Source organism: Rutidosis leptorrhynchoides, chromosome 1, assembly GCF_046630445.1.
Source record: "Rutidosis leptorrhynchoides isolate AG116_Rl617_1_P2 chromosome 1, CSIRO_AGI_Rlap_v1, whole genome shotgun sequence".
In the NCBI taxonomy this organism is placed as follows: Eukaryota; Viridiplantae; Streptophyta; class Magnoliopsida; order Asterales; family Asteraceae; genus Rutidosis; species Rutidosis leptorrhynchoides.
The window spans coordinates 27,822,976-27,895,064 of NC_092333.1; positions in this window are offsets into that span (position 1 = coordinate 27,822,976).

A 72,089-nucleotide genomic window follows, 5' to 3' on the forward strand; every position below is an offset into this window, starting at 1 on the left:
AAAATAACTTTGCAATTCCTTTCCAAAATAGCCAATTTAGTCACACCTCCAGCAAAATCAATTTCGACTTTTCATTCAGATTAGCCTTATTATAACCTTGATATATACGTTGCCCTGTATGTCATTGTTACCAGAGAACCTTTTATATTCCACCACATTATCAGCAGATGTACCAGCAACTTCGTTACTCTTTGGCGTAAGCCCCACCGAAAAATCATTATATGTACTCATTAAAATTCCATCATCTACTCATCTGCATCTTGTAACGATAATTGCCATACTAATTACCAAGAATCAGCAATCAGTATTTTGAATCTTGCAGTGTTTCTACATCAACAGTTATATGTATACATATAACATTTATCTCTTAGAATTATGATCTTCCATTCTTAAATTCTGAAAAGCACACAGTCTACGAATCAATACTTTGAATGATGAAAAAACTGAATGAAGCAGCAAAAACTGTAAACAACCTTAACAGTCGAAGGTTTGATGATAAAGAATAGTGTGTTGGCAAAGCTCAGAAGAGTTGAAACTGGAAAACGGATTGAGCAAACCATGAAGGAGGCAGTGGAAAAATCACAAAGACTAAACCTGCCTTCAAAGAATCCAAATGATTCAGTATCTGCTGAAGTCATTAACGAATATCTTGCTCCTGACTCTAAACCTTTGCGGACAAATCGTCTTCATCATCCTTTGATATTAGAAATTCTAAGATATCATCGTATCTTTCATTATAAATATCCTCGATATTTCTGAAGATATTTTCATAACTATTATTATCTGAAATCATTTATCTCCTCGCGTTATCTGTATTACATCATAAAAGAAACTGTTTAGTTTCTATATTCTGTAAACCTTCGAGTTTAAATTTGAAAGTTTTTGAAGTAGTGTTGGGAATTGAAGCATGAGTTAGTATAATATAATGACACTTAATCAACGTGATTATATTACAGTAAGTCATGCTGAGTTTCTAATGGAACGTGATAAAGGTTCACAGATCATACCCTCATCATGAACCATGTTACATAACTCTTTCATTCTATTTAACCTCTAAACTATCAAGAAAATACTTGATGATTCGGTCTTTTTCGGATATTCTGGTAATTTGACAAATCAAATCGTGCCATTACCTTTCCTTTATACTTTGTATATTATGATCATTCGAAACTCCATATCTACAAATTCTGGACCATTATTCGCTTAACTTGAAGTCGGGAAGAAGAAACAAAAGCATGGAACTCTGAAATAGAAGGAAAAAAATATATATAAAACCCAATAACAACACATAAATTACAAACGGTGTATATCTATGCGAATAGCAAGATAAAGACACGAGAGAACTAAAAACACTATAAAACCAAGAGTATAGTAGAAATGTATAGATTCTTCTAGCGGCAGATAAAAAAGATGAACGACATATATGAAAGTTAGGAGTATATCAAGAATCAGAACTGGATGGAGCATATTGACGAATGCTTTAAAGTATGAATTAAGGAAGAAAGTATTGAAGTGATGAAAATAATGAAACGGGAAAGGTTAATTTATAGTAGAAATATCAGACATAGTAATCGAGGCAGATTAAGAATTTAATTAAAGAAAATCCTAATTTCCTTAATTACCGAAGAATCAACTCTTGTAAAGATCACGAAGATTTCTTTAATTTCCTTGAATTTCAAAAATCAACCGTGACTACGTCAAAAGTTAAGGCAAACATTTAATTTTCTCATTTCACTCTTTTGTGATACCTTCACTCATACTCTTCACGTAATCGAATTATTACTCAATAAGTGATAAAACTCTATTTTTTTTCAACTCATATTCGTCATGAAAATATTTTTATTGTTAGCCATGATAACCACTATCAAATTTCGGGACGAAATTTCTTTAATGGGGAGGTACTATAACAACCCTCACATTTCCATACTTGAATTGACTAATTTGCCTATAGGGTTGTTATCCATACGTAATATATAATTAAATTCAACGTTGATCAAATATTTATTTTTAGTCGTCACGTTTTGTTAACTAAAGTTTACACTAATTATATAAAATAACTTTAGTTAATATTAATATTAATGTGTATTATATTTAAAACTATATGTAACATAGTTATTAATTAAATGGTAAGTTCTTTTAATCATTATATATATTTTTAGCTTATAAAAAAGATTTTTTTTTATAAATTAAATAATGAGCCCATGAATTTTGACTAAATATTTTCAAAGATAAAACTTATTAAAAATATTTTTAACATGTTTTTTTTTATCAAAATTGGCACCTTTATTATATTTTATTTTTTTCTTTTCACCAACCATTTTTACCTATAAATACATGGCTCCTCATTCATTTTTTCTTGCCAAAAATAAAAACTTAAGTTACTCTCAAAACCTTGACGAAAATTTGAGGTACTATCTATTTTTTTTTAATATTGACGCTTATATTTATATTTATTGTATATTCTTTGTAAAATTCAAAATTAATTATGTTTATATGTTATAATTAGTATTATAAGTATTATGATGTATAAAAATAATTTTGATAATTTATAAAATATTATTTATAATTAAATACGAATTATGTAGTATTTAAACGTAAAAATAATGTAAAATTTGTAATAAATATTTTTAACCAAAAATAAAATATATATAATTTTTTCTGAGTTTATAAAACTTATATAGATCTTCAAAAATTATAAAAATAATTACTTGGGTCGAATTGGTAATTATTATATAATTAAACTCAATTATTATGTAATTCGAAGGTAAATTTAGAATAAATATAAAAATATAAAAAAATATTTTTTAAATATTGTTTTACACGTTATTAGACTGATAGAAACTTATAAAAATTATAAAAATAATTGTTTGAGTTTATTTAGTAATTATGTAGAATTAAACTTGTTTTGTAAATAAATTAAAGGTAAAAACAAAAATAAATATAAAAATATAATAAATATGTTTTCTTAATTTTTTCTACTAATCTATATGATTAACTAAGACTCTAAAATTATGTATATAATTTTTAGATATTTAATTAATTATTTAGAAATTTTTGGATAATGTTCGATTAATAAAACACTATTATTTTTGAAGTAATTTAGGTATTTATTTAAAGGTAATTATATTTAATATATATAAGATATACTAAGGTATAATAACTAAATATTAAATAATACTTAGGTTATATTATCACATATATAATTATTAAGTACATTAATAATTCGTTGTGTGTATACACTTATAACGTGAAGGTTATAATTAAAAGATAGCGTGCACTTTATACGAACCTCACCGCTACTTGTGGCCTAGGGTGGTCCTTATTGCCTTATGGGAACCGCTTGTGGATTTTGAATGCCATGACTTAGATTCTGGTCAAGAATCCTGGGCGCCCGGTAACAACAGATCATTCGAGTGACTTGCATGATAGCAACGAAGTTTGGGCAAGATTGTACAACATCTTTGTGAAGAATTATAATCCGAACTTCTTTAAACTAGGAGCTTACTATAAGTGGAAGATTTCCATAAATAGTAGGTTTTCAAAAATAGAAACTTTTGAGAAATAGGAACTTTTCTCGAAAACCGTCACTGTTAATATAGTAGATATATTAATAAACAAATTTTATGTCTGTTAGACATTAACTAATCAAAGATTATATCTCTAGGTTAAGATCTCCGATCACTTACTCCGTTCATTCTTCTTTACGTGGAATAACTTACTTGCTACTAAGGTGAACTTCATAGCCCCACTTTTTACTGTTTCATAACTATTTTTATAACTTTTGGGGAGAGACACATGCTTGCTTTATAACTGTTTTACGCTTTGACACAAGTACTAAATTGTTAACTATGCTGTCATGCTTTTATTCATGCTAAATCCCTACCGTAATATCGTTAATTGCTACGTTTAAATGCAAACTTAATTATTGTGAGTAGGCCTATTGAGAGTAACGTCTCTAACCATTTGACCGCTGGTCTTTGGTTACATAATAATGATTCCATGACACTGACAGTACAAGGTGTCACATGGTAAATTTTGTTTAGTAGCGATATTACAAACTGAAACAACACCTTTAGGTTGATATTTCTGTATCAATCAACTTTAAACTAAATCTTGTGATCTATCATTATTATCAAAATCATTGTTTATGATAAATCTATGAACTCACCAACCTTTTGGTTGACACTTTTAAGCATGTTTTGTCTCAGGTACTTATATATTATGCTTCCGCTGTAGAACTTTGATGTACTTAGAAGTCAAGCCATGCACTGGGACCAGAGTTAATGTCTGCGTCAATGTCGATTTTGACGGGGTGTTACTGATGGGTTTGATATATCTTTTACTCGTATATCTTTATACAAGGAAAAAGAATGGTACATATGATTAAGTGGGAGACAAGAGAAATTAAGAAACAGTAATTCTCGAATCAAAAGTTATAAAAAGTATTAATTAAATATAATATGAAAATAAAACGTGTTATAAATTTTAGCCATCGCCTTTTACGGACTAGATTTCATTTTCCGTTGTTAATCAGTGGCAAATAAAAGTCTTCAAAAAATTCCCAAATTTTTACAGTAATTATCTTTATTTATTTCGGTCATTATGGTATAAAATTCGGTCATTAATTATTAAATAAAAATTACATTAATTATTCACTCCCAACCCCAAGTAAAATATAAAAAGTTTTAAAGTTTAACAAATGGTTCCTAAATATATATTTAATGAGCCTATAATTTATATAACTCATTTTCGGATCACCGTTTATTTTAAAATCATATAAGTTCCTTTTTAACTCATTTTAGCTATCGATCAAATGACAATTGAGCATTACCTCGTTTACTAAATAACTTTGAAATCACAACATATATATTTTATATACTTTATTTATATATGTAGATAATAATAATTATTATATATTATTATTATTTTACATAATTAATTCTAACAATTACAGTATATAATATTTCATATTATTATATACATTTATATATCTATATATGTATATCTATTTACAAATAGTTGTTCGTGAATCGTCGGGAATGGTCAAATGTTAAATGAATTCATGGAAACAGTTCAAAAATTTTGAGACTCAGCTTTACAGACTTTGCTTAAAATGTCGAAACCATATAAGATTAAGTTTAAATTTGGTCGGAAATTTCCGGGTCGTCACATGTCACGACCCTACTTTTTCCGTTATCTTTTATCGTTAATTATTTAACGATCGTTAACTGTTAATTGTGTAACGTCATTTCTATGGCCTATATTATTATATTAATAATAATATATTAATTATTAAGTGTTATGTGAATATTTGTATTCGTATTTTAAATTATACGTTTCTACGTGTCGCGGATTTCTATCCAGCGAATCTTTTCGGTTTTTAAACCAACGGTCGCGTTTTTGGGATATTTAAATTCTAATTATTTTAAATATGATATTTTAAGATCATATTATTATATAGATTATTTATATTTATTTTTCGTCGCGCGTTTGTTATCTTTCCGGATTTTTAATCGCGTAAGTGCGTTTTCGCGTTTCGGGACTCGTTCGGGCTTTCGGGCCATCAGGAAATAATCTTTTAGCAAGTTTGCCCACCATGGGGCCCACCCCATCCATATTCGGCCGAATGGGGGGAGGGAGGGAGTATTACTCCCTTGATTTCTATTTTTGATGTTTTATTTTTCCATTCCACAAAATCCCTTAACCTAATATTATTTTTGGTGCTCTCTCCTCTCTCCCTCTTCTCTTTGCTTTCTCCAACCATCACCATATCATCATCATCATCAACCAAAAATATTGCTTGGATCAAGGATCAATTAACACCAACGCATTCCTCGTTCCGTTCTCTACGCGATCATACCAATTGTTTCTTGATTAGGGTATAAACCCTAACCCTAGAACTTTTAATTTTTATTTATTTTTCTGTATTTTATGTTTATATTATTAGTATGATGATTATTAGTTGTTGTAATGTTGATTGCATGCGTAGAATTGCTCGTTTGCATAATTTTCGGTTTGATAAAATTGGGACAGCAGATTTTTCGTGTGTTTCTGACTTGGTGACTGTTATAAAAGTTAAAATAAAGTATATAAATGAGTTCCTCTCATCAAGACATTAATTCTAGACTCCGGATTCATGTCGTTTCGATTTCCGGAGCCCCAGATATGATCAAAGTGGTATTTTGTTAAGATTGAAATGTGATTTTGGTATGAACCAAGTTTAGTCCGACTTTGTGACCATATTTGGTGACTTTAGGGTGTGTTGGTGTGTTAGGACTGATGGTGGGACGAACTTTCATGTTCGGGTCATCTCAATCCGAGCCACGAATCACCCGTTACGTCTAAAACACGTTTTTGATTGAATTGAAGTTCCAAGTAGTGTATTGGCTGTATATCACGACTTGTGGGCTGTTCATGGTGTGTTCTTGAGTATACCAAAGTGTCGGGTGGTTTGATTAGGCGGAGATATATGTAAGACTCGCCGAAAACCGACACCCGGGGCTCAGGATACGACCCGATGAACTTTTGATTTAAAACTTATGATTAATTATTAAACTTATGATATAATTAATGGATTTCAATATCATTTAATTTTAATTACTTATGATAAAAAAAAAGTAATTATTATTATTTAAGACTTATGATATATATTTATTATATCATTTAATTAATATTTATGATTTAATTAACATTTTAATTAAACATATGATTAATAATACTTCATTATTAATGGAAAATACTTATGATAAGTATTAAACTTATATTATGAGATTACTATTATAAGACTTATAATAAGGATTAATTAATTATTTAATTATTATAAGGCTTAATTATTATTTAATTATAATTTAATTATTAAATACTTATGATTTAATAATTATAATTAGAAACTCATGATATGATTAATAATTCATTATTAATTAATAATACTTATGATATGATTTAAAATTTATTATTAATTAATAATACTTAAATTATGACTAATATTTAATTAATTAATTAAATACTTATGTTATATAAATTATATCATTTAAATTTATATTAACTTTAATAATTCATTTTAATTTAATAAAACTTATGTTATGACATAATTAGACATATTTAACTTTAACAAACATTACAACTTACATTATTATTGTAACTTATACTTTTAAAATTTACGTTGACCATGTTTGACTAAGGTTGACTTTTGAGTTGACTTTCGGTTGACTTTGACTTTCAGTCGACTTTTGTTGACTTTCTAATTAAGGAAACTTCCTAACTTATAAACTTTCCTAAAATAGCAACTTTCTAAATTTGGAAACTTTCCAAAAATAGAAACTTTCCAAAAATAAAAACTTTCCAAAAATAGAAACTTTTCAAAAATGGAAACCTGCTAAAAATAGAAACTTTCTAAAAATAGAAAGTGTGTGTCTGTAAGCAGTTCCAATCAAACCGATGCATATTGAGTATTGTTCTATGTCTACTTGCAACATGTACAATAGCTATCATACTAAGACTTGACCTAAGTTAGTTATTTATATCGACCTGCTTTATTTATAGGTCGGCGTTATGATCATTCCTGATCACTGTACTACATTTGATGTTCGCTTAATTGTGTTGGTTACTTCATTTCTATTAAGGTGAGTTGTAGTCCCGTTTTTCATACTTTTCAAAGTATATTTTTGGGATGTGATTACATGCATTTTATTTCACGTTTAGACATAAGTGACAATTAAATTTAAATTATTCATTGTGAGTTGGACAAAAATATTCCCTAGTCTGGTAACTGTAATCATTGGTTTCTACCGGTGAACGCGAATCCTATGGATAGATCTATCGGGTTTGACAACCCCATTTCGAGCTAGTCGCGCTAGCAATTTATAATCGGAATGTTTAGTACTTCATATTTTATTGTAGATACACTGTCCAGTGTATATTTTTATTGTGATTGGAAAGGGTAAATAAAGGGTTAAGTGGTTACCAGGTGGCTCATTGATAATGGAATAATGTTTAATGTTTTCTAACATTTTTAAATCTTGTGGTCTAAAGTTTATTCAATTATTTAAACCTATAATTCACTCAACCTTTGTGTTGACAGTTTACTCGCATGTTTTCACAGGTACTTGAGTTTATGTGATGCTTCCGCTGTGTTTAGAAGAGTCTGCATTCATTTGGGCAGATTTTTATTAAACAATTTATGAAACTTTGGCTTGCATTCGGTTTTTGAATAATTATTACTTGTGGGTTGTTGACAATGTTTTGTGTCAACTTTGGATTATTAATATGTTGGGTTACTTTTAAACTACATATTTTGGTATGCTTTCCTTTTTGAGAAAACTTTTGAAATAAAAGAATGCAATGTCGTTTGTTAAATTCATTTAAGTTCGATCAAGCTGTGGGACCAAGTGACGGAGCCATTAAGTGTTTTGACGGGGCCATCACAGTTGGTATCAGAGCTCTGGTTGTAGGGAACTAGGTGGTCTTAATGTGGTCAACCCGTGGTTCTTAGGGTGCATTAGAGTCTAGTCTACAGCCCGACCCTTTTGCTATAGCATTATTATGCATTTCATTTCGTATGAGTTATATCATTAGCATTTATATCTTTTGGTATTCGGTTTGCGGTTACTGTTTGCAGATGTCGACTTCGAACGATAACTTCGTTGCTGCTCCTGCTCCTCCGGCTGCTGCCAGACGCCGTGCTGGTCAACCAGAGATCGATGATCCTGTTCACTACTACTTTTCCACCCTTACTCATATGAACAGTGCTTACAATGAAGTGACGCGTATTAATGCTCTTAGTGATTGTATGCGTACTTTGCCACACAACGAGATGATGGACCAGATTCGAGCTAGTATGGATTCGTTTGTTAGCTTCAAGAACAATGTTAGGTTCGAGAATCGTAAGCGTAACCGTGAATTTGACGCTAGGTTCGAGGCTCTAGAGAGCACAGTTCGTGGTTTGAAGGAAGAGTTGGAAGAAGTGAAAGGAAAGTTGCGGAAGTATGAGCCTTCTGCTGAGACTCATGCTGGCCCAGCTTATCATACCCACTCTAAGCAGATGTGATATGATGATTCATGATTGATTACTTATTTCATAAGACTTAATGTCCTTTCATACATACATTTTTGGATTATGTACGGCATTTTGCCAAGGATTTTATTAAGGTTTTGTTATGGGATGTTTTCCATTATGTATGGATGGTTATTTTTATGACATCTATTATCATTATCACATTTTATTTCTGATGTTGTGACTCTTGGCATGTTATATTATGCGTAATGTAGATCATGTATGTTAGGTGCTATGTATGTTGTATGATGTTATCATAAAATATGTATGCATGTGGTGGTTATTTCTATAACAACAATAACTGTCATGTTATTACTCATAGTGGTTACTGACTATTATTTTAATGGTTAATCTTTTCGTGTTCGATCTATTCCTTTATAACACTGGTATTATTCTTAGTACTAACGGTTGTGTTATTCTGTTTTGAAGATCACGCCTCCTAGAGAGTCCAACGAAGCTCGTATCCAACGTCTTGTTACCGAAGGGATAGCTGCTGCTATGGCAGCGAATGCAAATGCAAATGCTAATGCGAACAACAATCAGGTGGGATGCTCCCACAAAACGTTCATGGCAAGTCGCCCACCGGAATTCAGTGGTACAGAAGGACCCATAGGACTTACCCGCTGGTTCGAGAAAATCGAGTCTATTTTCAGGGTTAGTCAAGTCCGAGAGGAAGACAAGGTTAGTTTTACTAGCTGCACTTTGAAGGATAGTGCATTGACCTGGTGGAACAACTTGGTTAACAGTTTGGGAAATGATGTGGCTTATGGTTTAACTTGGAATAATTTCAAGGAAAGAATGATCACCCGTTACTGACCTAGGGGTGAGCTTAAGAAGTTAGAGGTTGAACTTAAAAACTTGAAAATGAAGGGCACCGAATTAGATGCCTACAACCAGAGATTCTTTGAGTTGACTTTATTATGCCCTAATGTTTATGCCGATGAGAATCTTAAGATTGAAGCTTACATTGATGGGTTGTCCGAGAAAATTGAACATGGAGTTGAATCTAGTGAGCCCCAGACTATTGAGGCCGCGATGTCGATGGCTCATAAGTTTAATGATAAGATCTTGAGAAGAACCAAGGCTGCTGTAACCGAACCCAGTGAAGAGGCTGTTAAGAAAGCTGATAATGGGAAGAGAAAGTGGGATAATAACCGCAATCAAAACCAAAATCAGCAGAAAAAGCCGGATACTTTTGGTTCGAATAACCGCAGTCAGCGTGTGTGTCCACGTTGTTACAAGGCTCATGATGGTTTATGTACCGTGACTTGCAAGAGGTGTTCTAAACAGGGACACATTGCTAAGGATTGTACGGTGCTTCTGCCAGGTTCTGCTACTCCTACCGCAGGTGGTAATAATGGTAATAATGCTGGTAATAGAGGTGGTAATGGTAATGGTAATGGAAAGTCAAATAATGGTGGTAATCCGAGGGTTTGTTACGAGTGTGGGAAGCCGGGGCATTTCCGTGATGCCTGTCCCAACAAGAAGACTGCAGAGACTGCGCGTGGTAGAGCGTTTAACATTAACGCCAGGGATGCTGAGGAAGATCCTAAACTTGTTACTGGTACGTTCTCGGTCAACGATTTATCAGTTTATATACTATTTGATTCAGGGGCTGATTTGAGTTTTGTGTCGAGTAAATTAAGTCCAAAAATCAAAACACCGTTAACTCCTTTAGACAATATATATGTTGTTGAAATAGCTAATGGTAAGTTACTCACTGCTAAGACTGTGCATCGTAAGTGTAACATTAGTTTAGCTGGTAGTGATTTTGAGATAGATTTGGTACCAATTGAACTTAGTAGTTTTGACATTGTCATTGGGATGGATTAGTTATCTGCGAATCGTGCTGAGATTGTGTGTTATGATAAACCTATTCGTATTACTAATGTGGTTGGAGAGCCGCTGATGGTTTTTGGAGATAAGAGGTGCCGACAGTTAAATCTTATTAGCTGTTTGAAAGTTCTTAAACATCTTAGCAAAGGCTGTCATGCTATTCTAGCCCATGTTGTTGATTCCGAAAAAGAAACGAAGAGTGTTGGAGATGTTCATGTTGTTAGAGATTTTCCTAAGGTATTTCCCGAAGATTTACCTGGCCTTCCGCCGCAACGCGTGGTAGAATTACAAATTGATCTTGTTCCCGGTGCTGCTCCTGTAGCACGTGCTCCTTATCGTCTTGTGCCTTCTGAACTTCAAGAATTGTCAAGTCAACTCTGTGAGTTGTTAGACAAAGGTTTTATTCGTCCTAGTTCGTCCCCTTGGGGAGCTCCTGTTCTGTTTGTTAAGAAGAAGGATGGTTCTTTTCGTTTGTGCATTGATTTTCGTGAGTTGAACAAGCTTACTATTAAAAACCGTTATCCCCTTCCGAGAATTGATGATCTGTTCGATCAACTTCAGGGTTCATCTGTTTATTCAAAAATCGATCTTGGTTCCGGCTATCATCAGTTGCGTGTTAAAGAATCTGATGTTTCAAAAACTACTTTTCACACCCGTTACGGTCACTTTGAGTTTCTTGTTATGCTGTTCGGATTGACAAATGCACTTGCTGTGTTCATGGACCTCATGAATCGTGTGTGTAGACCCTATCTGGACAAGTTTGTTATTGTGTTTATCGACGACATCCTTATTTATTCGAAGAGTGATGAAGAGCACGAGGAACATTTGAGGTTAGTGCTTGATCTGTTGAGAAAAGAAGAGTTGTATGCTAAGTTCTTTCAGTGTGCATTCTGGTTACGAGAAGTTCAATTCCTTGGACACATTGTTAGTAAATAAGGGATACAAGTTGATCCTACTAAGATTGAGGCGATTGAAAGGTGGGAAACTCCGAAAACTCCTACCCAGATTCGTCAGTTCCTAGGATTGGCAGGTTACTATCGAAGGTTCATACAAGATTTCTCTCGTATCGCGAAACCTCTGACTGCTTTAACGCATAAAGGGAAGAAGTACGAGTGGAAGGATGACCAAGAGGCTGCTTTTCAGATTTTAAAGAAGAAGTTGACTACCGCTACGATATTGTCACTACCTGAGGGTAATGATGATTTTGTTGTTTATTGTGATGCTTCGCGTCAAGGCTTTGGTTGTGTTTTGATGCAACGAAAGAAAGTTATTGCGTACGCATCACGTCAGTTGAAGATTCACGAGCAGAACTATACAACTCATGATTTAGAGTTGGGGGCCGTTGTTTTTGCACTTAAGATTTGGAGACACTACTTGTATGGGGTCAAGAGTACTGTGTACACAGATCACAAAAGTCTTCAACATATCCTCGATCAGAAACAGTTGAACATGAGACAACGAAGATGGATTGATACGTTGAATGATTACGATTGTGAACTTTTGTATCATCCAGGTAAGGCTAATGTGGTGGCGGATGCGTTGAGTCGTAAAGAAAGGGCTGAACCTTGCAGGTTTAGGGCCTTGAATATGACAATTAGAACAAACCTCGCAAGGCAGATTCTTGAGGCACAACAAGAAGCCTTGAAGGAAGAGAATTTTGTGAAAGAGAACGTAAGAGGTATGGCTAAGAAATTCGAGATTCGAGCAGATGGTACTAGGTACTTTGCAGGACGTCTTTGGGTTCCGAAGTTTGGTGAACTGCGAAAACTTGTTTTGGATGAGGCTCATAAGTCTAGGTACTCTATTCATCCTGGTTCAGGAAAGATGTATCATGATCTTAAGGAGCAGTATTGGTGGTCAAATTTGAAAGGTGATGTGGCTACGTATGTGGCTAAGTGTTTGACCTGTGCTAAGGTTAAAGCTGAACATCAAAAACCGTCTGGACTGTTGGTGCAACCCGAGATTCCCGAGTGGAAGTGGGAAGGAATTACAATGGATTTTATTACTAAGTTACCGAGAGTTGCTGGTGGCTATGACACTATTTGGGTAATTGTAGATCAACTCACTAAGTCGGTTCACTTTTTGCCGATTAGGGAAACGGATTCAATGGAGAAGCTTACACTTTTGTACTTGAAGGAGATTGTTTCTAGGCATGGTATTCCTGTATCCATTATTTCGGACCGAGACAGTCGATTTGTATCGAGGTTTTGGCGATCTTTGCAGGAAGCCTTGGGAACTAGATAAGATATGAGCACCGCTTATCATCCTCAAACGGATGGTCAGAGTGAAAGGACCATTCAGACGTTAGAAGATATGTTACGAGCGTGTGTTATCGATTTTGGTAATGGGTGGGATAAATATTTGCCGCTAGCTGAATTTTCTTATAACAACTGTTATCACGCAAGTATTCAAGCCGCACCGTTTGAAGCTCTGTACGGCAGAAAGTGTAGGTCTCCTGTCTGTTGGAATGAGGTTGGGTATGCTCAACTCACGGGTCCAGAAATTATTCATGGGACTACCGAGAAGATTGTACAGATTAAGGAAAGGTTGAGAACCGCTAGAAGTCGGCAAAAGAGTTATGCCGATAGGGGAAGAAAAGATGTGGAATTTCAAGTTGGTGATCGTGTTATGTTAAAGGTTTCACCTTGGAAGAGTGTGATCCGTTTTGGTAAAAGGGAAAAGCTAAGTCCTCGTTTTGTTGGACCGTTTGAGATTGTTGAGAGAGTTGGACCGGCGGCTTATCGTTTGAAGTTGCCACAAGAACTCAGTGCTGTTCACGATGTTTTTCATGTATCGAATTTAAAGAAGTGTTTGGCCGAGGCCGATAAGACTATTCCTCTGGAAGAACTTCATGTTGATAAGCAACTACACTTTATTGAGGAACCTATTGAAATTATGGATCGAGAAGTTAAGTCTCTTAAGCAGAGCCGAATTCCTATTGTCCGGGTTAGATGGAACGCCAGATGTGGTCCCGAGTTCACTTGGGAGCGTGAAGATCAGATGAAGCAAAAGTACCCGCGTTTGTTCCCAGATGCTGAGTTAACCCCTGCACCTGCATAAATTTCGGGACGAAATTACCGTAACGGGAAGGTACTGTCACGACCCTACTTTTTCCGTTATCCTTTATCGTTAATTATTTAACGACCGTTAACTGTTAATTGTGCTACGTCATTTCTATGGCCTATATTATTATATTAATAATAATATATTAATTATTAAGTGTTATGTGAATATTTGTATTCGTATTTTAAATTATACGTTTCTACGTGTCGCGGATTTCTATCCGGCGAATCTTTTCGGTTTTTAAACCAACGGTCGCGTTTTTTGGATATTTAAATCCTAATTATTTTAAATATGATATTTTAAGATCATATTATTATATAGGGTATTTATATTTATTTTTCGTCGCGCGTTTGTTATCTTTCCGGATTTTTAATCGCGTAAGTGCGTTTTCGCGTTTCGGGACTCGTTCGGGCTTTCGGGCCATCAGGAAATAATCTTTTAGCAAGTTTGCCCACCATGGGGCCCACCCCATCCATATTCGGCCGAATGGGGGGAGGGAGGGAGTATTACTCCCTTGATTTCTATTTTTGATGTTTTATTTTTCCATTCCACAAAATCCCTTAACCTAATATTATTTTTGGTGCTCTCTCCTCTCTCCCTCTTCTCTTTGCCGTCTCCAACCATCACCATATCATCATCATCATCAACCAAAAATATTGCTTGGATCAAGGATCAATTAACACCAACGCATTCCTCGTTCCGTTCTCTACGCGATCATACCAATTGTTTCTTGATTAGGGTATAAACCCTAACCCTAGAACTTTTAATTTTTATTTATTTTTCTGTATTTTATGTTTATATTATTAGTATGATGATTATTAGTTGTTGTAATGTTGATTGCATGCGTAGAATTGCTCGATTGCATAATTTTCGGTTTGATAAAATTGGGACAGCAGATTTTTCGTGTGTTTCTGACTTGGTGACTGTTATAAAAGTTAAAATAAAGTATATAAATGAGTTCCTCTCATCAAGACATTAATTCTAGACTCCGGATTCATGTCGTTTCGATTTCCGGAGCCCTAGATATGATCAAAGTGGTATTTTGTTAAGATTGAAATGTGATTTTGGTATGAACCAAGTTTAGTCCGACTTTGTGACCATATTTGGTGACTTTAGGGTGTGTTGGTGTGTTAGGACTGATGATGGGACGAACTTTCATGTTCGGGTCATCTCAATCCGAGCCACGAATCACCCGTTACGTCTAAAACACGTTTTTGATTGAATTGAAGTTCCAAGTAGTGTATTGGCTGTATATCACGACTTGTGGGCTGTTCATGGTGTGTTCTTTAGTATACCAAAGTGTCGGATGGTTTGATTAGGCGGAGATATATGTAAGGCTCACCGAAAACCGACACCCGGGACTCAGGATACGACCCGATGAACTTTTGATTTAAAACTTATGATTAATTATTAAACTTATGATATAATTAATAGATTTCAATATCATTTAATTACTTATGATAAAAAAAGCAATTATTATTATTTAAGACTTATGATATATATTTATTATATCATTTAATTAATATTTATGATTTAATTAACATTTTAATTAAACATATGATTAATAATACTTCATTATTAATGGAAAATACTTATGATAAGTATTAAACTTATATTATGAGATTAATATTATAAGAATTATAATAAGGATTAATTAATTATTTAATTATTATAAGGCTTAATTATTATTTAATTATAATTTAATTATTAAATACTTATGATTTAATAATTATAATTAGAAACTCATGATATGATTAATAATTCATTATTAATTAATAATACTTATGATATGATTTAAAATTTATTATTAATTAATAATACTTACATTATGACTAATATTTAATTAATTAATTAAATACTTATGTTATATAAATTATATCATTTAAATTTATATTAACTTTAATAATTCATTTTAATTTAATAAAACTTATGTTATGACATAATTAGACATATTTAACTTTAACAAACATTATAACTTACATTATTATTGTAACTTATACTTTTAAAATTTACGTTGACCATGTTTGACCAAGGTTGACATTTGAGTTGACTTTCGGTTGACTTTGACTTTTAGTTGACTTTTGTTGACTTTCTAATTAAGGAAACTTCCTAACTTATAAACTTTCTTAAAATAGCAACTTTCTAAATTTGGAAACTTTCCAAAAATAGAAACTTTCCAAAAATAAAAACTTTCCAAAAATAGAAACTTTCCAAAAATAGAAACTTTACAAAAATAGAAACTTTCCAAAAATGGAAACCTGCTAAAAATAGAAACTTTCTAAAAATAGAAAGTGTGTGTCCGTAAGCTGTTCCGATCAAACCGATGCATATTGAGTATTGTTCTGTGTCTACTTGCAACATGTACAATAGCTATCATACTAAGACTTGACCTAAGTTAGTTATTTATATCGACCTGCTTTATTTATAGGTCGACGTTGTGATCATTCCTGATCACTGTACTACATTTGTTGTTCGCTTAATTGTGTTGGTTACTTCATTTCTATTAAGGTGAGTTATAGTCCCGTTTTTCATACTTTTCAAAGTATATTTTTGGGATGTGATTACATGCATTTTATTTCACGTTTAGACACAAGTGATAATTAAATTTAAATTATTCATTGTGAGTTGGACAAAAATATTCCCTAGTCTGGTAACTGTAATCATTGGTTTCTACCGGTGAACGCGAATCCTACGGATAGATCTATCGGGTTTGACAACCCCATTTTGAGCTAGTCGCGCTAGCAATTTATAATCGGAATGTTTAGTACTTCGTATTTTGTTGTAGATACACTGTACAGTGTATATTTTTATTGTGATTGGCAAGGGTAAATAAAGGGTTAAGTGGTTACCAGGTGACTCATTGATAATGGAATAATGTTTAATGTTTTTTAACATTTTTAAATCTTGTGGTCTAAAGTTTATTCAATTATTTAAATCTATAATTCACTCAACCTTTGTGTTGATAGTTTACTCGCATGTTTTCACAGGTACTTGAGTTTATGTGATGCTTCCGCTGTGTTTAGAAGAGTCTGCATGCATTTGGACAGATTTTTATGAAACAATTTATGAAACTTTGGCTTGCATTCGGTTTTTGAATAATTATTACTTGTGGGTTGTTGACAATGTTTTGTGTCAACTTTGGATTATTAATATGTTGGGTTACTTTTAAACTACATATTTTGGTATGCTTTCCTTTTTGGGAAACTTTTGAAATAAAAGAATGCAATGTCGTTTGTTAAATTCATTTAAGTTCGATCAAGCTGTGGGACCAAGTGACGGAGCCGTTAAGTGTTTTGACGGGGCCATCACATCACAGTACCTACCTGTTAAAGAAATTTCTTCCCGAAATTTGATTGGGATGGTCATGGCTGACAATAAGTATGTTTTCATGACGCATACAAGCTAAAAATTAGAGTTTTATCATCATTGAGTAATATAGATAAAACAATTTGATTGTGTAAAGAGTACAAGTGAAGCTATCACAAAATATTGAATTGAAATGAGATAATAAAGATTTGTCTTAACCTCTGACGTAGTCAAAGCTGATTTCCGGAATTCAAGGATTTAGAGAAAATCTTTGTAATAAGATTTGATTCTTCGGTAATTAAGGAAATTAGGATCTTCTTTGATTAAATGCGTTAACCTGTCTCAATTGCTCTGCATGATATTTCCACTATAAATGAACCTCTTTCATTCCATTATTTTCACAACTCTCATCTTTTATACTTCAATTCATATTTCATTTCTATTTTGGAGTTCCATACTTTTGTCTTCTCTTTCCAACTTTAAGTCAGACGATTAATGGCCCAGAATTCGTAGGTATGAAGTTTCGAATAAACATGACTAATGTTCTAAGAAAGAGATTGTAATGATTGGTTAAATTACCAAAATCACGAAAGATAGAACTATCAAGAATATATGTTCTTGATATGTTTAGAGATTAGATAGAATGTAAGAATCGTGTAAGATGGCACATGATGACGTTATGGTCTGTGATTCATCACGTTCCATTAGAAACTCAGCATGACTTACTGTAATATAATCACGTTGATCAAGTGTCATTATATTATACTAACTCATGCTTCAGTTCCCAACACTACTTCAAAACATTCATATATTAAACCCGAAGGTTTACAGAAGATAGAAACTAAACAGTTTTCTTTATGATGTAATACAGATAATGCGAAGAGATAAATGATTTCAGATAAGAATAGTTATGAAAATATCTTCAGAAATATTGAGGTTATTTATAATGAAAGATACGATAATATCTTAGAATTTCTAATATCAATGGATGATGATGAAGATTTATCCGTAAGGGTTTAGAGTAGGGAGCAAGGTATTCATTAATGACTTCAGCAGACATTGAATCATTTGGATTCTTTGAAGGCAGGTTTAGTCTTTGTGATTTGTCCACAGCCTCCTTCATGGTTTACTCAATCCGTTTTCCTGTTCCAAACCTTCTTTTTTCTGAGCTTTTCTAACACTTTGTTCTTTATCATCAAACTTTCTTCTGTTAAGGTCGTTTACAGTTTTTGTTGCTTCATTCAACTTTTCAAAATTCAGAGTATTGATTTGCAGACTGGGTGCTTTACAGAATTTCAGAATGGAAGGTCATAATTCTAAGAGATAATTGTTATATGTACACATATAACTGTTGATGTAGAAACGCTGTGAGATTTAAAATACTGATTGTTGATTTCTGGTAATGGGTATGACAATTCTTGTTACAAGATTTGGATGAGTATATGATAAGGTTTTAATGAACAAATATAATGGTTCTTCGGAGAGACTGAAGCCAATGAGTAATGAAGTTGCTGGTAAGTTTACTGCTAATGTGGTGGAATATAAATGGTTCTCCGGTAACGATGAAGAAAGGGCAATCGTATACATCAAGGTTATAATAAGACTAGTACGATTGAAAAGTCGAAGTTGACTTGCTAGAGCTGTGACAAAATTGGCTACTTTGAAAAGGAATTGCATTGTTATTTTCGGTAATAATAACACTAAAGGAATTAGCACATCTACATGTTAAACGTTTACTCAGTTTCCGAGAGTTTTTTAGGTGCGTAACTATATGCATAAATCTTTCCTTCCGTAGATGAAGTGTGGTTGGTTCATCCTCTCGATTGAGGTGTTTTCAAGAATCATGAAAGGTTTGAGCGCAGATTGTAATCGTCAAGATACATATGAGGTTTAAGATGAAATTAAGTGGCAAACTTGAAGAAATGTTTAGTTTCATATGTTATAATCAATATTTTAATTCATTTTAATTGTCCAATGTTAGTAGTTCACAGTTAATAGTCCACAGTTAGTAGTTCAATAATTCATATATAGTTTAATATATAATATTCGAATTAATTAATAAGTTTCGTGACCCATTGTATACATGTCTCAGACTCGATCACAACTCAAAGTATATATATTTTTTAGAATCAACCTCAACCATGTATAGCTAACTCGAGCATTACTGCATAAAGAGTGTCTATGGTTATTCCAAATAATATATATAGATGCATATAGAGGTCTCGGGTTCGAGCCCGGTCTCGGGCAATTCTTTTTACAAAATGCTTTTAAGGGGTATATTTTTATTACTCTTATTTCAATTATTATTATTATTATTATTATTATTATTATTATTATTATTATTATTATTATTATTATTATTATTATTATTATTATTATTATTATTATGATTATTATTATGATTATTATTGTTATTACCATGATTGTTGTTGTTATTAATATTGTTATAAGAATTATAATTATTAGTTTTATCATAACTATAAGTATTATAACAATTATTATTATTATAAGTATCATTAATGTTATTATTATTATTAAATTATCATTGTAGTATTATTATCATTTTTATGATTATGATTATTAATATTATAATTATTATGAAAATAATATAATTCATTATTGTTTTCATAAATATTAACCATAGTATCATTTTAGTACCATTATTGTTATTAGTAGTAACATAAGTATTATTATAATTATGATCATTATTATTATCAATATGACTATCATATTAGTATTGTTATTATTAAAAAGTGTTATCATTTTTGTTAAAATTATTATTTTACTCTTATTAAAGCTAACATTATTATTATTATCAGTATTATCTATATTTTTATTAATAAAATAATTATGAATACTAAAATAAAAGTTTTAACGAAGTTATTAAGGTTATGAGTATAAAAATAAAGATCTTATATATATAAATATACTTAGTACACCTAACTTAACTATATTAACATTTAGATATACAAAATGAAAATATAAATAAATAATGAAACTTATAAATTATTATATATATATATATATATATATATATATATATATATATATATATATATATATATATATATATATATATATATATATATATATATATATATATATATATATATATCCGAATACAAGAATAAGTTTTAATACATATATGAATGATATAGGTTCGTGAATCCGAGACCAACCCTACACTTGTTCAATGACGTCATATGTATTTTTACTACAAAATACAGTATGGTAAGTTTCATTTGCCTTTTTACCCTTTATATTTTTGGGCTGAGAATACATGCGCAATTTTTATAAATGTTTTATGAAATAGACACAAGTAATTGAAACTACATTATATGGGTGAATGATCGAAGCCGAATATACCCCTTTTGGTTGGTAACCTAATAATTAGTAAACCGATCTACTAATTGACGCGAATCCTAAAGATAGATCTATTGGGCCTAACGAACCCCATCCAAAGTACCGGATGCTTTAGTACTTCGAATTCGTTTTTATCATGTCCGAAGGATTTCCCGGAATGATAGGGGATATTCTTATATGCATCTTGTTAATGTCGATTACCAGGTGTTCACCATATGAATGCTTTTTGTATCTATGCATGGGACGTATATTTATGAGAACTGGAAATGAAATTCTTGTGGTCTATTAAAATGATGAAAATGAATGATTATGATAAACTAATGAACTCACCAACCTTTTGGTTGACATTATAAAGCATGTTTATTCTCAGGTATTAAAGAAATCTTCCGCTGTGCATTAGCTCATTTTAAAGATATTACTTGGAATCATTCATGGCATATTTCAAAAGATGTTGCATTCAAGTCGTTGAGTTCGGTAAAGATTATGATTAAGTAAATGACAGATTAGATCATTTATAGATAGATATTATGAAATGGTATGCATGCCTGTCAACTTTCGATGTAATAAAAGTTTGTCTTTTAAAGCGAATGCAATGTTTGTAAAATGTATCATATAGAGGTCAAATACCTCGCGATGTAATCATATATTATTGTATTCATTCTTATGGATTAGGACGGGTCTTTACAGATATGATATGTCAAAACATTGTATACGTGTCCCGATGATATTTAAAGTGCGTAAAATAAATAACAGAAATTAAATGACGATAAATAACATTGCGAGAATTAAAATTGCGATAAATAAATTGCGATAAATAAATGTAATAAAGAATTAACAGTTAGCTAGGAACAGTTAGCTAGAATTTTGTTAGCGTGGTTTCTTAACAAAATTTCTCATAGTTAATTTGTTTGTTTCTAACAAATTTTATTTTGTCAAATGTTTTCTTCATTATGCCACTTGTTAAATTCTGATAAGTCAAAATTCAAATATGAAATTGAATGGAAATGGTAATTCTGTAATGAACGGATTCGTATATCTGTGAATGTAAGTAGAATAGTAAATGATTGTTGAATCTGATTCGAAAAATGTACAATGTAACTTATTAATGTGAAATCTAAATATTCCTCGGGTATTACCTACCCGTTAAAATATTTTCACCATTAACAGCTTTTACAAAAGAATTTTTAATTACAATCTTTATGAAAATATACTTACATATACTCCTTCTTCAGATGTAATCATGGATTTATTGAGTTAATATGATATTAAACTCATTTGATTTACCGTTAGAACAAGAATATATAATCTCTAAAACATTAGAGATTACATAATCGCCATGTCGAACGAAGATGAATGATGTAGAACGTCATGTAGAACGTCATGTAGAACAAGATTATACTTGAGGTACAGATTATGATGTTGAGGCGTGTGATGTGAATGTTGTTGTTGGTGGTACTGGTATTGATGTTGGCGGTACTGTTGGTGCCGGTGATGCTGCTGGTGCTTGTACTTTTGCACCATATTTTTCAATTTGATTACTCGAGCGCGAAGCTCGTTGACTTCTTCCATTATTCCGGGATAATTGTCGGTCAGAACGAGCGGATGAATAAGGTTTAGAATTGTGGATAGAATATAATCGTGATGAGCTACCCTTGAAATGAGGCTGAAAATGGTGTTTCGGATAGGTTCGCCGGTAAGTGCTTCAGGTTCTTCGCCAAGAGGGAATGTCGGTGGATGGAAAGGATCGCTTTCTTCTTATCTCCAATGATTTAATAGACTACGAACTCATCCCCAATTCATCCAGAATAAATTATGGCTAATTGGTTGATCCATTCTAGTCACACTGCTTTCGGAGCTCAAGTCGAAATCCATATCGGAATGGCTGTCGGAATCTGAGGAACTGGAACTAGTAGCGAGTTTCATCTTGCACGGTCAGATAAAGTATTTTCAATAGGAAATAGATTATAGGATTTAGTTTGGTATTCTTCAATACATAATTTACATATGTATATATAACACCAAAATCCCATAAGTTACGGAGGAATCTTCGGAAGCTGTCAGATAAAGTTTATAGTAACAGATATGCTAAGATATGAATTTATCTATACACTATCTACGCAATAATTGCACTAAGACGTGTCTAGACATAGGAATGATAGGCAGGAAATTTTCCACTAGGAATGATAAGCAAAACTTATAATATGCAGCTAAGGTCGAAGTCCAGACTTGCTAATGCATTCTAATGACTATCAAGCAGACTCACTAATGCAAGACCTGGTTCGCTAAGACCACCGCTCTGATACCAACTGTGATAACTCGTCCTAATCCATCTAGAAGAAGTCATCAACATTTGGTACTGAAACAACCCAACCCGTATTTAACACGAGTAAATATTATTTTTTTTAAATAAAAACCATTAGCGCCTAATTAAACGGTTACATATATCCCATTTAACAATATCACAAGTTTAATGTTTACAAAAGGCACGAAGGCCATTAATCAAATGTAATACAAGTTCGACCCACTTAAAATGATAGTTTTAATCCAAACTACACCCGAGCATGGTTTGGGGCTAAACTACCCAAAACGCTAGGTCGGCTTCAAAAGCTTCAACACAAATCCAACATGGGGAACTAGTATCCAACAACCCCCTTTCCCTTCTACGCACCTGCATCTAAAAAGATAAACAACGAGAGGGGTAAGCTAACTCTTAGTGAGTGCAATAAGTATACACATGCATATATAACCTACTTACTTGCAATCACAAACACAATACCGCATACAAGCTAGCAATTCGACAACCATGCAAACATCATGCATAAACTACTATCCGCGATTCACAATAAGCTAGCAATAACAATAGCATATGGTTCACAATTTAATATGCTAAGTACAAATTCACACAACCATGATTAACCAATCGAACAAGGGAACGGTACTTGAAAGACCGTCGGAGTTCAAAACATCCATTTGTAGTGACCCGAACTTTTCCATGTTTATATATATTAATTGAGATTGATATTTACATGATTAAATGTTTCCAACATGTTAAGCAATCAAACTTGTTAAGACTTGATTAATTGAAATATGTTTCATATAGACAATTGACCACCCAAGTTGACCGGTGATTCACGAACGTTAAAACTTGTAAAAACTATACGATGACATATATATGGTTATATATATAGTTAACATGTTTTTAATATAAGTATGTATCTCATTAGGTATTTTAACAATGAGTTATATACATAAAAATGAGACTATTAATTTAAGAAACTCGAAAACGATATATATAACGATTATCGTTATAACAACGTCTTACTAGGTACATATGAATCATATTAAGATATTGATACACTTGGTTAATTATGTTAAATGATAAGTAAATATATTATTAAGTGTATTAACAATGAAATACATATGTAAAAATAAGACTACTAACTTAATGATTTCGAAACGAGACATATATGTAACGATTATCGTTGTAACGACATTTAACTGTATATACATCATACTGAGATATATTATATATCATAATATCATGATAATATAACAATTTAACATCTCATTTTTTATAATAAACAATGGGTTAACAACATTCAACAAGATCGTTAACCTAAAGGTTTCAAAACAACATTTACATGTAACGACTAACGATGACTTAACGACTCAGTTAAAATGTATATACATGTAGTGTTTTAATATGTATTCATACACTTTTGAAAGACTTCAAGACACTTATCAAAATACTTCTACTTAACAAAAATGCTTACAATTACATCCTCGTTCAGTTTCATCAACAATTCTACTCGTATGCACCCGTATTCGTACTCGTACAATACACAGCTTTTAGATGTATGTACTATTGGTATATACACTCCAATGATCAGCTCTTAGCAGCCCATGTGAGTCACCTAACACATGTGGGAACCATCATTTGGCAACTAGCATGAAATATCTCATAAAATTACAAAAATATGAGTAATCATTCATGACTTATTTACATGAAAACAAAATTACATATCCTTTATATCTAATCCATACACCAACGACCAAAAACACCTACAAACACTTTCATTCTTCAATTTTCTTCATATAATTGATCTCTCTCAAGTTCTATCTTCAAGTTCTAAGTGTTCTTCATATATTTTACAAGTTCTAGTTACATAAAATCAAGAATACTTTCAAGTTTGCTAGCTCACTTCCAATCTTGTAAGGTGATCATCCAACCTCAAGAAATCTTTGTTTCTTACAGTAGGTTATCATTCTAATACAAGGTAATAATCATATTCAAACTTTGGTTCAATTTCTATAACTATAACAATCTTATTTCAAGTGATGATCTTACTTGAACTTGTTTTCGTGTCATGATTCTGCTTCAAGAACTTCGAGCCATCCAAGGATCCGTTGAAGCTAGATCCATTTTTCTCTTTTCCAGTAGGTTTATCCAAGGAACTTAAGGTAGTAATGATGTTCATAACATCATTCGATTCATACATATAAAGCTATCTTATTTGAAGGTTTAAACTTGTAATCACTAGAACATAGTTTAGTTAATTCTAAACTTGTTCGCAAACAAAAGTTAATCCTTCTAACTTGAATTTTAAAATCAACTAAACACATGTTCTATATCTATATGATATGCTAACTTAATGATTTAAAACCTGGAAACACGAAAAACACCGTAAAACCGGATTTACACCGTCGTAGTAACACCGCGGGCTGTTTTGGGTTAGTTAATTAAAAACTATGATACACTTTGATTTAAAAGTTGTAATTCTAAGAAAATGATTTTTATTATGAACATGAAACTATATCCAAAAATTATGGTTAAACTCAAAGTGGAAGTATGTTTTCTAAAATGGTCATCTAGACGTCGTTCTTTCGACTGAAATGACTACCTTTACAAAAACGACTTGTAACTTATTTTTCCGACTATAAACCTATACTTTTTCTGTTTAGATTCATAAAATAGAGTTCAATATGAAACCATAGCAATTTGATTCACTCAAAACGGATTTAAAATGAAGAAGTTATGGGTAAAACAAGATTGGATAATTTTTCTCATTTTAGCTACGTGAAAATTGGTAACAAATCTATTCCAACCATAACTTAATCAACTTGTATTGTATATTATGTAATCTTGAGATACCATAGACACGTATACAATGTTTCGACCTATCATGTCGACACATCTATATATATTTCGGAACAACCATAGACACTCTATATGTGAATGTTGGAGTTAGCTATACAGGGTTGAGGTTGATTCCAAAATATATATAGTTTGAGTTGTGATCAATACTGAGATACGTATACACTGGGTCGTGGATTGATTCAAGATAATATTTATCGATTTATTTCTGTACATCTAACTGTGGACAACTAGTTGTAGGTTACTAACGAGGACAGCTGACTTAATAAACTTAAAACATCAAAATATATTAAAAGTGTTGTAAATATATTTTGAACATACTTTGATATATATGTATATATTGTTATAGGTTCGTGAATCAACCAGTGGCCAAGTCTTACTTCCCGACGAAGTAAAAATCTGTGAAAGTGAGTTATAGTCCCACTTTTAAAATCTAATATTTTTGGGATGAGAATACATGCAGATTTTATAAATGATTTACAAAATAGACACAAGTACGTGAAACTACATTCTATGGTTGAATTATCGAAATCGAATATGCCCTTTTTTATTAAGTCTGGTAATCTAAGAATTAGGGAACACACACCCTAATTGACGCGAATCCTAAAGATAGATCTATTGGGCCTAACAAACCCCATCCAAAGTACCGGATGCTTTAGTACTTCGAAATTTATATCATATCCGAAGGGTGTCCCGGAATGATGGGGATATTCTTATATATATGCATCTTGTTAATGTCGGTTACCAGGTGTTCACCATATGAATGATTTTTATCTCTATGTATGGGATGTGTATTGAAATATGAAATCTTGTGGTCTATTGTTACGATTTGATATATATAGGTTAAACCTATAACTCACCAACATTTTTGTTGACGTTTAAAGCATGTTTATTCTCAGGTGAATACTAAGAGCTTCCGCTGTTGCATACTAAAATAAGGACAAGATTTGGAGTCCATGTTTGTATGATATTGTGTAAAAACTGCATTCCAGAAACTGATTTCGATGTAACATATTTGTATTGTAAACCATTATGTAATGGTCGTGTGTAAACAGGATATTTTAGATTATCATTATTTGATAATCTACGTAAAGCTTTTTAAACCTTTATTTATGAAATAAAGGTTATGGTTTGTTTTAAAAATGAATGCAGTCTTTGAAAAACGTCTCATATAGAGGTCAAAACCTCGCAACGAAATCAATTAATATGGAACGTTTTTAATCAATAAGAACGGGACATTTCAGTTGGTATCCGAGCGTTGGTCTTAGAGAACCAGAATTTTGCATTAGTGTGTCTTATCGAGTTTGTTAGGATGCATTAGTGAGTCTGGACTTCGACCGTGTTTACTTGAAAAATGATTGCTTAACAAATTTTGTTGGAAACTATATATTTTTAACATGTGAATATTATGTGATATATTAATCTCTTAACGTGTTTGATATTATGTGATAGATGTCTACCTCTAGAACAAGTCCCATTGACTCACCTAATAATAATGAAGAGTCAAATGTAAATTGGAATGATTCGTGGACTGATTCACAAGTTCCCGAAGAGGAACCGGAAGAAGAGTCGGAACCGGAAGAAGAATCGGAACCGGAAGAAGAATCGGAACCGGATGAAGAAGTAGAACCGGTGGGGGAAATAATAAAACGGTTAAGTGAAAGAAAATCCTCAACCAACCGACCAAGGTTAATTATGGTCAATGGTGTTTCCGCCAAGGAAGCAAAATATTGGGAGGATTACCAATTCTCCGATGAATCGGATTCCGACGAGAATTCCGATGATGTTATAGAAATTACCCCAACTGAATTTAAAAAGGCAAAAGAAAATAATAAGGGAAAGGGCATAAAAATAGAGAAATCTAATTCCAACCCCGATGAACTTTATATGTATCGTCAACCCCCGAAGTCCTTAAGTTGTAACAATGACCCGGGAACCTCTAAACCACCAGGTTTTTCTAAACCGTTGTGGAAAACGACAGTTAGTATTAGGGGAACATCATATATCCCTAGAAACTTGGCAAAACGAACCAAAACCGAAGAAGAAGAAACGAGCGAGTCGGAATAAGATAGTTGTATTCGTGTGGTGTAATATATGTAATATAGTGTTCTTATGCTTAATGATATATGTAAAAATTGCTTGTATTAATAAGTATTTTTTTATGAATCTAACTCTTGTCTATTTTACAGTTTAAAAACACAAAATGGATAGACAACCCAATATTTTAAGAGACCTACCCAGAGACATGATTGATGAAATCTTGTCTAGAGTCGGCCAGAATTCCTCGGCACAACTATTTAAGGCGAGATCAGTTTGTAAGACATTCGAAGAACGTTCCAAGAATGTCTTGGTTTATAAGAGACTTTCGTTTGAAAGATGGGGGATATCACATTGGGAAATCCATAAGTTACGATGTGTTTACTTTGACGCATATATTGCGGGGAACCCAAATGCTATTTTACGCAACGGGTTAAGAAATTATTTTGACTCAATATATCTGAATATTGGACTTCGTGATTTAGAAAAAGCGGCTAACATGCAACATAAAGAAGCATGTTATGCTTACAGATTAGTAATGTTCGCTTCTCACCAAAGTGAGAACAAGAACATCGGGCTACAATTATTAAACAAAACATTTCCACAAGTGACGGAGTCGGTAATTGGGGTAAGAAATGAGGTTTTTAGATTATTACGGGACTGTTGGACATTACGTAACCCTATTCCCTTTGACGACGTTACAACACGCTGTCTTATCAACGGCCATAACGGTTATGTTCCACAAGACCAAGGATGGGAAGTAGTCCTAGTAAAACCAGAATGCATGACTTGTTTCTGGACGTATGAATTACGTGTCTTTATTGCCTTTGCTGAACGACTTGTGTACTAGCTAGAATTATCTTCACAACTATCTTGTATCAAAGTTATTGTGTGCTATATTTCATGCTTTATGTAAAATAAGCGGTATTGTAAGTTTGTAAAATATTGTATAAAAGTTTGAACGCGAAATATTATTATAATCAGTTTTTCATATAGAATTGTAGTAGTTGAATTGTATATTAGCTACTAAGTATGAACTTAACGGGTAGGTACTACCCGAATTTAAACTTATAAAACGCTAATATGAAGAAAAAGCTTTTATAAATGAGTTCATATTATGCTATGAAATACTATTAACTACTCTTAATATTTTGTATGATTAACTTGTTCCATTTGACTATTTTTAAGGAAATGGCACCGACTACTCGACACACCGTGAATATGAATGAAGAGGAATTCCGTACTTTTCTAGCTTCAAACATAGCCGCAGTACAGGCTGCGCTACATACCAACAATAACTTGGATCTAGCAGTACAGGAAATCGTGTAGGATGCACCTACAAAGAATTCACTGCCTGCAAACCTTTAGAATTTGATGGAACCGAAGGACCGATCGGATTGAAACGGTGGACCGAGAGGGTCAAATCGGTGTTTGCCATAAGTAAGTGTACTGAAGAGGACAAAGTGAAGTACGCTACGCATACCTTCACAGGTTCTGCGTTAACATGGTGGAATACCTATCTAGAGCAAGTGGGACAAGACGATGCGTACGCACTACCATGGTCAGCATTCAAGCACTTGATGAACGAGAAGTACCGTCCCAGAACCGAGGTCAATAAGCTCAAGACAGAACTTAGAGGGTTACGAACCCAAGGATTTGATATTACCACGTACGAAAGACGATTCACAGAATTGTGCCTATTGTGTCCTAGAGCATTCGAAGATGAGGAAGAGAAGATCGACGCATTTGTGAAAGGATTACCGGAAAGAATCCAAGAAGATATAAGTTCACACGAGCCCGCCTCTATACAACAGGCATGTAGAATGGCTCACAAACTAGTGAACCAGATTTAAGAAAGAATTAAAGAACAGACTGCTGAAGAGGCCAATGTGAAGCAAGTCAAAAGAAAGTGGGAGGAAAACGGTGATAAGAATCACCAATACAACAACAACAGCAATTACAACAATAATCACAACAATTATCCCAACAATCGCAACATCAATCGCAACTACAACAAACGGCCCAACAACAACAACAACAACAACAACAACAACAACAACAGCAACAGCAACTACAACAATCATCCCAACAACAATAATAACCGCAACAACAACAACAATCAGAAGTAGCTATGCCAAAGGTGTGAAAAGTATCACTCGGGGTTCTGCACCAAATTTTGCAACAAGTGTAAAAGAAATGGTCATAGCGCGGTGAAGTGTGAGGTCTACGGACCAGGGGTTAATAGAACGAAAGGAACAAATGGTGTCGGAACGAGTAATGGCAGAGCAAGTAGTGTCGAAGCAAGTTATGCCAATGTAGTTTGTTATAAATGTGGAAAACCGGGCCACATTATTAGAAATTGCCCAAACCAGGAGAACACAAATGGACAAGGCCGCGGAAGAGTTTTCAATATTAATGCGGCAGAGGCACAGGAAGACCCGGAGCTTGTTACGGGTACATTTCTTATTGACAATAAATCTGCTTACGTTTTATTTGATTCGGGTGCGGATAGAAGCCATATGAGTAGAGATTTTTATGCTAAATTAAGTTGTCCATTGACGCCTTTGAATAGTAAATTTTTACTCGAATTAGCAAATGGTAAATTAATTTCAGCAGATAATATATGTCGGAATCGAGAAATTAAACTGGTTAGCGAAACATTTAAGATTGATTTGATACCAGTAGAGTTAGGGAGTTTTGATGTGATAATCGGTATGGACTGGTTGAACGAAGTGAAAGCAGAGATCGTCTGTTACAAAAATGCAATTCGCATTATACGAGAAAAAGGAAAACCCTTAATGGTGTACGGAGAAAAGGGCAACACGAAGCTACATCTTATTAGTAATTTGAAGGCACAAAAACTAATAAGAAAAGGTTGCTATGCTGTTCTAGCACACGTCGAGAAAGTACAAACTGAAGAAAAGAGCATCAATGATGTTCCCATTGCAAAAGAATTTCCCGATGTATTTCCGAAAGAATTACCGGGATTACCCCCACATCGATCCGTTGAATTTCAAATAGATCTTGTACCAGGAGCTGCACCAATAGCTCGTGCTCCTTACAGACTCGCACCCAGCGAGATGAAAGAACTGCAAAGCCAATTACAAGAACTTTTAGAGCGTGGTTTCATTCGACCAAGCACATCACCGTGGGGAGCTCGTGTTTTGTTTGTCAAGAAGAAAGATGGTACATTCAGGTTGTGTATCGACTACTTAGAGTTGAACAAACTTACCATCAAGAACCGCTACCCACTACCGAGAATCGATGACTTATTTGATCAACTACAAGGCTCGTCTATTTATTCAAAGATTGACTTATGTTCCGGGTATCATCAAATGCGGGTGAAAGAAGATGATATTCCAAAGACTGCTTTCAGAACACGTTACGGTCATTACGAGTTTATGGTCATGCCGTTTGGTTTAACTAAAGCACCAGCTGTGTTCATGGACCTTATGAACCGAGTGTGTGGACCATACCTTGACAAGTTTGTCATTGTTTTCATTGATGACATACTTATTTACTCAAAGAATGACCAAGAACACGGTGAACATTTGAGAAAGGTGTTAGAAGTATTGAGGAAGGAAGAATTGTACGCTAAGTTTTCAAAGTGTGCATTTTGGTTGGAAGAAGTTCAATTCCTCGAAAACTCCGAAGGTATTAAGGTGGATCCGGCAAAGATAGAAACTGTTGAAAAGTGGGAAACCCCGAAAACTCCGAAATACATACGCCAGTTTTTAGGACTCGCAGGTTACTACAGAAGGTTCATCCAAGACTTTTCCAGAATAGCAAAACCCTTGACTGCATTAACGCATAAAGGGAAGAAATTTGAATGGAAGGATGAACAAGAGAAAGCGTTTCAGTTATTGAAGAAAAAGCTAACTACGGCACCTATATTGTCATTGCCTGAAGGGAATGATGATTTTGTGATTTATTGTGATGCATCAAAGCAAGGTCTCGGTTGTGTATTAATGCAACGAACGAAGGTGATTGCTTATGCCTCTAGACAATTGAAGATTCACGAGCAAAATTATACGACGCATGATTTGGAATTAGGCGCGGTTGTTTTTGCATTAAAGACTTGGAGGCACTACTTATATGGGGTCAAAAGTATTATATATACCGACCACAAAAGTCTTCAACACATATTTAATCAGAAACAACTGAATATGAGGCAACGTAGGTGGATTGAATTGTTGAATGATTACGACTTTGAGATTCGTTACCACCCGGGGAAGGCAAATGTGGTAGCCGATGCCTTGAGTAGGAAGGACAGAGAACCCATTCGAGTAAAATCTATGAATATAATGATTCATAATAACCTTACTACTCAAATAAAGGAGGCGCAACAAGGAGTTTTAAAAGAGGGAAATTTAAAGGATGAAATACCTAAAGGATCGGAGAAGCATCTTAATATTCGGGAAGACGGAACCCGGTATAGGGCTGAAAGGATTTGGGTACCAAAATTTGGAGATATGAGAGAAATGGTACTTAGAGAAGCTCATAAAACCAGATACTCAATACATCCTGGAACGGGGAAGATATACAAGGATCTCAAGAAACATTTTTGGTGGCCGGGTATGAAAGCCGATGTTGCTAAATACGTAGGAGAATGTTTGACGTGTTCTAAGGTCAAAGCTGAGCATCAGAAACCATCAGGCCTACTTCAACAACCCGAAATCCCAGAATGGAAATGGGAAAACATTACCATGGATTTCATCACTAAATTGCCAAGGACTGCAAGTGGTTTTGATACTATTTGGGTAATAGTTGATCGTCTCACCAAATCAGCACACTTCCTGCCAATAAGAGAAGATGACAAGATGGAGAAGTTAGCACGACTGTATTTGAAGGAAGTCGTCTCCAGACATGGAATACCAATCTCTATTATCTCTGATAGGGATAGCAGATTTATTTCAAGATTCTGGCAGACATTACAGCAAGCATTAGGAACTCGTCTAGACATGAGTACTGCCTATCATCCACAAACTGATGGGTAGAGTGAAAGGATGATACAAACGCTTGAAGACATGCTACGAGCTTGTGTTATTGATTTCGGAAAAAGTTGGGATCGACATCTACCGTTAGCAGAATTTTCCTACAAAAACAGCTACCATTCAAGCATTGAGATGGCGCCGTTTGAAGCACTTTATGGTAGAAAGTGCAGGTCTTCGATTTGTTGGAGTGAAGTGGGGGATAGACAGATTACGGGTCCGGAGATTATACAAGAAACTACCGAGAAGATCATCCAAATTCAACAACGGTTGAAAACCGCCCAAAGTCGACAAAAGAGCTACGCTGACATTAAAAGAAAAGATATAGAATTTGAAATTGGAGAGATGGTCATGCTTAAAGTTGCACCTTGGAAAGGCATTGTTCGATTTGGTAAACGAGGGAAATTAAATCCAAGGTATATTGGACCATTCAAGATTATTGATCGTGTTGGACCAGTAGCTTACCGACTTGAGTTACCTCAACAACTCGCGGCTGTACATAACACTTTCCACGTCTCGAATTTGAAGAAATGTTTTGCTAAAGAAGATCTCACTATTCCATTAGATGAAATCCAAATCAACGAAAAACTTCAATTCATCGAAGAACCCGTCGAAATAATGGATCGTGAGGTTAAAAGACTTAAGCAAAACAAGATACCAATTGTTAAGGTTCAATGGAATGCTCGTAGAGGACCCGAGTTCACCTGGGAGCGTGAAGATCATATGAAGAAGAAATACCCGCATCTATTTCCAGAAGATTCGTCAACACCTTCAACAGCTTAAAATTTCGGGACGAAATTTATTTAACGGGTAGGTACTGTAGTGACCCGAACTTTTCCATATTTATATATATTAATTGAGATTGATATTTAAATGATTAAATGTTTCCAACATGTTAAGCAATCAAACTTGTTAAGACTTGATTAATTGAAATATGTTTCATATAGACAATTGACCACCCAAGTTGACCGGTGATTCACGAACGTTAAAACTTGTAAAAACTATACGATGACATATATATGGTTATATATATAGTTAACATGTTTTTATTATAAGTATGTATCTCATTAGGTATTTTAACAATGAGTTATATACATAAAAATGAGACTATTAATTTAAGAAACTCGAAAACGATATATATAACGATTATCGTTATAACAACGTCTTACTAGGTACATATGAATCATATTAAGATATTGATACACTTGGTTAATTATGTTAAATGATAAGTAAATATATTATTAAGTGTATTAACAATGAAATACATATGTAAAAATAAGACTACTAACTTAATGATTTCGAAACGAGACATATATGTAACGATTATCGTTGTAACGACATTTAACTGTATATACATCATACTGAGATATATTATATATCATAATATCATGATAATATAACAATTTAACATCTCATTTGTTATAATAAACAATGGGTTAACAACATTCAACAAGATCGTTAACCTAAAGGTTTCAAAACAACATTTACATGTAACGACTAACGATGACTTAACGACTCAGTTAAAATGTATATACATGTAGTGTTTTAATATGTATTCATACACTTTTGAAAGACTTCAAGACACTTATCAAAATACTTCTACTTAACAAAAATGCTTACAATTACATCCTCGTTCAGTTTCATCAACAATTCTACTCGTATGCACCCGTATTCGTACTCGTACAATACACAGCTTTTAGATGTATGTACTATTGGTATATACACTCCAATGATCAGCTCTTAGCAGCCCATGTGAGTCATCTAACACATGTGGGAACCATCATTTGGCAACTAGCATGAAATATCTCATAAAATTACAAAAATATGAGTAATCATTCATGACTTATTTACATGAAAAAAAATTACATATCCTTTATATCTAATCCATACACCAACGACCAAAAACACCTACAAACACTTTCATTCTTCAATTTTATTCATCTAATTGATCTCTCTCAAGTTCTATCTTCAAGTTCTAAGTGTTCTTCATATATTTTACAAGTTCTAGTTACATAAAATCAAGAATACTTTCAAGTTTGCTAGCTCACTTCCAATCTTGTAAGGTGATCATCCAACCTCAAGAAATCTTTGTTTCTTACAGTAGGTTATCATTCTAATACAAGGTAATAATCATATTCAAACTTTGGTTCAATTTCTATAACTATAACAATCTTATTTCAAGTGATGATCTTACTTGAACTTGTTTTCGTGTCATGATTCTGCTTCAAGAACTTCGAGCCATCCAAGGATCCGTTGAAGCTAGATCCATTTTTCTCTTTTCCAGTAGGTTTATCCAAGGAACTTAAGGTAGTAATGATGTTCATAACATCATTCGATTCATACATATAAAGCTATCTTATTCGAAGGTTTAAACTTGTAATCACTAGAACATAGTTTAGTTAATTCTAAACTTGTTCGCAAACAAAAGTTAATCCTTCTAACTTGAATTTTAAAATCAACTAAACACATGTTCTATATCTATATGATATGCTAACTTAATGATTTAAAACCTGGAAACACGAAAAACACCGTAAAACCGGATTTACGCCGTCGTAGTAACACCGCGGGCTGTTTTGGGTTAGTTAATTAAAAACTATGATAAACTTTGATTTAAAAGTTGTTATTCTGAGAAAATGATTTTTATTATGAACATGAAACTATATCCAAAAATTATGGTTAAACTCAAAGTGGAAGTATGTTTTCTAAAATGGTCATCTAGACGTCGTTCTTTCGACTGAAATGACTACCTTTACAAAAATGACTTGTAACTTATTTTTCCGACTATAAACCTATACTTTTTCTGTTTAGATTCATAAAATAGAGTTCAATATGAAACCATAGCAATTTGATTCACTCAAAACGGATTTAAAATGAAGAAGTTATGGGTAAAACAAGATTGGATAATTTTTCTCATTTTAGCTACGTGAAAATTGGTAACAAATCTATTCCAACCATAACTTAATCAACTTGTATTGTATATTATGTAATCTTGAGATACCATAGACACGTATACAATGTTTCGACCTATCATGTCGACACATCTATATATATTTCGGAACAACCATAGACACTCTATATGTGAATGTTGGAGTTAGCTATACAGGGTTGAGGTTGATTCCAAAATATATATAGGTTGAGTTGTGATCAATACTGAGATACGTATACACTGGGTCGTAGATTGATTCAAGATAATATTTATCGATTTATTTCTGTACATCTAACTGTGGACAACTAGTTGTAGGTTACTAACGAGGACAGCTGACTTAATAAACTTAAAACATCAAAATATATTAAAAGTGTTGTAAATATATTTTGAACATACTTTGATATATATGTATATATTGTTATAGGTTCGCGAATCAACCAGTGGCCAAGTCTTACTTCCCGACGAAGTAAAAATCTGTGAAAGTGAGTTATAGTCCCACTTTTAAAATCTAATATTTTTGGGATGAGAATACATGCAGGTTTTATAAATAATTTACAAAATAGACACAAGTACGTGAAACTACATTCTATGGTTGAATTATCGAAATCGAATATGCCCCTTTTAATTAAGTCTGGTAATCTAAGAATTAGGGAACAGACACCCTAATTGACGCGAATCCTAAAGATAGATCTATTGGGCCTAACAAACCCCATCCAAAGTACCGGATGCTTTAGTACTTCGAAATTTATATCATATCCGAAGGGTGTCCCGGAATGATGGGGATATTCTTATATATATGTATCTTGTTAATGTCGGTTACCAGGTGTTCACCATATGAATGATTTTTATCTCTATGTATGGGATGTGTATTGAAATATGAAATCTTGTGGTCTATTGTTATGATTTGATATATATAGGTTAAACCTATAACTCACCAACATTTTTGTTGACGTTTAAAGCATGTTTATTCTCAGGTGAATACTAAGAGCTTCCGCTGTTGCATACTAAAATAAGGACAAGATTTGGAGTCCATGTTTGTATGATATTGTGTAAAAACTGCATTCCAGAAACTGATTTCGATGTAACATATTTGTATTGTAAACCATTATGTAATGGTCGTGTGTAAACAGGATATTTTAGATTATCATTATTTGATAATCTACGTAAAGCTTTTTAAACCTTTATTTATGAAATAAAGGTTATGGTTTGTTTTAAAAATGAATGCAGTCTTTGAAAAACGTCTCATATAGAGGTCAAAACCTCGCAACGAAATCAATTAATATGGAACGTTTTTAATCAATAAGAACGGGACATTTCACCATTAGTGTACATTACTCCGCGTATTCACAAATCCCCCGGGTGATGTCTTGAACACCGCGACTAACTCACCCCCATGACAATGTGGTGTCTTGAACACCGCGACAATTCCACATGTCAATCAAACCAATGAGTGGTGTCTTTAACACCGCGATAATTCCACACCCATGACAATGTAGTGTCTTGAACACCGCGACAATTCCACATGTCAATCAAACCAATGAGTGGTGTCTTGAACACCGCGACAATTCCACTCCCCTGACAATGTAGTGTCTTGAACACCGCGACAATTCCACATGTCAATCAAACCAATGAGTGGTGTCTTGAACACCGCGACAATTCCACTCGTTACATAGAATGTGGTGTCTTAAACACCGTGACAATTCCACATTCCACGCTACACAAATAAATACATTATATATGTACACGCATAATTATTCCACTCACCTTAACACCAAGATGATGATTATGCACTTCCGAAACTTCAAAGCAACGTACCAATACAACCACAACATAGCTAGTGACATAAGGAACAACTTTAAAGCTTGGGTTCGGGTGAGCTTTGGCCTTCTTCTTCACCAATGTGAGCTCTCTCACTCTAAAACCTTATCTCTCTCTCTAGATTTAATTTGGGTAGATGAGAAAGTGATAAATGAGGATGGGATAAGGTTGAACCAGTTTTAGACTCCCCAAAACCGGCCATAAGTGAAAAGACTAATATGCCCCCAAAAGATGCCTTTTAAAATGGCTAAAAAGTCATTTCAGCGACATTTGTCGCGTTTCGCGACACAGTGTCGCGTTCCGCGACAACCAAACACGACAAACATGTTTCAAACGCGATAACCTTGACAGAAGTGGGGTTCTGGAGCTGTCGCGTCCCAGACAGCTTTGTCGCGGTTCGCGACAAACCAGAATGCGATGGGACACACTAAAACGCGACAGGTCATCTGATCAAACCATTTTTCAACGTTTTCTACATTTAAACCATGCACACTCATTCGCGGTTAATATTAAACGTTTACAAGGTAAAATACATACCTTTTAACCACGTATGGGGAAACGGGGTGTTACAACTCTCCCCCACATGAATCGGAGCGCGTCCTCACGATCCAAGCCGCATGACAAGCCGGAAGATAAACCAAAACAAACTCTTCGGATTCCCATGTAAAATTGGAACCCTTTCGATGTCGCCATTGCACCTTGAAAGTTCTAACTTCTTTGTTTCGCAACATTTTAACCTTTTCATCAAGGATTGCATTCGGCTCTTCAACATACTCTAATTTGTTGTTCAACGTGATCTCATCTAACGGCACCCAAGTCGAGTCATCCGCAAGACACTTACGGAGATGGGAAACATGAAACGTATTATGAATCCCCGTAAACTCTTCGGGAAACTCTATTTTATAAGCAACTTCACTAACGCGAGCCAAAACCTTGAAAGGACCAATGAACCGAGGAGCCAATTTTCCTCTTTTTCGAAACTGAATAACACCTTTCCATGGTGAAACCTTAAGCATCACCATGTCACCTTCTTGAAAATCAATCGTTCGCCTTCCTTTATCGGCATAAGATTTTTGTCTATCTTGCGCCGCTTTAAGTTGAGCCCGAATCATCTCAATCTTACTATTTGTCTCTAAAACCAAATCGGTACTCCCGATTTATCATTGACACATTTCACCCCAACAAATATTAGTTCGACACCTATGCCCATAAAGCATCTCATAAGGTGGCATTCCAATACTAGTGTGGTAACTATTATTGTACGAGAATTCCACCTATGGTAAGTGCTCATCCCAACTACCACCAAAATCAATAACACACACCCTTAACATATCCTTCAACGTTTGATTTGTACGTTCGGTTTGACTGTCCGTTTGAGGATGATACGCCGTGCTCATTTTCAATTGAGCACCCATATCTTCATGAAACTTATTCCAAAACCGAGAAGTGAAACGAGTATCTCGATCTGAAATAATAGATATAGGAACTCCATGTCTCGATATCACTTCTTTGATAAATAACTTGGACAAAGTCTCCGACGATATCGTTTCCCGAATGGGAAGAAACAAAGCACACTTCGTCAACCGATCAACTATCACCCAAATCGTATCATATTGTGTTCTCGCCGTCTTTGGTAACTTGGTAATGAAGTCCATGGTAATGTGCTCCCATTTCCATTTTGGAACTTCCAACGGTTGTAACTTACCATACGGCTTTTGGTGTTCGGCTTTAACTTGCAAACATGTGACGCATTGTTCAACATACTTAACAACATCACATTTCATGCCGGGTCACCAATACTCTTTCTTTGTGATGACCCGGAAATATCCGACTAAATTTAAACTTAATCTTTATATGATTTCGATACGATAAGCAAAGTCTGTAATGTTGAAATCTTAAAAACTTTAAATTGTGTTTAATATATTCATTTGACCTTCGACTACTCTCGACGATTCACGGACCACTAATTGTAAATAGATACATATATATTTAAAGTATATGAATTTGAAATATAAATTGAAATGTTACATGACGTAATTGTTAGAATTAATAATGTAAAATAAAATAATATATAATAACTATTATTTAAAATACAACTATATATTTAATAATGTATAATTAATATATATATAGTTTTGAATTTATTTTGTAAGCAACAATAACGCACAATTGTCAATTCGATCGATAATAAGTAATTTAAAATCAAACTTATATTATTTTAAAATAAACTGTGATTCGAAAAGGAGTTTTACAAATTATAGACTTATTAAAAATGTATTTAGGAACTATTTGTTGAATTCTAAAACTTTTTATATTTTACTTGGGGTTGGGGGTGAATAATTAATGTAATTTTTATTTAACAAATTAAGGATCGAATTTTATACCATAATGACCGAAATAAATAAATATAGTTAATTTAAAAATATGGAATTTTTTTCTGAAGACTTTTAAACGCCACTGTCTAGGAACGGGGTACAAAATAATACCCGTGTTAAGGTGCCGGCAGACTCCACACATTTTAATTAAACTGATTCCTTCCTATAATAATGTGTAGCGACCCGACAAAATGGTCATTTGACGGCGCCGACTACTTAGGTCCCGTTACGTGGTCATAAGTCTTTAAAATAACGTTTGACCAAAATATGTCGCATTCATTGCAAAAGTAAAGAGTGTTCCCTAGTTTACAAGAATTGTTCATCCAAAAGTTACGTTACAAAGTTATAAGTACAAATAAAACCTATGCGACACAATTTAAAAGTAGCCAAAAGATGCTCCATGTATGCATAAATACTCGACATCCAAAGCAAGTATCAAAATAATGAGCGGAAGCATGTAACACATATCATTCAAAGACCTGAGAAAAACATAGAAATCTGTCAACGAAAACGTTGGTGAAATCATAGGTTTAAGTAAGTAAGTGAGTAAATAAGTAGATTGAACCACAAGATTTGCAACATCGAATTAATAGTTAACCATTCCAAAAGTTGTTTCACGAGCACCCAATTATCAATGCTTAACATTTCTCCCATTGAACCACATCACTTAGTGCTAGAACATACACTGTTTCTCGAAAATATATTTCATTCGTAAACGGTAGCGAACCGTTTGAATGAGGGTTTGTCAAACCCATATGGATCCATACAACATAAGTTCTCGCTTACACCCGGCAAGTGTAACTAATGATAATCGAATTGAGGATTTTGTTCTAAACTCGTATGTAGAATGTTTGTTTTCCTGTACTTGTGTTCACTTAGTAAAGAAATGTTTATGTTTTCTCATCCCAAATGTAAGTTCAAAAAGAGTAAAAGTGGAACTATGATCTCACCTTGAGTGCACGAGTAGTAAAGTACTTCAACAAGTAAACGTGTTCAAAGAACAATGCTAATCTTGACCTAAACAATAGGTTGTATCAATAATGGTAAACACGATAGGTCAAAGATGTTCAATTAGTCCTATGGCTCGTTACGGCTCGATTATGTAGCATGTGAAATCAAATTGTCAAGTTTCATGCAAGATACAAGTATATAAACAAGTTAGGAAGGTTGTATAATCATTTGGTTAAGTTTGACAAAAAGTCAAACTTTGGTCGGTCAAAGTCAACGAAAAAGTCAACACGTTCGGGTCGGGTCCCGAACTATTTTTCTGAGGTTTTTAATCATGTATGAGCATGTTAGAACAAGTTACATGTGAATCGGAGGTCCATAGTGTGCCAAACATTTTTCGTATTTTGACCAAAGAGGTCAGAACCCAAACACGGCTATTGCCGCGCCGCGGCCAGAGGTGTCGCGCCGCGACATTAGGCGTGGCCTGGTACCTGGTCAGTTTCAAAAGTTCAAGTCTTGATCCAAAATTCAATTTAGCACAAAACGCAAACCGTAAACACTTAGAATACGCATCTTATATCATTGGAAAGCTCTTTTGACAAGGAATATAATTAACTACCTTTCACCAAGCAAAAACATCAATTACAATAACCAAAAAACTCGTCAATTGATCAAGAAAGGTTTATTTTCAAAGTTTCAAGTTCGTAAAACGTATTTTATGATTCGGGAATCCAATTTACACATACGATATGCCGTTTTGAAGGTAATTAAGCATACATTGCATCTAAACACTTACTAACAACAATTCATGTCATTCAATGCATCAAATATTCATTTCAAGCTTATCAAACCCTAACCCAAATTCACCAAAAATCACTAATCAAGTTTATGGAGTTTTCTCAAGCAACCTACACATCAAATTGAAGCTAGTGATACTAGGAACACAATTAGAACATGAACTTTTAACATCTAACAACATATGATCATCCAAAATTCAAGAACAACACACCAAAATTCAAGTTCATGCTAGTTATACTAAAACAACGAGATCGAGCATACAAATTACATACACGACATCACAATGAGCCATAGACACTAACTAACACCATTTCAAGTCAAAAACACGAATTTAGAGAAATCTAGAGTTTTAGAAATGTTACCCAAACGAGATGAAGTTGGTACCAAAATGAAGAGGATGAAGAGAGGATCACGAATATGTAATTTATTTTGTTGTAAGCCTCCTAGATCGAATTTAGATGATGATTGAATGAATTTGGAAATTGTGTGTGTGTTCTTGCTAGAGAGAAAGAGAGAAAGAGGGGGATGGTTGAATGGTGGTGATTGGGGTGGACTAGGTGACCTAGTCAACTAGTTTGCCCCGTGTCAATTTTAGTCCCTCGAGTTTGTAGTCGGGTGCGAAAATTACCTAAACGGAATATTTTAAAACGCGTATTAACGGAGGATGTTAAAATCCAATAACGGAAAAATATTAAGAATGTTAGCTAACGGAGGATACGAATTTAGTTACGAAGGATATTTTTAAAAAAAAAAGACGGGCGTTAAAATAATTTAACGGAAAAATGCGGGATGTTACATTACCCACACCTTAAAAGAAATTTCGTCCCGAAATTTAGTTGGAAGTAATAGTCGATGTCTCTTCCTTGAGACCTTGCATTGTCAATGCTATGAATAAGTGAAGATACGTCCTTGGGCATTCCCACGAATTTGGACAGTCGGGGTTTTATGTTGTATTAAGGCTTGGTTTTACGATCCACAATTTCAACCGGTCTTTCTACAAAGAGGAGTTGTCATCAATAGTAAGTTTATCTAGAAGGATAGCACGTTCCTGTTCCGCAGGACACGTATCTAAGTTTGTTACATGGAACGTAAGGTAAACAGAAACTTAATTGAGTCGGAGGTTCTAAACGGTAGGAAGCGGTTCCAAGATGCCCCAAGATTTCAAAAGGATCAATATTGCGGATATAAATTTCCTCGATTTCCCGAAACGGATTACACCTTTCCAAGGTGTGGTTTTCAATATTACACGGTTACTGACTTTAAATTTGAGAGATTTTTCATCTAACATTGGTATAACTCCTTTGGCGACCACGGGTCATCTTGAGCCCTTCTCGGACTTGAACTATCTCAAAGGTTGTTTCTTGAATGATTTCAGATCTGATGATTTGCTTGTCACCTACTTCGGTCCAATGAATAGGAGAACAACATTTGTGGTTATATAAAGTTTCGAAAAGTGCGCGTTAACACGCGAGTGGTAACTACTGTTGTAAGAGGGATCAACTAAAGGCGACAATACAAGTTTGTAACATGTCTTTCCAAGATGTAAATTGTTCGTTTGCTTAGCTCGTCTGTTTGTGGAAGATACGCAGTACTCACGTCTAAACGTGTTCCGAAGGCTTCTTGTAAACAAGATGTGTAACGAGTATTTTCGATCCGGGATAATTGACAATGATACACCGTGTTGGAATATAATTTCTTAAGATATGCTTGGACAAGTTAGTTAGGGTTCGAAAGCGTTTGTTGGAACAGGTTTCTTGTCGGCTACTGAAAAATGTTCGTAAGGGCTAGTCACCCTCGTGGCGAATACTAGTAACACGTGAAGAGTCTCTCTCTCCATTGAGAAATTATATAAAAAGGTTTCCTTATACGGAAGTACGAGCGAAAAGATAGGAGTGAAATGAGAACTTAGAATAGGATGAGTTCACATTTTGAGGTAGCCATATCGCGCATCTAGTGGCCAAATGTTGAGGCTTGGTGGGAAACGAGATAGTACACGTAGTTGTATAGCTCGGGGTTGAGTAGTAGTTGGCCGTATAACAGAAGCACAAGGACGTTAAGTCAAAGAAGAAAGGGGTATCCTTGGATTGTGTGTTATCTTTGGTCTCAGTAATATCAGACGGTAATAGTGAAATAGCAGAGCTATGTATCGTGGTACGCGATGACGAGAAGATTGATCGGATCCATAAATAAGTATTCAAATTCTCCGTGTAAAATAACGAATTTCAGCTTCCTTGATTTCGAGTCGAGAGGGGTTGCCTTTCAGGCGTTCACGTAGAAGTATTTCTATATTTGAGTTCCATTTTGTGCCACACGAATTTATCTAGTAAGGTTGGTGTGAAAAATCACGTTCAAAGTCCGGACACGGAAAATGTTTAATTTTTTTTTTTTTCTTAGTACGTTAACGAGGTTAGAGGACGAGCGATACGGGAAAAATCGGAAATTAATCTTTGGTAATAATCGCGAGATCCAAAATTTTACGAATACAAGTCGGAGTCGTGAGGGTTTCTCCAAAATTAATTAATTAATTCAAATTTTTTTTTTTTTTTTTTTTTTGCGAGATCTACTGTAATACCTTGACCACTAACAATATGGTTTAGAATTTGGACTTCGTTTAACCAAAAATTCTCACTTGGAGAATTCGGCATAGAGTTGCTCTTTTCTCAAGAGTTCGAGCGTAAGACGGAGACGTTGTTCGTTTTTCCTTTCCGCTTGAATAGCTTATAATTATAAGTACGGTAACGGATTTGTCTAGATAAGTTTGCATACGCGGTTCCGGAGGTCTATGAATACGGGCGGAGCCTTAGATAAACTGAACGGCACTAAAATAAATTTATAACTATCGTAGCAAGTTCGGAAAGCGGTTTAGGAGACATCTTCTACCTTAACCCTCAATTGATGATAACCAGAATGAAGGTCGATTTTAGAATATACGCGAGATCCGTGTAACGGTTCAAGAGGTTGTTGATACGGGGAAGAGGATATCGGTTCTTAAACGGAAATTATTTAGTTCACTAAAATCACATATATGTGGGGAAAACATTCCCTTCCTAACGTATAGGTTTTGGGCTCCCTAGTTCTATAGATGTCAAATCAAAGTTCGAATTACCTACCCAATAAGTTTGACGTACACTCTCCGATAAATTTGTCGGTACGCAATAGTTTTCCGTTGGTCACTTGAATGGCCTAAGTAATATCTAGGGGGTGGTGGAGTGCAAATAGTAGGCTCCAAAGCCTTGGATACAAAACATTTATCGACATCCGAATCGAATAAACATGAAGTATAGGAGTTGTTAAGAAGAAACGTACCCGTGACTAGTTCATGTCGTCTCAAGTATCCTCGGTGCTAATGTTGGAAGTTCGGCCGCGTGTGTTGGGGTTGGCTTTCTTCGTTGGACATGCATTCCTAAAATGACCCGGTTGGCCACATTCGAAACAAACACCCGGCTTTTGTGTGTTGGGTCCCTTTTGACTGACGGGGGCGGTACTTCCACAATATTTGGCAATATGACCACTTCCCTGGCACCGGTGGCAAATTAGCTTGCCACATTCACCAAAGTGATGCTTGTGGCATTTGTTGCAAAAAGGTCGAGTTCCAGCATAACTTTTCTTGCCGACGGAGGTGAAAAGTTCCTTGGCAAAGTTGTTGCTGTTGTAGTTGCTGGATTGAGAGGCTTCCCATTTTCTTTTGTTGTTACCCGGTTGGTCCTCGGCCGTTGGTGCTGGTGCTTCAATTTCATCCACCGTTTCTATAGATTGGCGAGCCATCGTTAAAGCCTCTTGTAGGTTGGCCGGTTTGGATGACATTACCCTGTGTTGAATGCTCTTCGGAAGGCCATCCATGTAAAGTTCAACTCTTAGGGACTCGAGAGTCATGAGGTTTGGACACAATAAGACTAGTTCAGCAAACCGTTGATTATAAGCTTCGAGGTCATTCCAGACCGTTTGTAAATTTCTTAGCCCCTGTTCGAGCCTTCAAGTTTCGTCGCGCAGAAAGTATTCGGTGATCATTCTTTCTCTTAATTCGGTCCAAGAGAGTGCGTGGGCTTCATCGATACCCACCGATTGTACATACGTGTTCCACCATGAGAAAGCAATACCGGTGAGAGTGAGGGTGGAAAACTTGACCTTATCTTGGTCCCGACAACCGCTTATGTTAAAAAAAGGCTTCCGTTTGTTCAAACCACCTGGTGAGAGCAACCGGTCCCTCGGTTCCATCGAAAGTGGGAGGTTTGCACCCCATGAAGTTCTTGTAGGAGCACCCCTCGTTTGAATTACCAGCTCCATGATTATTGTTGTTGGAAAAGTGATCGGCCACGGCCGCACCCACGGCGGTGGTTATCATTCGTTGAAGAGCTTGTTCGAGAGTTTCGGAAGGAGTATTGGGTTGACCTTGGTGAACCATTGTTCCTTCATGACACAAGAATACCGTTGTTTAGTATTATCAATAATACTAATCGTGATATGGAAATCAAGATAAAGAGGAAATTTTTCCTTGACTCGCCTTAAATTCTTTATGTCATAATGTCGGAATGTTCATATGAGTCACCGTAATATAATCCCAGAAATTATATTACCCTGATTCATATGTGCATTCGACATCATTTCATATAGTCAAGGTGGCGTGTCAATCAAATCAACCACGTGAGATTAAGGTAGAATAAGAGTTAGATGTGAATAGAAGAGATCGAGTATAAATGCACAAGTAGTCAAGTAATTCCTACTCCAAGTCTATATGCCGGTTGTAGTCTAGACTCACTAATGTACCCTATGACTCGGGGTTGACACCAATGAACTCTAAATCCCTACAACCAACGCTCTGATACCAATTGTAGCGACCCGACAAAATGGTCATTTGACGGCGCCGACTACTTAGGTCCCGTTACGTGGTCATAAGTCTTTAAAATAACGTTTGACCAAAATATGTCGCATTCATTGCAAAAGTAAAGAGTGTTCCCTAGTTTACAAGAATTGTTCATCCAAAAGTTACGTTACAAAGTTATAAGTACAAATAAAACCTATGCGACACAATTTAAAAGTAGCCAAAAGATGCTCCATGTATGCATAAATACTCGACATCCAAAGCAAGTATCAAAATAATGAGCGGAAGCATGTAACACATATCGTTCAAAGACCTGAGAAAAACATAGAAATCTGTCAACGAAAACGTTGGTGAAATCATAGGTTTAAGTAAGTAAGTGAGTAAATAAGTAGACTGAACCACAAGATTTGCAACATCGAATTAATAGTTAACCATTCCAAAAGTTGTTTCACGAGCACCCAATTATCAATGCTTAACATTTCTCCCATTGAACCCCATCACTTAGTGCTAGAACATACACTGTTTCTCGAAAATATATTTCATTCGTAAACGGTAGCGAACCGTTTGAATGAGGGTTTGTCAAACCCATATGGATCCATACAACATAAGTTCTCGCTTACACCCGGCAAGTGTAACTAATGATAATCGAATTGAGGATTTTGTTCTAAACTCGTATGTAGAATGTTTGTTTTCCTGTACTTGTGTTCACTTAGTAAAGAAATGTTTATGTTTTCTCATCCCAAATGTAAGTTCAAAAAGAGTAAAAGTGGGACTATGATCTCACCTTGAGTGCACGAGTAGTAAAGTACTTCAACAAGTAAACGTGTGCAAAGAACAATGCTAATCTTGACCTAAACAATAGGTTGTATCAATAACGGTAAACACGATAGGTCAAAGATGTTCAATTAGTCCTATGGCTTGTTACGACTCGATTATGTAGCATGTGAAATCAAATTGTCAAGTTTCATGCAAGATACAAGTATATAAACAAGTTAGGAAGGTTGTATAATCATTTGGTTAAGTTTGACAAAAAGTCAAACTTTGGTCGGTCAAAGTCAACGAAAAAGTCAACACGTTCGGGTCGGGTCCCGAACTATTTTTCTGAGGTTTTTAATCATGTATGAGCATGTTAGAACAAGTTACATGTGAATCGGAGGTCCATAGTGTGCCAAACATTTTTCGTATTTTGACCAAAGAGGTCAGAACCCAAACACGGCTATTGCCGCGCCGCGGCCAGAGGTGTCGCGCCGCGACATTAGGCGTGGCCTGGTACCTGGTCAGTTTCAAAAGTTCAAGTCTTGATCCAAAATTCAATTTAGCACAAAACGCAAACCGTAAACACTTAGAATACGCATCTTATATCATTGGAAAGCTCTTTTGACAAGGAATATAATTAACTACCTTTCACTAAGCAAAAACATCAATTACAATAACCAAAAAACTCGTCAATTGATCAAGAAAGGTTTATTTTCAAAGTTTCAAGTTCGTAAAACGTATTTTATGATTCGGGAATCCAATTTACACATACGATATGCCGTTTCGAAGGTAATTAAGCATACATTGCATCTAAACACTTACTAACAACAATTCATGTCATTCAATGCATCAAATATTCATTTCAAGCTTATCAAACCCTAACCCAAATTCACCAAAAATCACTAATCAAGTTTATGGAGTTTTCTCAAGCAACCTACACATCAAATTGAAGCTAGTGATACTAGGAACACAATTAGAACATGAACTTTTAACATCTAACAACATATGATCATCCAAAATTCAAGAACAACACACCAAAATTCAAGTTCATGCTAGTTATACTAAAACAACGAGATCGAGCATACAAATTACATACACGACATCACAATGAGCCATAGACACTAACTAACACCATTTCAAGTCAAAAACACGAATTTAGAGAAATCTAGAGTTTTAGAAATGTTACCCAAACGAGATGAAGTTGGTACCAAAATGAAGAGGATGAAGAGAGGATCACGAATATGTAATTTATTTTGTTGTAAGCCTCCTAGATCGAATTTAGATGATGATTGAATGAATTTGGAAATTGTGTGTGTGTTCTTGCTAGAGAGAAAGAGAGAAAGAGGGGGATGGTTGAATGGTGGTGATTGGGGTGGACTAGGTGACCTAGTCAACTAGTTTGCCCCGTGTCAATTTTAGTCCCTCGAGTTTGTAGTCGGGTGCGAAAATTACCTAAACGGAATATTTTAAAACGCGTATTAACGGAGGATGTTAAAATCCAATAACGGAAAAATATTAAGAATGTTAGCTAACGGAGGATACGAATTTAGTTACGAAGGATATTTTTAAAAAAAAAAAGACGGGCGTTAAAATAATTTAACGGAAAAATGCGGGATGTTACATAATGTGTTCTTGTGATTCATATAATAATATTATAATATCCACCATCTATCTATTATTATTATCTATATGAAAGCATATACACTTGTATATAGACACATACACTAACACCATCCTTCTCCTTCTCTAGATCACTCGCATCGAATCTGTCTTCTGTTTTGGTTCATCGATACCCAAACAACATTCAACACAAACCACCTTACATTATTTTCATAACCCGCGTGAACTCAACCCTAATCACCAACTAATCGAATTATTTTTGTTGATTACTGCAGTTAACAAATCAGACCACAAAACCACCAACTTATGATCCATTACTGTTCGTTGTTCACAGTTGTTTTGTGTTTCAATATGAGCAGTCCAGACACAAACCATCTCTCATATAAATCACCTTCAACCATCTACAACATCCTAAACCCATTACAATTCGATTAAGGTTGAACCAAACACCATGAACACCGAAACTGTTTCAGACTACTACTTTCCGGTTCAAGCTTCACCCATACCCACTTGATTTAGTTTTTACTAATCGTATGCTGCATTAAAGCGAAGCTAAACCCATTACTTTTATGTTTTCTGTCCGGAACAACCATCACCACGATTCAAATACTCACCATGCTTGACTCACTGCTGTTGCAGCCGATTCTATTTCTATTTTGCTCACTAGTTTACAGACCCAATTAAACCCTCACCTGCTGCAGCTACATCACATGTTTCTGGTTACAATACAAACTAAAGATGAAAAACACGAGAAACTAAAGCATGCGAATATATTGGCCACCTTTATGTAATTTTTTTTTGTTATTTCTTTTCTCTTTGTTTTGGCCGACACATATATTAAACAATAAACCCACTCACCCACTAGATAGTTTAAAAGCATTTAACTATTATTCTTGTCTTTGATCTAATCGAAGTAGGACATGAAATCTAGTCCCCACTTGCACATTAATTACGAATATGGAAGTTATTATAAGGAATTTGTTTAACTTTCTGGGGGACCGGAGTGATCTTGGACTGCTCGTTGTCCTTGTTGAATTGAAACAAAGACAAGATAAGCTGTGTTGGTAACATGATGATGATGAGGATATAGGTTCGAGCTGAGGAAAATAAACGATGGTGATGTTATGTATTTGATGATGATACGTAAATATTTGTTAATGATATTGGGGTGTTGATGATAAGGGTTATGATGTTGGTGATCATGATTCGAGAAGGGTATGATAATGGGTCACGAAGAATGATAATGATGATGATGAATGAAACGTATGATGATGAAGATAATATTATAATGATTATGAAGAGTTGATAAGCATGATTATAACATGAGATAAATGATGATATAAGTAATGAGGATTATGATAATACTTAGATGAAAGTAGGATTATGATTATGTTGTTATGAAAGATGATATGTGTAAATGGGTGATGTTAGAGGGATCAGTTAAAAGAAATGTTAGAGCTAAATAATTCATAAACGAAAGGGTAGCTCGATGGTTAGTAGTGTGTTTGTTAAATGAGGGGTCTCGAGTTCGAAACTAGGCATAGACGATTTATTTATTTTTTTATAAAGCTGGGCTGTTAGAGAAGCTTGAGCATGTTAGGCTATTCACATGTTAATAGAATCCATGGACTGTTAGTTGGGCCGAATTGTTGTTTATAACAATTAGTGGGCCTTAACCCAACTCAAGTTTCCTGTTGGGCCAAAAATCACACGGGTTATATGTAAAGGAAATTGAAAACAATTTAGAAGAAGCAGAACTGGTCGAATGGTTTAGAAGGTGTTCGGGTGAGCGAGAGGTCGCGGGTTCGAGGCCGGGCGAAGGCACTTTATTTTTCCTTTTGGAAAAAGCTTGTGAGGTAGTTATTATTATTATGATTATGATTATTATTCTTATTTTTATTATTATTTGTATTATTATTATTATTGTTATTACTAGTATCATACTATTAGTATTATTATTAATATGATCATTAAAATATCTATTAAAACTATAAATATTAATAAACTTACCTTTATCATTAAAATTATTTTTGCTAAAACTAACATTTTTACCTTATCATTATTAGTAAAACTATCATTTTTACTAAAATTACTAGTATTACTATCATTATTACTATTATCCTTAATCTAGTAACACTACAATTATTAATTTTACAACACCAAAGATATATATATATATATATATATATATATATATATATATATATATATATATATATATATATATATATATATATATATATATATATATATATATATATATATATATATATATATATTTATTACATAAAGTATGCTAATATTACATAAAATTATGTTTTAACTAATATTATTGATATAACATTAATTAAATATCAAATAAGTATCATAATGTATTATAAGTATTAATGAAATTATATATAAGAATATTAATCTTAAAACATAACAAAATATATAAACTTATTTGATTTATATTATAATGTGTTAATATATATACTTAATATAGGTTCGTGAATCCGAGACCAACCTTGCACTTATTCAATGACGTTAAATGTATTTTTACTACAAAATACAGTATGGTGACTTTCATTTGCCTTTTAACCCTTTATATTTTTGAGCTGAGAATACATGCGCAATTTTTATAAATGTTTTACGAAATAGACACAAGTAAACGAAACTACATTATATGGTTGAATTATTGAAATCGAATATGCCCCTTTTTATTAAGTCTAGTAATCTAAGAATTAGGGGACAGACACCCTAATTGATGTGAATCCTAAAGATAGATCTATTGGGCCTAACGAACCCCATCCAAAGTACCGGATGCTTTAGTACTTCGATGTTGTTTTTATCATGTCCGTAGGATTTCTCGAAATGATAGGGGATATTATTATATGCATCTTGTTAATGTCGGTTACCAGGTGTTCACCATATGAATGATTTTTGTCTCTATGCATGGGACGTATATTTATGAGAACTGGAAATGAAATTCTTGTGGTCTATTAAAAAGATGAAAATGAATGATGATGATAAACTAGTGAACTCACCAACCTTTTGGTTGACACTTTAAAGCATGTTTATTCTTAGGTATTAAAGAAATCTTCCGCTGTGCATTAGCTCATTTTAGGGATATTACTTGGAGTCATTCATGGCATATTTTGAAAGACGTTGCATTCGAGTCGTTGAATTCAACAAGATTATTATTAAGTCAATTATAGTTCGATGTATTATGAAATGGTATGCATGCCGTCAACTTTCGATGTAATGAAAGTTTGTCTTTTAAAAACGAATACAATGTTTGTAAAATTGTATCATATAGAGGTCAAGTACCTCGCGATGTAACCAACTATTGTGAATCATTTTTAATCAATATGGACTTCGTCCGGATGGATTAGGACAGGTCGCTCCAGTTGGTATCAGAGCGGTGGTCTTAGCGAACTAGGTCTTGCATTAGTGTGTCTAACTGATAGTTGTTTAGATGCATTAGTGGGTCTGGACTTCGACCGTGTCTGCATGTCAAAAAGTTTTTCTTATCATTTCGTGTCGAAAATTACCTTCTTTTCATCCTTAGAAAATTACCTGCTTATCATTCTTAGTCTAGACACGTCTTACTGCCTCTATTGCATAGACAGTGTATAGATAAATTCATATCTTAGCGTATCTGTTATTGTTACCTTTGCCTGACAGCTTCCGTAGATTCCTCCTTAACTTATGGGATTTTAGTATTATATATGCATATGTAAATTATGTATTGCAGGGTACTAATCTACATCCTATAATCTATTTCTTCTCGAAAATCCTTCATCTGATCGTATGAGATGAATCCCTCAACCAGTTCGAGTCCATCAGATTTCGATAGCTATTCCGATAGTTATTCCGACAGCTATTCCGACATGGATATTCACCTAAGCTCAGAAAGCGGTGTTACCAGAATGAATCAATCAATCAGCTATTCCTAATTCATCTGATGGGTTCGTAGTCGACTTAATCAATGGAGACACGAAGAAGACGATCCCTTCCACCAACCGAATTCACCTATTGACAATGAACCTGAAGCGCTTACCGGCGAACCTGTTTGAGACACCATTTTCTCTCTCATTTTCGGAGTATCTCGCCACGACTATATCACAAGTCAGATCCTAAACCTTATTCATTCGCTCGTTTCGACCGACAATCATCCCCGAATAATGGAAGAAGTCAACGAGCTTCACTCTCGAGTAATCAATTTAGAAAACATGGTGCAAAACTTACCAGCTTCGGCAACATCACTGGCACCAACAGTACCACCAACAACTAAAGTTTCAACATCACATGCCTCAACATCTCATTCTGTACCCCGAGTATAATCATCAATCTGCGAATCGTTCTACATCATTTATCTTCGTTCGACATGGCGATTATGTAATCTCTAATGTTTTAGAGATTATATATTCTTGTTCTAACGGTAAATCAAATGAGTTTAATATCATATTGACTCATTAAATCCATGATTACATCTGAAGAAAATATATATGTATATATATTTTTTCATAAAGACTGTAATTAAAAATTCTTTCGTACAACCTGTTAATGGTGAAAATATTTTAACGGGTAGGTAATACCCGAGGAATATTTAGATTTTACATTAATAAATACACTGTACATTCTTTCAAATCTAATTCAACAGTCATTTACTATCCTATTTGCAACCACCGATATACGTATCCGTTCACCGCAGAATAACCCTTTTCATTCAATTTCATATTTGGATTTTGACCTATCAGAATCCAACAAGTGGCATAATGAAGAAAACATATGACAAAATAAAATTTGTTAGAAACAAACAAATTAACCATGAGAAAATTTTGTTAAGAATCCACGCTAACAAAATCCTAGCTAACTGATTACATTTTATTTATCGCAGTTTATTTATCGCAATTTAATTATCGCAATTTTATTTATCGTCATTTAATTTCTGTTATTTACTTTACGCACTTTATTTATCGTCATTTAATTTCTGTTATTTATTTTACGCACTTTAAATATCGGGACACGTATACAAGGTTTTGACATATCATATCGATGCATCTATATATATTATTTGGAATAACCATAGACACTCTATATGCAGTAATGGTCGAGTTAGCTATACAGGGTTGAGGTTGATTCTACAATAATATATATACTTTGAGTTGTGATCGAGTCTGAGACATGTACACGGGTCACGATACGTATTAATTAAATCGAATATTATATATTAAACTATATATGAATTATTGGACTGTTACTGTGGACTATCGACTGTGGACTAATAACATTGGACAATTAAAATGAATTAAAATATTGATTATAACATATGAAACTAAACATTTCTTCAAGTTTGCCACTTGATCTCATCTAAAACCTCCTTTGTATCTTGACGACTACAATCTGCGTTCAAACCTTTCATGATTCTTGAAAACACATCAATCGAAAGGATGAACCAACCACACTTTACCTACAGAAGAAAAGATTGATGCATATAGTTATACACCTGAAAAACTCTCGGAAACTGAGTAAACGTTTAACACGTAGCGGTGTTAATTCCTTTAACGTTGTTATTACCGAAAATAACTTTGCAATCTCTTTCCAAATTAGCAAATATTGTCACAGCTCCAGCAAGTCAACTTCAACTTTCATTCAGATTAGCCTTATTATAGCCTTGATATATAAGTCTGCCTTTCGTCATCGTTGTCGGGGAACCTTTTATATTCCGCCACATTAGCAGTTAACTTACCAGCAACTTCATTACTTATTGGCTTAAGTCGCTCCGAAGAACCATTATATTTGTTCATTAAAACCCTATCATATACCCATCCGCACCTTGTAACGAGAGTTGCCATACCAATTACCAGAAATCAGCAATCCGTATTTTGAATCTCGTAGCGTTTCTACATCAACCGATATATATAACATTATCTCTTAGAATTATGATTTTCCATTCTGAAAAGCACCCAGTCTACGAATCAATACTTAAAATGCTAAAAAAATTGAATGAAACAACAAAAACGTAAACGACCTTAACAGTCAAAAGTTTGACAATAAAGAATAGTATGTTGGCAAGCTCAGAAATGTTGGAAACGAAAAACAGATTGAGCAAATCATGAATGAGGCCAAGGCCAAGTACAAGGACCATACCATATATTCAAAGAAACCAGGTAATTCTGGATCCGATGAAACCTTCAATCAATATCTTGCTCCGTACTCGTGTTAAAATCTTGCGAAAAATCTTTCTTTATCAACCATCGAACTTAGAAATTCCAAAATATCATCATAAATATCTTCGATATTTCTGAAGATATTTTCATAAATATTATCGTCTGAAATTATTTATCTCTTAGTGCTATCTATATTACATCATAAACGAAACTACTATAGTTTCTAAATTTCTTTAAAATTCGAGTTTAAATTATGAATGTTTTTGGAGTAGTGTTGGGAATTGATGCATGAGTTAGTATAATATAATGACACTTGATCAACGTGATTATATTACAGTAGTTCATGCTAAGTTTCTAAAATGGAACGCGATGATTCACAGATTATAACGTCAACATGGGCCATGTTACACGACTCTTATATTCTATTTAATCTCTAAAATATCAAGAAAATATTTCTTGATGATTCGGTCTTTTCCAGGGTATTCTGGTAATTTAACAAATCAAGATCGTACCACTACCATTTCCTTCTTAGAACATTAACAATGTTCATTTCAAAATTTATATCTGCAAATTCTGGACCATTACAAGCGGTGCTTAATCGCAAGAAGAAGAAACAAAAGGACAAAGCTCCGAAACAGAAATTGGAGTATAAATCGTTGCAAATAAAAGAGAGCATTAACTGTGGATGACAATGATTATAGAAAACAGAAGCAGGGACATCGAAATATAAGGGAATATATAAACCCCAACAAAAACCCAGAAACTATAAACCGTATATATCGATGCATATGGCAATGTAAAGACAAGGAAGAACTAGAAACACTATAAACCCAAGAGTATAGTAAGAGTAAATAGATTCTTCCGGTGGTAGGTGAAAAAAGAAGAATGACAGATATGAAAGTGAGGAATATATCAAGAAGTAGAACTGGATGAAGCATATTGATGAATGCTTTAAAATATGAATTGAGGAGAAAGAATAAAGAAGGTGTGAGTTGTAAGAAAACGAAAGGGGTGGATTTATAGTAAAATATCCGATAGAGAAATCAAAACAGATGATCGCATTTAAAATGGATCCTAATTCCCTTAATTTTCGAAGAATCAAATCTTATTACAAAAATTTTCTCCAAATCTCTTGAACTTGAAAAATCAACCATATCTACGTCAAAGGATTGACGAAGCATTATTTTCTCATTTCACTCTTTTGTGATAGCTTCCTTTATTCTCTTCGCGTAATCGAATTATTTTATCCATATTACCCAATGATGATAAAACTCTAATTTCTAACTCGTATGCGTCATGAAACATACTTATTGTCAGCCATGATGATCCCACTCAAATTTTGAGACGAAATTTCTTTAATGGGTAGGTACTGTGATGACCCGGAAATTTCTGACTAAATTTAACCTTAATCTTTATATGATTTCGATACGATAAGCAAAATCTGTAATGTTGAAATCTTAAAAACTTTGAATTGTGTTTAGTATATTCATTTGACCTTCGACTGCTCTCGATGATTCACGAACCACTAATTGTAAATAGATACATATATATTTAAAGTATATGAATTTGAAATATAAATTGAAATGTTACATGACGTAATTGTTAGAATTAATAATGTAAAATAAAATAATATATAATAACTATTATTTAAAATACAACTATATATGTAAATAATGTATAATTTATATATATATAGTTTTGAATTTATTTTGTAAGCAACAATAACGCACAATTGTCAATTCGATCGATAATAAGTAAGTTAAAATTAAACTTATATTATTTTAAAATAAACTGTGATTCGAAAAGGAGTTTTACAAATTATAGACTTATTAAAAATGTATTTAGGAACTATTTGTTAAATTTTAAAACTTTTTATATTTTACTTGGGGTTGAGTAATTAATGTAATTTTTATTTAACAAATTAAGGATCGAATTTTATACCATAATGACTGAAATAAATAAATATAGTTAATTTAAAAATATGGAATTTTTTTCTGAAGACTTTTAAACGCCACTGTCTAGGAACGGGGTACAAAATAATACCCGTGTTAAGGTGTCGGCAGACTCCACACGTTTTAATTAAACTGATTCCTTCCTATAATACTGTGTTCTTGTGATTCATATAATAATATTATAATATCCACCATCTATCTATTATTATTATCTATATGAAAGCATATACACTTGTATATAGACACATACACTAACACCATCCTTCTCCTTCTCTAGATCACTCGCATCGAATCTGTCTTCTGTTTTGGTTCATCGATACCCAAACAACATTCAACACAAACCACCTTCCATTATTTTCATAACCCGCGTGAACTCAACCCCAATCACCAACTAATCGAATTATTTTTGTTGATTACTGCAGTTAACAAATCAGACCACAAAACCACCAACTTATGATCCATTACTGTTCGTTGTTCACAGTTGTTTTGTGTTTCAATATGAGCAGTCCAGACACAAACCATCACTCATATAAATCACCTTCAACCATCTACAACATCCTAAACCCATTACAATTCGATTAAGGTTGAACCAAACACCATGAACACCGTAACTGTTTTAGACTACTACTTTCCGGTTCAAGCTTCATCCATACCCACTTGATTTAGTTTTTACTAATCGTTTGCTGCATTAAAGCGAAGCTAAACCCATTACTTTTATGTTTTCTATCCGGAACAACCATCACCACGATTTAAATACTCACCATGCTTAACTCACTGCTGTTACAGCCGATTCTATTTCTATTTTGCTCACTAGTTTACAGACCCAATTAAACCCTCACCTGCTGCAGCTACATCACATGTTTCTAGTTACAATACAAACTAAAGATGAAAAACACGAGGAACTAAAGCATGCGAATATATTGGCCACCTTTATGTAATTTTTTTTATTATTTCTTTTCTCTTTGTTTTGGCCGACACATATATTAAACAATAAACCCACTCACCCACTAGATAGTTTAAAAGCATTTAACTATTATTCTTGTCTTTGATCTAATCGAAGTAGGACATGAAATCTAGTCCCCACTTGTACATTAATTACGAATATGGAAGTTATTATAAGGAATTTGTTTAACTTTCAGGGGGACCGAAGTGATCTTGGACTACTCGTTGTCCTTGTTGAATTGAAATAAAGACAAGATAAGCTGTGTTGGTAACATGATGATGATGAGGATATAGGTTCGAGCTGAGGAAAATAAACGATGGTGATGTTATGTATTTGATGATGATACGTAAATATTTGTTAATGATATTGGGGTGTTGATGATAAGGGTTATGATGTTGGTGATCATGATTCGAGAAGGGTATGATAATGGGTCACGAAGAATGATAATGATGATGATGAATGAAACGTATGATGATGAAGATAATATTATAATGATTATGCTGAGTTGATAAGCATGATTATAACATGAGATAAATGATGATATAAGTAATGAGGATTATGATAATACTTAGATGAAAGTAGGATTATGATTATGTTGTTATGAAAGATGATATGTGTAAATGGGTGAAGTTAGAGGGATCAGTTAAAAGAAATGTTCGAGCTAAATAATTCATAAACGAAAGGGTAGCTCGATGGTTAGTAGTGTGTTTGTTAAATGAGGGGTCTCGAGTTCGAAACTATGCATAGACGATTTATTTATTTTTTTATAAAGCTGGGCTGTTAGAGAAGCTTGAGCCTGTTGGGCTATTCACATGTTAATAGAATCCATGGACTGTTAGTTGGGCCAAATTGTTGTTTATAATAATTAGTGGGCCTTAACCCAACTCAAGTTTCCTGTTGGGCCAAAAATCACACGGGCTATATGTAAAGGAAATCGAAAACAATTTAGAAGAAGCAGAACTGGTCGAATGGTTTAGAAGGTGTTCGGGTGAGCGAGAGGTCGCGGGTTCGAGGCCGGGCGAAGGCACTTTATTTTTCCTTTTGGAAAAAGCTTGTGAGGTAGTTATTATTATTATTATGATTATTATTATTCTTATTTTTATTATTATTTGTATTATTATTATTATTGTTATTACTAGTATCATACTATTAGTATTATTATTAATATGATCATTAAAATATCTATTAAAACTATAAATATTAATAAACTTACCTTTATCATTAAAATTATTTTTGCTAAAACTAACATTTTACCTTATCATTATTAGTAAAACTATCATTTTTACTAAAATTACTAGTATTACTATCATTATTACTATTATCCTTAATCTAGTAACACTACAATTATTAATTTTACAAAACCAAAGATATAGATATATATATATATATATATATATATATATATATATATATATATATATATATATATATATATATATATATATATATATTACATAAAGTATACTAATATTACATAAAATAATGTTTTAACTAATATTATTGATATAACATTAATTAAATATCAAATAAGTATCATAATGTATTATAAGTATTAATGAAATTATATATAAGAATATTAATCTTAAAACATAACAAAATATATAAACTTATTTGATTTATATTATAATGTGTTAATATATATACTTAATATATGTTCGTGAATCCGAGACCAACCTTGCACTTATTCAATGATGTTAAATGTATTTTTACTACGAAATACAGTATGGTGAGTTTCATTTGCCTTTTTACCCTTTATATTTTTGGGCTGAGAATACATGCGCAATTTTTATAAATGTTTTACGAAATAGACACAAGTAAACGAAACTACATTATATGGTTGAATTATCGAAATCGAATATGCCCCTTTTTATTAAGTCTGGTAATCTAAGAATTAGGGAACGGACACCCTAATTGACGCGAACCCTAAAGATAGATCTATTGGGCCTAACGAACCCCATCCAAAGTACCGGATGCTTTAGTACTTCGATGTTGTTTTTATCATGTCCGAAGGATTTTCCGGAATGATAGGGGATATTCTTATATGCATCTTGTTAATGTCGGTTACCAGGTGTTCACCATATGAATGATTTTTGTCTCTATGCATGGGACGTATATTTATGAGAACTGGAAATGAAATTCTTGTGGTCTATTAAAATGATGAAAATGAATAATTATGATAAACTAATGAACTCACCAACCTTTTAGTTGACACTTTAAAGCATGTTTATTCTCAGGTATTAGAGAAATCTTCCGCTGTGCATTAGCTCATTTTAGGGATATTACTTGGAGTCATTCATGGCATATTTTGAAAGACGTTGCATTCGAGTCGTTGAATTCAACAAGATTATTATTAAGTCAATTATAGTTGGATGTATTATGAAATGGTATGCATGCCGTCAACTTTCGATGTAATGAAAGTTTGTCTTTTAAAAATGAATACAATGTTTGTAAAATTGTATCATATAGAGGTCAAGTACCTCGCGATGTAACCAACTATTGTGAATCGTTTGTAATCGATATGGACTTCGTCCGGATAGATTAGGATGGTTCGCTTCATTCTTCAAGTCATAGTACATCTTTGTTGCACCCGGATGAATGGAATACTTTGACTTATGTGCTTCATCAAGTAGCACTTGTCGGTAGCCACTCATCTTAGGCACCCACACTCTTCCTTGAAAAGACAACAAACCATGCGGGCCTAAAGTAATAGACTCCGTTTGCCTCACAATCCGCTCTTCATGTTTGTTGTGAACGTACGCTTTTATTTGAATCTCACCAAGCTTTACAAGAAAATCATTAGTAATGATCATGCGTAACGACCCTACTCGTATTGCCGGATGTTGACTCTTTCGACTTAACGCATCCGCGACCACGTTCGTCTTACCCAGATGATAAAGTATTTCGCAATCATAATCCTTTACCACATCCATCCACCTACGTTGATGATAATTCAAATCTCGTTGGTTAAAGAGGTGTTTCAAACTCTTATGATCCGAATAAATCGTACACTTGACACCATACAAGTAGTGGCGCCAAATTTTCAACGCATGTACCACCGCCGCCAATTCAAGATCATGAGTCGGGTATCTCTTTTCGTATTCCTTTAATTGTCAAGAGGCGTAAGCGATGACTTTACCTCTTTGCATTAGAACATACCCGATTCTATTTAATGAAGCATCACAATAAACCGTCATATCTTCAATTCCTTCCGGTAATACCAACACCAGAGTTTGACACAATTTCTCCTTCAATAATTGGAAAGCAATTTCTTGCTCGTTTTCCCAATTAAACCTCACATTCTTCCTTGTTAACTTCGTCAAAGGAGAAGCAATTTTATAAAAGTCTTGGATAAACCGACGATAATAACCGGCCAACCCGAGAAAACTTCAAATTTCCATAGGCTTAGTCGGTTTTCCCCAATTCTTCACCGTTTCTATCTTCCCCGAATCTACTTGAATACCTTCTTTATTCACAATATATCCAAGGAATTGAACTTCCCTTAGCCAAAATTCACATTTGGAGAATTTAGCATACAACTTCTCCTTCCGCAACGTCTTCAACATTTCCCGCAAATGGTGCTCATGTTCCTTCATACTCTTAGAATAAACAAGTATGTCGTCAATGAACACAATTACTGACTTGTCCAACATAGGTTGGCACATTCGGTTCATAAGATCCATGAATGCCGCCGGTGCATTTGTAAGACCAAAAGGCATAACTACAAACGCAAAATGCCCGTAACGAGTTCGGAAAGCCGTTTTCTCTGTGTCTTTCTCACGGAACCGTACTTGATGATAGCCGGACCGTAAGTCAATCTTGGAAAAAATACGTTGCACCTTAGAGTTGGTCAAACAAATCGTCAATCCGAGGCAATGGATAACGATTCTTGATCGTCACTTTGTTCAACTCCCGATAATAGATGCACATCCGCATACTACCATCTTTCTTTTTCACAAACAAAACCGGAGCACCCCATGGCGAGGAACTCGGTCGAATAAAACCCTTTTCAAGTAACTCATGGGTTTGATTTAACAACTCTTGCATTTCCTTCGGCACTAAACGATAAGGAGTTTTAGCAATGGGAGTAGCTCCCGGAACCAACTCAATGCGAAATTTGACTTGTCTTTCCGCCGGGAGACCCGGTAACTCATCCGAAAAAACGTCTTCAAATTCATTTACCACCGAAAATTCACGAATAGATGGTGGTTCATCACGAGTATCAACTACATGGGCAAGAAAAACCATACCACCACTCTTAAGAAAACGTCTCGCCCGTGCATAAGTGCATAGTAGTACGAGTCTTCTTCATTTATCGCCATGAATAATCAACTCTCCCCCACTTGGGGTCTTGACACGAATGAACTTATCATGGCATGCAATATCGGCTCTATAACGATCGAGCCAATCCATACCCACAACAATATCAAACTCACCCAAAGTCATCGGAATGAGATCAATTTTAAACGTTTCGGTACCAAACACAACATTACAATCCTTACACACATCAACCCCTAGCACCGTCTTACCATCCACTATTTCGACTTCTACCGGATGACTTAACTTAGCTAGCGGTTTGTTAAGCTTAGACACAAATCGAGGTGACACAAAAGACAAATTAGCACCGCTATCAAATCATATCCATGCCGGATTAGAGTTAACCATGAAAGTAACTGAGACAACTTCATTGGATTGCTTGGCCTCATCATTGGTCATCAAATAGTTTCGCCCCTTATCCATGGCCGCCGCGTTCTCCAACCTCTTAACATTATCATTATTCAAATCGGGATACTTCGGCCTTCGGTGCCCTTCTTTACCACAATTGTAACAAGTAAGTTTGGTTGTAGTAGATGGTTTGGTGTAATCACAGGCCATATGCCCCTTTCGTCCACAATTGTGACAAGAATAAGGAAAATCTCCGGAAGCACCTTTCTTCACACTACCAACACTCTCGGAGCCCTTCTTGTTCTTCTTGTTTGAAAAGTTCGAATGACTAGTAGCTTCAAACTTCCTTTTGCCAAAAGTAAAGCCACTCTTTCTCAACACAAGCGCCTCAAAACCTTTGGCCATATTGAACAACTCATCAAAACTCTTCACCACATTTACACTAATCTTCTCTTGATAACTATCGTTCAAGATTCGATAGAAGTCTTCCTTCAACATTTTATCATTCCCGACATACTCCGGGCAAAATTGGGTCTTGGACAAGAAAACGGATTTGAGAGTCTTCAAATCCATCGACCCTTGCCTCAAGGAACGTAATTCGTCCTTAAGCCTTGTAAGATCAGCCGAAGTTCGGTATTCATCGCAAAATTTTGCCTTGAATTCATCCCAAGTGAATTCCATGCATTGTTCTTCACCATAAAGTTGGATTTTCGCGTCCCACCACAACTTAGCATCGCCCCTCAACATGCTACAACCATACCTCGTCTTTTTGTCAAGAGGGCATTCACAAGTACAAAAAGCTCCCTCCTTGTCGAAGATCCACCGAGCACTCTTAAGTGGGTCCCGTTCGCCCTCAAAAGTAGGAGGTTGAGCATCTTTGAAATTCTTATAGAAAAAGTCTCGTCTTCCAACATTGTCCTCTTGAAGGACAACTTTAATTTGCTCCTTTACTACGTTGACTAATTGCTCGTCAATCGTATCTAGAAACATCTTCTTAACATCTTCTAGGAACGATGCATGATGACTTTTCAAAATGGCCTCAACCTTGGCCGTGAACTCGGGGTCCTCGCTCGTGCCCCCATTATCGGTGTCGTGTCCGTTTCTCATCTTCATTCTATAAAACAGAAGAGGTTAAACATCAAAACGAAAATACATGACATATATATATACACATATACACCTCAACACCTCATCTTACTCAACAATCATCGTACATCGCTTGTTTGACATGAATTGCACCCGTAATAATGGTAGCTAGTCATTATTACGCGAGCACTTCGCATTAACTCACTAGTACAACGTCCATCTCACTTGATGATTGCAAATACAACACAAAACACTTAGCGCAAGGTTAGATCACATAAACCTAAGCACTAACGATTCCCGATCCGACCCGAAGTCCTACAAGTCCCGCATAAAGCGCACATACAATAAAGTCTAAGTCTAGGCACCTATCTCAAGTCGCCTAAATCTCTTAGACCATGCTCTGATATCACTTGAAACAACTCAACCCGTATTTAACACGAGTAAATATATTTTTTTTTAAAATAAAAAACATTAGCGCCCAATTAAATGGTTACATATATCCCATTTAACAATATCGCAAGTTTAATGTTTACAAAAGGCACGAAGGCCATTAATCAAATATAATACAAGTTCGACCCACTTAAAATGATAGTTTTAATCCAAACTACACCCGAGCATGGTTTGGGACTAAACTACCCAAAACACTAGGTCTGCTTCAAAAGCTTCAACACAAATCCAACATGGGGAACTAGTATCCAACAACCCCCTTTCCCTTCTCCGCACCTGCATCTAAAAAGATAAACAACGAGAGGGGTAAGCTAACGCTTAGTGAGTGCAATAAGTATACACATGCATATATAACCTACTTACTTGCAATCACAAACACAATACCGCATATAAGCTAGCAATTCGACAACCATGCAAACATCATGCATAAACTACTATCCGCGATTCACAATAAGCTAGCAATAACAATAGCATATGGTTCACAATTTAATATGCTAAGTACAAATTCACACAACCATGGGTAACCAATCGAACAAGGGAACGGTACTTGAAAGACCGTCGGAGTTCAAAACATCCATTAGTGTACATTACTCCGCGTATTCACTAATCCCCGGGGTGATGTCTTGAACACCGTGACTAACTCACCCCCATGACAATGTGGTGTCTTGAACACCGCGACAATTCCACATGTCAATCAAACCAATGAGTGGTGTCTTGAACACCGCGACAATTCCACTCCCATGACAATGTAGTGTCTTGAACACCGCGACAATTCCACATGTCAATCAAACCAAAGAGTGGTGTCTTGAACACCGCGACAATTCCACTCCCATGACAATGTAGTGTCTTGAACACCGCGACAATTCTACATGTCAATCAAACCAATGAGTGGTGTCTTGAACACCGCGACAATTCCACTCGTTACATAGAATGTGGTGTCTTAAACACCGTGACAATTCCACATTCCACGCTACACAAATAAATACATTATATACGTACACGCATAATTATTCCACTCACCTTAACACCAAGATGATGATTATGCACTTCTGAAACTTCAAAGCAATGTACCAATACAACCACAACATAGCTAGTGACGTAGGGAACAACTTTAAAGCTTGGGTTCGGGTGAGCTTTGGCCTTCTTCTTCACCAAAGTGAGCTCTCTCACTCTAAAACCTTATCTCTCTCTCTCTAGATTTAATTTGGGTAGATGAGAAAGTGATAAATGAGGATTGGATAAGGTTGAACCAGTTTTAGACTCCCAAAAATAGGCCATAAGTGAAAAGACTAATATGCCCCCAAAAGATGCCTTTTAAAATGGCTAAAAAGTCATTTCAGCAACATTTGTCTCGTTTTGCGACACAGTGTCGCGTTTCGAGACAACCAAACGCGACAAACATGTTTCAAACGCGATAACCTTGACAGAAGTGGGGTTCTGGAGCTGTCGCATCCCAGACAGCTTTGTCGCGGTTCGCGACAAACCAGAACACGATGGGACACACTAAAACGCGACAGGTCGTCTGATCAAACCATTTTTCAACGTTTTCTACATTTAAACCATGCACACTCGTTCGCGGTTAATATTAAACGTTTACAAGGTAAAATACGTACCTTTTAACCACGTATGGGGAAACGGGGTGTTACAAGTACCATTGCTAGGTACTGTCCTAAGTATGCCATGAGCGACTCCATGTAATATCTTTAAAATGAGAAAATGCACAGCGAAAGATTTCTTTCATACCTGAGAATAAACATGCTTTAAAGTGTCAACCAAAAGGTTGGTGAGTTCATCGGTTTATCATAATAATCATTTCTATATTTTAACAGACCACAAGATTTTCATTTCTATTTATCATAAACATCATCTCATATCAGGCGTTTCGCATTGCATAGAGATAAAAATCATTCATATGGTGAACACCTGGTAACCGACCTTAACAAGATGCATATAGAATATACCCATCATTCCGGGACTCCCTTCGGACATGATAAATTCGAAGTACTAAAGCATCTGGTACTTTGGATGGGGCTTGTTGGGCCCAATAGATCTATCTTTAGGATTCACGTCAATTAGGGTGTCTGTTCCCTAATTCTTAGATTACCAGACTAAAAGGGGCATATTCGATTTCGATCATTCAACCATAGAATGTAGTTTCAATTACTTGTGTCTATTTCGTCAAACATTTATAAAAGCGCATGTATTCTCAGTCCAAAAAATATATATTGCAAAAGCATTTAAAAGGGAGCAAATGAAACTCACGATACGATATTTTGTAGTAAAAATATGCATACGACGGAACTGAACAATGCAAAGTTGGCCTCGGATTCACGAACCTATATCAGTTATATATATTAAAACATATAATAACAACTAACGAGTTGATATATTAATAATATACATATCATATTACTAATTAAGTTATATTTATCCTATGTATTTTAGGTAGTTAATATTTATTTCTATATTATATTTATTAATATTTATATAGTAAATACTTATTAAAGTAGTTTAATATTTATCATTTATCATAATATATTACAAATAGGAATTTATTTCAAGGTTTATATATGATAAGAATATATATTTATATTAATTAATATATTTTATATATAGCTTACTTAATGTCATAAAAATTTAGTAATGTATAATATTAATATTTTTGTAATGTATTTTTGTAAAATAATATTTATTTGTAATAATAACAATAATAGTGATAATAAAAATGATACTTTTGATAATGATAATTTTTAATATAAATGTTATTAATAATAATTTCAATAATGATACTAATAATAATAACCTAAATGATAATAATAATGTTAATTCTAATATCAATGTTAGTAATAATAATAACAATAACTTTATTAATCATTTTAATACTAAGGATAATAATTTTAATAGAAATGATAATAATAATAATAATAATAATAATAATAATAATAATAATAATAATAATAATAATAATAATAATAATAATAATAATAATAATAATAATAATAATAATAATAATAATAATAATAATAATGATGATATTACTAATACTAACAATAATGATAGTAATATTAATTGTATTAACAATACTTAAAATTATGTTCTTCATATTAGTAATAATCTAATAACAATAATAACTAATAATAACAATAATAATAATAATAATAAAAATGAGTAATAACTAAACTCCCTCAATGAAGTAGCCCTTAAAAAAATGCCCAAGTCCGGGTTTGAACCCGCGACGTCCCGCTAACCCGAAAACAATCTTAACCATTACGACATTTATGTTTTTCTGAAATAATCACCATAGAACAATCGTGCATCATATAAACCGTACATTATTATCATCATTCTTCTTCATCTAATCATCATCGTATGATCACGTCATTACCATCATCATCATTATCGTTATCATGAATGTATCAACCATTATCATCTATATCATTCGATCACCATAACAATGTCATCATCATACTTAACTTATCATTATCATTCCTAACCTCATAATCATATACGTCACGGCATCATCATCTTATCATCATCTAACGTGCATCATCATTAACCATAATCTTATCACCATCATAACCTTACTCTAATCGTCGTCAATATCATATATTATTATCTTAATCTTGTATCATTATCATATTCTCCATTAACCTTAATACATTGATATCATACAATCGTTATCATCATTTTTATTCACATCGATCTTTTTCATTGCGTAATACTAAGGATAGTATATAGAAACAGAACCGTGGAGCTGTAGCAGCAGCTGCAGCGAAGTTTGCAGTTTCACGAAATAAATAATCGACTAGCAAGTAAGTTCATGATCGGTTATAATAGAGGCTGAATCACTATTTAATAATCCAAGTAAGTTCACAGCCCACATAACAAGATCACAGCCCAATCTAGCTAGGTAATTTAACGGCACAACGATTTGCTCAGTCCATAATCGATTTAGTCCAGCTTGCCAATTAAGTAGGTTGACAGAAAATATTGGGTGGGTTTGTGAATTGTCGGCCAAACAATTAGAGAACATAAAAGCATTGTTTCAATTTAATTTGTACCATGAATAAATAATGGTGGGGTTTGTATGGTAGTATATCTCAACGCCTATCGTCTTTAATTATAATATTCATTACTTTTGCATTTTAAATCTTAACAGAAGCTTTACAGCCGCCTTATTTGATCAGCAATAGCCGTAGTCTGGTTCGAATATAACATATAGCAGCAATACAGTGGCTTTTTGTGATGGTTCTCGACGGAAAAACAGCAGTGTAGCAGCATCAAAGAGGTGGTGTTTTGGGTCATGAAAGATAACTATTACAGCAGCAGTCCTTGGCTGTTATACTTGACAGAACCGAAACAAAACTAAAAGAAAAATAATAGCAGATGTTTTGTTATACTTGATCGAAGTGTTCCACCATGATGATGGTGGTAACCGTAAAAAAAATATATCGATCAATAAAAATATATATATATATATATATATATATATATATATATATATATATATATATATATATATATATATATATATATACTCATGGTGGTAAGGTGGCGAGTATGGTTTGAGAATAGTGGTAGGGTGGTGGCTTGAAGTGGGGTGGTGGTGTTGATTCAAATGGTGATTTTTGATGATATAATCTCCAATGGTGGTGATAGTCGACGGGTTCTAGCTTGATGGTGGTCTTTGAGGTGGTTTCGTGGTGGTGTCGTGGGGTGATAGGTGGTGGAAGTGGACTGGCGGTGGTGGCCGGGTTTTGGTGTCATGGTGGCGACGGTTAAGGTGGAAAAGGTAGCGGGTGACGGTTACCGAATGATTAGAAGTATAATGGAAATAATATTGAAGTGTAAAAATTATGTTTGATTCATTGATAAGTGATTGCATATATAGTACAGAGATGGGTTTGATATATCTATTACTCGTATATCTTTATATAAGGAAAAAGAATGGTACATATGATTAAGTGGGAGACAAGAGAAATTAAGAAACAGTAATTCTCGAATCAAAAGTTATAAAAAGTATTAATTAAATATAATATGAAAATAAAACGTGTTATAAATTTTAGTCGTCGCCTTTTACAGACTAGATTTAATTTTCCGTTGTTAATCAGTGGCAAATAAAAGTCTTCGAAAAATTCTCAAATTTTTACAGTAATTATCTTTATTTATTTCGGTCATTATGGTATAAAATTCGGTCATTAATTATTAAATAAAAATTACATTAATTATTCACTCCCAACCCCAAGTAAAATATAAAAAGTTTTAAAATTTAACAAATAGTTCCTAAATATATATTTAATGAGCCTATAATTTATATAACTCGTTTTCGGATCACCGTTTATTTTAAAATCATATAAGTTCCTTTTTAACTCGTTTTAACTATCGATTAAATGACAATTGAGCGTTACCTCGTTTACTAAATAACTTTGAAATCACAACATATATATTTTATATACTTTATTTATATATGTTGATAATAATAATTATTATATATTATTATTATTTTACATAATTAATTCTAACAATTACAGTATATAATATTTCATATTATTATATACATTTATATATCTATATATGTATATCTATTTACAAATAGTTGTTCGTGAATCGTCGGGAATGGTCAAATGTTAAATGAATTCATGGAAACAGTTCAAAAATTTTGAGACTCAGCTTTACAGACTTTGCTTAACATGTTGAAACCATATAAGATTAAGTTTAAATTTGGTCGATAATTTCCCGGTCGTCACAACGGATACCCATTTCTACTATACTAAGTTCCGCCCATGACTTAAAGTTCACCTAAGTATAAGTTTATTTAAAAGAGGGTGCTTAGCAAGAGGGACAATGCAACACATACAATAATTTTAGACAAATAAAAAAAAATCCTAATATAAAAGTTAAGACGTATTAATATTAACTAGTGAAATGACCCGTCAAATTACGGGTTTGTTTAAACAAAACAGTTTAATAATATGTTTTAGGTATTAAGAAAATGTAAATGTTAAATTCAAGTAGTTTAATGACCCGTGGAATAACGAATTCCGACTAAGAAACTTGTTGTTGTTTTTACAAATATATTGATGTACTTAACTTGGTTAGAATAAATGAACTACCTTGATGTACTTAACTTTGTCATAAAAACCTACATTACAACCTTTTATTGAGACATTTATTTCGCACACATATGTAACGTAATTAATCTCGTAAAAAGCACTCATATTTGAATAATAATAATAATAATATACAGAGTAATAACTATAATTATAATTATAATTATAATTATAATAAATAATAATAAAGTTTGTTTAAAAATTGAGTATTTATATTTTTAATAATGATTATTAATAATAACAAATGCTTCTTAATAAATTTTTAAAAATAAAAATACAATTATTATATGAAAGTTGTACAATATGCTTCAAAGTTTATACACGTGTTTATGAGGTGATTTGTAAAAGATTGTACAATTTGTTTTAAAGCTTATACATATGGTCATACGAGTGTTTCATCATAAGGTTGCACATAATGTTTCAAATATTGTACATTTAGTCCTGAGGGTGTTTTATCATAAGGTTGTACATAATGCTCCATATATTATAAATTAACATGTTAATATTTTTACTGAATATAATGACATTATAAGGCCACTCCCTATTGTAACTAAATTATTCATCCTCTTAACCTTCCACATCAGCGCCACATCAACACCAATATCTTATAACTAACTCATAACTAAACACTCCATATCATGACTAAAACAATACTCCTCTTAATATACAACGTACAAGCAATAAAGCATCAAGTCCAACAATAAAAAGCACTGGGACCCGCAATTCCTATAACTCTTCCGTTAAATCTATGGTGAAAGCGGGTAACTAAGTGGTGCCTATGGTTAGTTACGGGTAATGAGCGGGTAATGGGCGGGTAACTAACCATAGGGGTGGTCTAATGAGGGTTTAGAATTTTTTTTTTTTTTTCTTTATTTTTAATGACACAAAGCAACCTTCTCGAAGAGTAACAACATTACAGGACTTTTTGAGGTTTCCAAAAGCTACTACTAACTAGACGTCACATTTCTACAGTTGTGTCTATCACTATTCACCCGACATATTGGGCCCAGTCTCAACTATCAGTGGTCTCACCTTTGGCCCAAGTAAATTTTAGGACACATCTTCTTTTGTATGTATCAAAAGCCAATTACAATTTGTAGTTTAATTAAATGATTTAAGTGATGTTTTTGGTTTTATTTGTCAATTTGGGTATCCGTAGTTTGGCCATGCTTGAATATATACGTCATGCTATATGTAAATTTTAATACTTGCACTAAAATGAGTGATCGATGACGTGTGTTGAAACTTTAACCTTAAATGTTACACATACTTGGGTATTATTACGCTACATTTTCGTTATATAATATTTATTATTACAAGCTTTTCAAATAGAAAAGGAAAGTGAGTCAAAAGGAAAGTGAGTCTATATAACGAATATGTATACACATAAATCTTGTATATTTTTTTTTTCGAAAGGCAATACGATTATATTAATATTAATAAAACTAGCAAGATGCTAGGTATTACAAAAGTGAACTACATATTACAACCTCCGCCGAATATTCAACAATGTAATGACTTCAACACGAAACGACAATACAATCTAAAAACTCACACTCGAACACAATCCTAACGAAGAAGATACTGCAAACGAACTGAAATGCCCCGTTCATATCGATTATAAACGATTCACAATAGTTGATTACATCGCGAGTTTCTTGACCTCTATATGATACATTTTACAAACATTGCATTCGTTTTTTGAAAGACAAACTTTCTTTACATCGAAAGTTAACGGCATGCATACCATTTCATAATATATTCAACTATAATTGACTTAATAATAATCTTGATGAACTCAACGACTCGAATGCAACATCTTTTGAAATATGTCATGAATGACTCCAATTAATATCTCTAAAATGAGCAAA